This window comes from Cololabis saira, chromosome 21 (assembly GCF_033807715.1).
Source record: "Cololabis saira isolate AMF1-May2022 chromosome 21, fColSai1.1, whole genome shotgun sequence".
Taxonomy (NCBI): domain Eukaryota; kingdom Metazoa; phylum Chordata; class Actinopteri; order Beloniformes; family Belonidae; genus Cololabis; species Cololabis saira.
In genome coordinates, this window is record NC_084607.1 from 28954986 (window position 1) to 29026251 (window position 71266).

Consider the following 71266-nt stretch of genomic DNA (forward strand, 5'->3'; position numbering starts at 1 on the left):
TGTTTTTACATTTATTGTTCAATTTGTCTTATATTGCTAAATAAATAAATTAAACTATAAAGCTCTGAATGGTCCAGGACCAAAATACATCAGTGACCTCCTGACCCAGCATGAACCTGCCAGACCCCTCAGGTCATGTGGATCCGTTTCTTTTTTTTTTTTAATTTGTCTTGTCAGTTCCCAGAGTCAGAACCAGACATGGAGAAGCTGCATTCAGCTTCTATGCTCCACATGTTTGGAACAAACTCTCAGAAAGCCTCAGATCAGCTTAAATCCAGGTTGAAGATTTAAAGGAGACCTATTATGGCATCTAATCCCTATTTTAAACAGGCCTTGAATGTCTTAAAAACAAGCTTTTGATGGTTTTTGCTAAATAAATTAGAAATTCAGCCTCTGAGCCATGTCTTTATCTTCCCATTCTCTAACTTTGTGGGATTCTGAGTGGGCGGGGCTATGATAATGAAGCACTGTGCTGATTGGCTGCCTGAATGACGCGATACACCGCTACGAAAAAATGGCGGAAGCTCTGGCCGGTGGAGTTACACCGTGTACTAACTGCATGCGATGCGAGCGAGCGTCAGCGACAAAATCAATTCCATTGCTTTAATTTCTATTGGACTGTCCTAACTGGCTGCAACGACGCAGCGCGCCGTTTTGAGCTGAACATTTGTCGGATGCCCTGCTTCTATTTTCTTCCTGTCGCCCGCGTTGAAAGCCGGTTGAAAACGCTGTAGGAAACAGTCATGGATGAGGAACGGCTGATCCAGTTAGTTGAAATGAGAAGTTATCTCTATGATTTCTCCTCATTTCACTACTAAAACCTCAATAAAGTGGCAGCTGCTGGAGGGAGATGGACAGAGAGCGTCCGATGTCACGCAGTGCGACGCGATAGTCGGACGCTCTCATGCAGTTACACGGTTTTATAGTTGTGGGCATGGTTTGCATTTTGGTTACGTAAAGAAAATCAGCAGAATCTGAACAGCTCGTAGAAGCCACATCACACAGTTGGCAGGCTGAGGGGAGACCACTTTATATATGTTAAAGCAAGAAAAAACTTGTTTTTTATAACAGGTCCCCTTTAAAGCACTTTGAATGACCTTGTTGTTGAATGATGCTATACAAATAAACTTGCAGTGCCTATAAATTTAATGTATGGCCTCACGCTACACATTGCTCCTTTTAATATGTTTTATTTTATATTTAAAGCTTTTGTAACAGTTACACTTACCTTCAAGCTACTCTGAGTAATTTGACTAACTGGGTGAGTTTGGATCCGCTGCACAGCCCTGGTTCAGTTTGTAAATGCATGTACGGCGGTCTAATATGAATGGGTGTGACCAAAGATGTTTAGTTGCAGTGACCTGATAAAGCATTAGCAGCAAGTCGGCTACCGGGGGTCCCAGTGAGGCTCTGGTAGCCCCCCAATGCTCTGTAGGGATGACGTTTCAGTAGTGACTCCTTAACTGAGGATATTTTGACTGATTTATTAACAAATTAATGTCACATAATATTAGTTAGCATCATAGATAAGTTAGCCAAGCTGCAATGCTAACTATGAGTTAGTCTAGTCGGCCTCCCGGGTCTGCTCTTTCTGCCCATTTGCAACACGGCACAAGGAATGGTATGAGAAAAACAGTGGCTTCTTTTTTTCCCTTTGTCTGTCATTTACCGTATTAATAGTTAATACCAAGTTTGGTAAAATTTCAAAGCCAAGTATATATGCATTTTAATCTTGCAACAGAGGGTTTCTTTTGCGTGAGCATGGGTGTGTGTGTGAGTGTTTCCTTCACCAGCCCTCTTGACAGTCTAGCCATATTTTATTGGTCCCTAGAAAAAAGAAAAATAATAAAAACATTCTGCCATATAGTACGAACCCTGCATTCACACCAAAAGCTTCCAAATTGCCTGCAGTCGCTCTGGTCGCTTGCCTCACGCTTTGATAGTACACACCGTAATTTCCCGGCCATTGAGCGCATTAATATAAGCTGCACCCACTAAATTTAGCAGATTTTGATCTACCAGGACAATGAATTCTAAGTTTTGTGCAGGATTGTTCTGGATTTAGTCTGCAAACCACACTTTATATGATGAGTATGTTTCAGTTTTCCTGGTGGGATTTTGACATTGTCATCGTGATAATGCTTGATAGTTAGCTTAGTCCAGTGGTCTTCAACCCTGGTCCCTGGGGCCCCCCAGTCCTCCATGTTTTAGATGTTGCCTTGCATCATCACACCTGATTCTAACTAATGGACATCATCAGCTTCTCATCTAGGTCTGGACAAGTGTGTTAATGACACAGTCCTTTGTATCAGTGCGCTGGAGCAGGGTAGCATTTAAAACATGCAGGACAGGGGGTCCTAAGGAGCAGGGTTGAAGACCACTGGCTTAAGCTTGAATTATGGTTCTGCGTCAAATCGACGCTGTGCCTACGCCGTCGCCGTGACGCCGTCGTGAACCCTTCGGACTTCTCCGTCACTGCATTTCGTCGCGGTGCAGTACCCCCCGTGACCGCTAATTCGCGATCTTTTCCTGAATGGTTTATCCGACTTTTTCCGGTCACAGTGAATCAAAGAGATAAGGACAACTATTGTGCAAAAAAAAACAAAACCAAAAAAATCACACATACACGAAGAAAAGAGCGCTGAAAGTTCACGACTGCTTCAAACTGGAAACCGGAAATGCGTTTCTACCAAGCGAACCAATCACAGCCCTCTCTGTCTGCGTGTGGTCTGCCTCGACGCGTAGTTACAATTTTTGGGAGGTACGCGTCAGTGACGGCGTGTGGTCTGCGTCGACGCGTAGCACACGCCGTAGGCACGGCGTTGTTTTGACGCAGAACCATAACTCAGCCTTTAGTCCAACAACAATGTCCCACTGCTTCTCCATCTGGAGACTCAAAACAGGAATTTCCTAAATAGTACTGAAATGAATGTATGGCTTTTGGAGCAGTAAAGAAGAATTAGGATTCTGTTCATGAAAATGACATGGTATCGGATGGTGCAGAGAAGATGAGCTATTGTGGACCGCCTATACACTTCTAAACATGGTCCAAATAGCATACTTTAGTGACTACACTTCAACACAGAGTTTTGCATGCACAGTGTTCAAAAGATTGCTGGGAGAGGATCCTGTAGATCCCTGTGACCCTGAATTTGAATAACCAGATGTTAAAAAGGAAGGAAGGATGGATAAAGCCAGTTTCTAAATTCTTCAGGGGTGAGAAATTCCATCACAGCCGCTCTGTCTAAGACAATCTGCTGTCCTATTTCTGACCAGAAATGTAACAAATGAGCATGCCATTGCGTTTGCTAAGTTGATGAGATGGAGAGCGTTGAGGGCGTGAGGTGTGCAGCACTGACTGTACCGTCCAGGTACTTGCAGCTCACTTCACCACCACAGTGTTCTCAGTGTGAACGCACTTATTATACTCAAAATAGGAACTGTAAGTGCACAACTGGGCGGTTAGGGTTATAACCATTTGTGCTGTGTCTCACCGTTTTCTGTCTGATTTATAGAGCTGATGGAGAGCTCAGGCTTTATGATTAAAACATGTTCCTTTTGCTGATTGTGATTATAGAAACATTCAGTTCAATGCAGTTTTATTTATATAGCATCTATTACAACAGAAGTTGTCCCTAGGATCTTTCCAGAGACCCGGACCGTGACCCCCGAACAATTATTACATAAACATAAGTTTTACTTCTGAAATCCTACCACATGATACTTGTTGATCTGTTATTAGTTCAATTAACAAGGGATACAGAGGTCATTTCTTTCAATAATGCAACTACATGTCAGATCTTTTTGTTCATTTGTTGGTAGGAAACTATTCGGGCTCACGCTTGTTGTTTGTTTTCCCTTTCCTAGGCTAACTTGGACAATGGGAGACTGAGAAATGTGAACCGACTGGACCGGCGTTTTTGCAGGAGAACAGCTAAAGGGAATGTAGAGTTTCTCAACAGGATTCAGCATTATTTACATTTAAGACAATGGGGAGAATACATTTTGTAATGAATCATTGCTCTTTGTCTAAAAGCAGAGAAAAAAAGAGAAAAAAAATACAGAGGAACAGAGATACAAGAAAGAGACTTTGATCAAAGCGGCACGAAACGACACGTCACGGTTGACGGAGGACTCGAAGGAACTTTGCTGCAAAGAACAAAACAAACAGATTTCCTCTCTAGGCTCACTTTGATTTTCCAGAGAACCAAAAGTGTTCAATTCATTTATCATCGTCTGCATTATCGTCTTCTTTTTTTTTCGTTTTGTTTTGTTTTTTTCTTGCATTTGCTTTGAGGATGTGTTTTGGGAGCAAGTTGGGTATCAAACCCAGTGGAGGCGAGGAGAACGTTTAGTTTCCTCTCATACGTAGTATTCTATCTAATGATATTAAGATGGTCACAGTTATTCTTTTACTTCTCATTATTATTGTGTATCCTCATCAGTATTTACTCATGACAATGAAATGGATGTATCTCACATTATATTTAGTCAACATGAGTTTTTTTTTTTTTTATTTTGTTTTGTTTTTTTTTTTGTTTTTTTGTTTAAATCTCATTCCTGGAGACGGAGGAGCCAGATTGATGTGATGTCTGGAATGTCAGGGTCAAGTTTGCCACAAAGACATTATTGCCTTGGAGAACGGACATCTGTTGCCTTTTTAAAAAAAAAACTACAACAAAAAAAAAGAAAAGAAAAAAAAAAAGGTGTATGACTGTAAAATGAGTGCGTGTGAGAAAAATGCTGATATCTGGGTCTTTGATTCCATTTTGGTCCTTTTGAAAAGTGTTCTTATTTTTCATCGCAGGGGTTTTTACGGTACAGATAGTATTCATGAAATATCAGATGGACAGTCTTATTTTTCAAGTGCAAAATCTTCATAATGTCCAGGAGAGACAGAGACTTACAAGAGGAGATAAAACTACGGACTCGATGCGTGTTCGCTGTCTTTAACCATGCTGACAGAAGGAATATGAAGGACGAGACGCTGAGGAGCTGCCATTGGTGTTAAACTGTTGTGTCCTTCATGCAAAGTTACCTTTGTCTAACGTCACGCCGGTCCCTCGAACAGCGATAGAACATTTTTGAAGCTGTGCAGTGGAGAGGGTGTCATGAATGCCTGCGACCGGTTAAATATCCCGGCCGGAGCGTAGTGAGCTGAACCAAGTACTTCTGGATGGTTTCCTTCTTCTGCAACAGCAGCAGTTTAATTGAGAGATGTTACATCCATTCAAAAGAAGCGTGACCATCAGATTTAAAAGTGACTCATACATGGTGTTGTCTTTATCATTTTTTATTGTTATTCTTGTAAAAAAGAAAAAAAAAGTCAAACTGAGAGGAGACAGTTACACTATCAAAAACATGCTGTATTAGAAACTTGTCAATATGTATATGAATTATGAATACACTTAAAAATGCTTCAAGTATGCTCCTTTTCTTATTTCCCAGACTTTGTTTTCACTGTTGTTGCACCGGTAAAACCACATTGTATAGCTACTGGCAAATATTTGCTCAAATTTGCTCCGATTACTCATGTTTGAACACGTACACTGAGGCTTATTTCTGGCATGTATGGAAATAATCTACACTAGTCATTACGTCTGTGTGTAGGTGGAACTTTTCATTTGCTGACACTTATTTGACTTTGTTAGACTGCAAAAGATGTATTCTCAAGAGAAAATCAGCTCTTCTGTGTGGTAATAACACTTTTACCACATGGGGGCAGCATAGCACAGGAACACTTCGTATGAAACACCCCTAGTGGTACAAAGTGGATTTACAAGATGGACCGTCCCCACTTATTGATTATGTACATATATATAATTACTAATATACACGTTTCGCACAGGTGGATCGTGATCAGGTTGTTAATAGAACAAAATGCAAAAAGAAGAAACGAGCCAGATACGAAAAAAAAGAGTAGGCAATTTACTGGTGACTGCATTTTTAGTCAAACAGGTTGTTCATCCACTGATAAAAAGTTTAAGACTATAGGCTTTAAAAGTACATCTGCATTGGGATTGTAGAGCAGCACAAGCGCAGCCTCAACGCGTCATCATGCCAAAGTGGAACGCAGATTTCTTAAAAGATCCAGAACGTTATGCAACAAAAAAGCTCAGGTGGAAGACCCAAGGTCATCGTACACATCAACAATAAAATAGGACAATGCAACATAAAACAAGGACAGTAGACTACAAAGAATGAAAGTATTAGAAAGATATATCTTCAGTAGGGATTTAAAAGTCCGATAAGAGTCAGTATTGCGTATATGATGTGAGAGAGAATTGCAGAGACGAGGAGCGGAGGAACTGCAAGATCTGGAGCCCACAGTGACCATATGAGCAGAAAAAAGAGATCTGGATGGAGGAGGAGGACCTGGGACTCTAAGATGGTCTGCAGATTTGTAAAAGTTCAGGTAGGTAGTGGGAGGCGAGGCCATGGATGGTCTTGAAAGTAAATAGCTGAATATTATGTTCAATGATTTGATGGGAAGTCGTGAAGCTGCTGCAGGATGCTAGTGACAACGCGGGCAGCAGAGTTTTGGACTAGTTGAAGTTTGTTAATGCAAAAGAGGATGGAGTCAGTAGTCAAGACAAGAAGTACCAAGAGCATGAACCAAAGTGGCAACATTTGTAAGTGACAGCAACAACGAAGATGGTTGATATTTAGACGGTAAAAATCAGAAAGGCAGGGTTATTGATATGTGATGTAAATAAGACAGTCCTGTCAAGGATGTCATCCAGCCTCTTCATCATCATGGTCATTCAGCATCCAGGCCTGTGAGGAAGGACAAAAAATGTTTTGTTAGAATCAATAAGTAGAACATCCATTTTTTCATTGTTCAGTTTTAGAAAATTGCAGGAAAACCAGCCATTGGCATCTGAGAGACAGTAAATGAGAGAGGCTGGTGGAAGGTATAAAGAAGATTTGGTGGACACACAGAGCTGGGTATCATCAGCATAACAGTGGAAGTTGATGTTGAATTGGGGAAGATGTGACCGAGAGGAAGTACATAAATGATGAAAAGAAGTGTACCAAGAATAGATCCGTGAGGAATACCTGCGATTACTGGAAAAGAGTGTGATTAATTAAGACCATAAATTAAGTCAGTAACTGCAGCTCCATAACCATAAGATGGTATATGTGAGAGAGGTGCATAAAGAATAAATACAACTTCAAAGGCAACTTTGAAGACTCCAGACTTTGAATGGGACGGAGAAGAAGATAAACACAAGACACTGAAACGTTTGTTGCTGACCATGTCCATCCCTTTATGACCGCAGTGTACCATCTTCTGGTGGGTACTTTCAGCGGGATAACACGCCATGTCATGAGGAATCATCTCAGACTGATTTCTTGAACATGAGAATTAGTTCACTACTCAAATGGTCTCCACAGTCACCAGATCTCAGTCCAACAGAGCACCTTTGGGATGCGGTGGAACGGGAAATTCTCATCATGAACCCGACAAATGTGCAGCGACTGCGTGATGGTATCATGTTAAGATGGACCAAACTCTCTGAGGAATGTTTCCAGAACCTTGTTGAATCTACACCACGAAGGATTGAGACAGTTCTGAAAGCAAAAGGGGGTCCAACCCGGTACTAGCAAGGTGTACCTGATAAAGTGGCCGTTGAGTGTAGTGGAGTTTGGAGTGTGACTTTGAGGTTGTGGACAGGTGTCTTTTATACTAATAACCAGTTAAAACAGGTGTCTTTTATACTGATAACCAGTTATAACAAGTGCCATTAATACAGGTAACGAGTGGAGGACAGAGGAGCCTCTTAAAGAAGAAGTTACAGGTCTGTGAAAGCCAGAAATCTTGCTTGTTTGTAGGTGACCAAATACTTATTTTACCCAGTAATTTAGTAGTAGAAGTGATTCAGTAAAAATCCTACAATGTGATTTTCTGGATTCTTTCCACCCATTCTGTCTCTCATAGTTGAAGTGTAACTATGATGAAAATTACAGGCCTCTCTCATCTTTTTAAGTGGGAGAACTTGCATAATTGATGGTTGACTAAATATTTTTTGCCCGACTGTACACAGACACACACACACACACACACACACACATTCAACCAGCTGCTATAATCTGGCAAAACTCAATGAAACAGCTGGTATTGTGAAGACGGTGTGCTGAAAGTTATCAAAATGAGTCTAGGAATTGAAATGAAAACAGATGGACGAGAGCTGTCCGTGTTGGATTTATGAGGCAGGATTAAAAAAAGAGGGTGTGTGTGAGTTTGTGTGTGTGTGTGTGTGGTATGTTCACAGTTGTGTCTAAGGGTGGGATCGGATAATAAAGAGTGATAGTCAGACGGCTCGCAGAGGTCAGTGTGACAGTCGGGCCACAACCAGCGGAGCATCTGATGAAGAGTGGAGTGTGAGGGAGAGTGGACCTGGAGACCGGCAGATTCTTCTTCCACCTGACGGCAGGAGACTCTTTCACAAGCCTGAACAATCATCTGAGGTAAATGTGGCACGCTGCTTCTCCTTGGAAACTAATAACATGCTGCTGGTACTTTTATTAACATGCATTTGTACCCACAGTCACTTGACTTGACATATTCAGCTACTAACTTGAAACCCTCCAAGCGTTGCTTTTCTGCTTGAGTAAAGTAGCCCATGTCTTTATTTCTGCATCTCCACCGTCAGAGGTGTCAAGTAACAAAGTACAAATACTTCCTTACCTTACTTAAGTAGAAATTTTGGTTATCTATACTTCACTGGAGTAATTATTTTTCAGACGATTTTTTACTTTTACTCCTTACATTTTCACACAATTATCTGTACTTTTTACTCCTTACATTTTAAAAACAGCCTTGTTACTCTATTTCATTTCGGCCTTTAAAAAAAACTATCCAGTTAAATTGCTCCATCCGGATAGAGTGAATTTGGTTGTGGTTGTTTCAGATGTTCTTGTCCAGTTTTGTTCTTACATCCGTTCCCTCAGATTCCTGCAACTAAACTTGGATGTACATTCCAATAAAGGTTAGGATAAATGATAACATGCCTTTGAAGTTTGACTTTTTGCACCATTACAATACTTATAGGCAACTAGTCATCATATCTCCTGCTCTCTGAAACACATGTTAATGCTCAATAGTACACATATATGGTTCTTTAATATATTTGCATTATACTAAGATGCATTCCTTTTCAATGGCTTTTGTCCTTAATGGCTTTTTTCCCCCTTACATTACTTTTACTTTTATACTTTAATTAGTTTTAAAACCAGTACTTTTATACTTTTACTTGAGTAAAAACTTGAGTTGATACTTCAACTTCTACAGGAGTATTTTTAAGCTCTAGTATCTATACTTCTACCTGAGTAATGAATGTGAATACTTTTGACACCTCCGTCCACCGTTCATTTTGTCCTTTCCCATCAGTCCCTGCATGATGACGCTCCTGCAGAGGATGCGTTCCCCTTCCCTCTCCTTCTTCGAGACACTTGTGTCCCTCGTTCTGAACACAGTGGCCCTCACATCCTCCTTCTGGTGCATGGGGACACGGAAGGTCCCCAAGCCGCTCTGCTCGGCCACAAAGAGCAGCAACTGCATCCCGGTTCCCGGCACGTCCAACTCCTCCAACGACGGCCAGTTTTACTGGGAGACCGGGGACGACCGCTTCATCTTTCCAACCTTCCACACCGGCCTGTTCTTCATCTGTGAGGAGGACATCCACACAGACGAATGGGGTGAGGCAGAGGAGGAAAGCAGGCAGGAAACGGGCTTCTTTAGCTGTAGCCTCTGGCTTAGTTGGGATCAATTAGGAGTTGTCATTGATCACAACTGGGAGTCAAAGGGACAAAGTTACTCATGTTCTCACAAAAGCCTGGACTCGTCCCTGGAGACTCTGAGAGGGATTGATGAGAGAACAATGGATGTGTTCAAAGAAATTACATGTTGTCATGGAAATGGTATTTAAAAGTGTCTTTGTGAAGGATTTCTTGACAATTTGGGCTGATTGGGCTGCAACCACCTTTAAAACGTGTACGATGAAATCTTTCACAGGATGATGGTGGATGGCGATCTCATGAATGCCCACGTACGTGCGATCGGGAGCTCGCCTCTTATGTGCTGAGCCCAAAGAGGATTATCATCGGTGTGTGTTCTGCTCACAGAGATTTAGACCTCAGCAGCAGGACTCAATTATGGATTAAAAGCCAGGGAGAAAAAGGTTAACAGGATTCGCAAACATCTGAATAGCAGCTGATTTTGAAAGCTGAGTGTGGGCGGCTTTTGTGCCTCAAACTAACAGTCTCACCAAGGTCAATTAAGTAGCATATTCTAATTCAATAAACCCCGTTCAGTGGCTGAAAGTACGTGAATGAATGCTATTTAAGTACTCCGGTACGTGGCCCTGACGACGCTATAAAAAAGGAGAAAAAGAAATGAATAGAACCAATTCAAACATGCATGAAAACAACTCTGCAGGGAGGAGAAATAAATGATAATCTGCTGATTTTTTCTCTGCTCCTCCTATGTGCATCTGTTTCCTCCAAGTCACGGATTTTAGTTAATTTCAAGCCATACACGGATTATTTGAGCCGTCGTGTAAACAGTTTGGTAATCAACCCACGAAGAAGCTTAAGCATCCACTGAAACCACTCCATGCTGTCCCCCTTTCTATCTTGTGCTTGAATCTGTAGTTGGGAGTATTTCACAAAAGAAAATGTTTTTAGGTTGAAATGTGATCGTAAAATTTAAAAGAAAGATGTCCAAAGTGGGAAACAGTTTTATTTTGTGACGTAGCTCAAGCTTTTGGTTTCTGCCTCCATTCTGTCAGATTTACACCAAATAAATCCTCTAATCTCCTGTCAGACTGATTCTGCCAATGAAAGCACTTACGCAAGCTCTTATTCGGTTTCAACACAGTAATTAGACGGCAGCGTCGCCTTGAGTTGTGATTTTTGTTGTGTTGATGCTGCTTTTTGCTGAGTTTATTCTTGTTTATCATTATTATTTTAGAGGAGAGGTGTCGGGAGTTTCATACTTTAACTCCAGGATCTGAAAAAGGTATGCTCTTGTATTTTTGTTTTCCTTTTGGCTTCTTGATGGTTTGGGATCCATCCCTTCCCAGTGTTTTATTCTCTCCCCATGCCTCCGCAGCGATGATGTGGCTGTCTCTGTCCATGGAGCTGGTGTACACCGGCCTGCTGCTGATCAGCTGCATGCTGCTGTGTGTGCAGCTGTGCATCCGGGCCTGGTTCCCCTCCACGCTGCGCTGGGGGCAGCTGCTCAACGCCTTCGCTGCCGTCTTCACCATCCTGGGAGGTACATTCTTTTTTTTTGTCACTTTGTCTTTATTGGATTTTCAGGTTATTACAACTGCACATTTTTACCAGATTACAAAGATTATCTGTATATTCACCGTGCAACAAACAAACAAATAAAAATAAAAATTAGAGAAACATGAATATAAACTTGTGGGTTAGCACATTAATAATCTATCCAAAAAAAGAAAAGAGAAAGAAAAAAAAGGTCCGCATCCTTATGCTTTCTCTAGATCAGGGGTCGGCAACCCGCGGCTCCAGAGCCGCACGCGGCTCGTTAGCGCCGCCCTAGTGGCTCCCTGGAGCTTTTTCAAAAATGTTTGACCTTTTTTTTCCTTTTTTTCTTCTTTATTTCTTCTTTTTTCCTTTTTTTCTTTTTTTTCTTTTTTTCTCTTTTTTTCTTTTTTCTTCTTTTCTTCTTTTTTCCTCCTTTTTCCTTTCCTTTTTAATCTCGAAATTTTGACTTTTTTCTCGACATTTTGACTTTTTCCTCGAGATTGTACTTCAACATTAATCTCGACATTTTGACTTTTTTCTCAACATTTCGACTTTTTTTCCTCAACATTTCGACTTTTTTCTTGACATTTCGACTTTTTTTCAACATTTCGACTTTTTTCTCGAAGTGCATAATGAAAAAAACAATCTTCCCCCAGTTATAACTAATATAGATACATGCAGCATGTGTTGCCTTCATTCTAAGGCATTCTAAGACTTTTCATTTTTTGCGGCTCCAGACATATTTGTTTTTTGTGTTTTTGGTCCAATATGGCTCTTTCAACATTTTGGTTTGCCGACCCCTGCTCTAGATAAAATGTCCACTTTTGCCATCTCTTCTCAAATAGCCCTTGCCTCAAACCCAGGATATGGGTCAGTCTTTCCATCGTCCATATTTCTTTAATAATATCCAGCCACTGTTTTAGAGTATGTGATTCAGGTTTCTAGCAGCTTCTAGTAATGGTTTTCCTAGTAGCTGTAAGGAGAGTCTTAACCAACCAGCGATCCTCTGCCTGCACTACCGTTGTAATGTGACAGAAGTATAAGACAGTACATGTCAATGGAATCTCATATCCAAGTACTTTTGTCAAAACTGAATGTACATCTTTCCAAAAAGATTTAACTTTTTCACAATTCCAAAAGATATGTGCATGATGTGCATTTAAAGAACCACATTGTCTCCAGCAAGGATGAGATGTTGACGATTCTTTACTTTGGATCTTAGGCGTTATAAAATACCGAATTAAATTTTTCCAATTAAACACTCTCCATTGGTGTGAGCTTGTGGAAGTATGTTAGAATATACACATGTCGGCTTCCGGCTTAGCTGTACATGGGGTGAGACGTGATTAGCGGAGCTCCTGCAGAGTTAATTTTAATTCAACATTTATAGGCACTTTTTGCATCACTCCCACGGCTTTGGTTTTAACTAGTGTTGTCCCGATCGATCGGGTGGCCGATCGATCGGGCCCGATCACGTCATTTTCAAAAGATCGGGATCGGCCAAAAAAGTATCGGGACATACTGTTATGGCTCGGCCGGCTGGTTTCCGACTCCGCGACCCGGTAGCGCTGGGAGCGCGGAGTCGGCGCAGCGGCCAGAAGAGCCGGGCGGCTCTGCTCTGAGCCCCAGCTGCAGCTCAGAGCGGAGCCGCCAGCAGCTCCAGGCAAGAACGTCTTCAGGCATCAGATTCTTCCGCGGATCCGCGGAATTCCGCGGATTTTGGTCTCAGCAAACAATTTCCACGGTTTCCGCGGAACGGGGGGAAAAATAAATAAAAAAGTAGGGTTGCGGCGTAGGTTCTGCGTCGATTTAACGCAGTACCATAAATCAGCCTTCACAGACAGACAGCCGCAGACGGCAGCAGCAGAAATGAAGAGGAGCCGGCAGCTCAGTTTAAAATACACAGCAGCGGGACAAAAAAGCAGCAGCACTGCTGTGTTGCAGGTAGGCTGTGCAGAGATGAGTATGGGCTTGCCACCCGCCCCTTGAAATATGGAATTGTTACGTAATTGGGAATTAAAAGTTGCGTTCCGTATTGAACCAATACGGAACCCCTTTGCGCTCCGTTGCCTCGTTAAGCCTCAGTTATGGTTCCGCGTTAAATCGACGCAGAGCCTACGCCGTAGAGTACGCGGCGACCCGCAATGTACGGCGTAGGTTCTGCGTTGGTCTGACGCGGAACCATAAATCAGGCTTTACCACTCACTGCTGCTAACTGCACCGACACACGCGACTTTAAACAAAAAAAAAGTCAAGTGAAGATGTCTCCAGAGGCTCCAGACACCCCACCTCGTCCTAAAAGAGGAAACAGAGGTCTCTCTGAGGTGTGTCAGACAGCATGCTGCAGGAACCTCCATAAACGTAATATAACATCCAGAGGAACCAGGCATCTGTTGTACAGTTCCTCATACCTGAATCATCCCCTGAGCTTGATATGGTGTGATATGGGACATATATTATGCTCTTATTTATTGGTCATAATATACAGGTGAAGGTCAGAAAATTAGAATATATTGCTAAACTTAATTAGTTTCAGTAAATTCAACTAAAGGTGAAACAAATATATTATTTCCCACTACATGCAAAGTGAGATATTTTAAGCCTTTATTTGTTATAATTTTAATGATTATGGCCCACAGCTTATGAAAACCCCAAATAAAAAATCTCAAAAAATTTGAATATTTTATGAAATCAATAAATAATTAAATAATCAAAATTATAACAAATAGTTCAGTGGAGCTCCTCATCACTGAACTTTGAGCAGATCTGTTCGGAGTTCCACACCACAGTTCTGAAAGACAAGGAGCTGCTTGTCTTTTGTCGTTTTGTCATTTAATTTAGGTGTGAAAGGGGGATTCTGGCCATTGTAGAAGTTTAAGATATAATTATCTTGATTTCAAGATTTATTCATGCATGAAGAATTACCCATGATGATGAATGCGTGTTATTATGTTATCAAAATGCATCATTCTTTGCAAAAATTCAGATTTTTTGTGTGTATTCTTGCATTGATAAAAGATGTGATTATGGAGCTTTGAGACCACCAGAATGCACCATTTTGAGTCTATTTTTCAAAATTTTTCGGGGGGAGCATGCCCCCGGACGCCCCTAGAGGGTTCGGGCGCGTTGTGCCCTCACTCGTCCACGTCGAGAATTTTCCTCTTTTTTTAGGACAAGCCATTCTGATGCCTGCGTCTTATTTGTTTGCTTATTGCTCTGTGCCTATGTTTTAACATATATTAATTATTTAATCATTTTATAATTGCATTTAACAATACAGACAGTTGATGTGTGTTTATTGTAAGATTTTGGGCAGCGCCGGCGGCTGAAGAATCGTTTGTGCTGGTGGGGAAGGAAGCGTGGCTAACAGAGAGCTAACAGCAGCTAGGCTACGCTCAGATAAACGGTCTGAAAGTTTTAAAAACAAAGAAAAGCTGTCGGAGAAAAGTGACTGTAGTGTTATGTAAATGATTATCCGTCACTCGTAAATCATCTTTTGGTCCACTTTATTGACTCGGTAACAACACAGGGATGACGGACTGCTATTTTGCAGGCTGGTGTTACGGTCTAAAGGGTCCGTGTCTGAACAACCACAATTGGTTCCTACGCTCTGCGTGACATCAGCACAACACAGTGACAGAAAACTATAACAGCCACAATGAATATCTGCTGCTATTCATTTCATGCTGTTGAGAATTCTGCACTACGGTTAAGCCAAAATGTATTTTCATTTTCTTATTGATTGTGAGTTTGACTGGATGTCATTCAACTTTTAAACCTCGTAAGTAAACTACCTCCTTTTGAAGTGAAATTGATTTATTTTTGTTATTTTACTATTCTGAACTTTTTGTTTTAGTTTACAATTTCATGTTTCTACATTTTGTGGCACCAGAGCTGATAAGCTTTGTTTTGATCCAATGATGCAGTCAGTGAAAAAACAAAAATATGTCCATGTTGGAGAGAATGTTTTTTACTTAATTTACTTTACTTTTTTTTACTTTACTTTTTTACTTAATTCTTTGCCAAAATGTATCTGATTGGGAAAAAGTATCGGAAATGTATCGGGAGCCAAAAAAAGTGATCGGATCGGGAAAAATCGGGATCGGCAGATACTCAAACTCAAGTGATCGGGATCGGATCGGGAGCTAAAAAATCCTGATCGGGACAACCCTAGTTTTAACTAAATTATTTTCAACGCGGTTACTTCGACAACTTACCACGGAAATGCCTCCAAAGTCCATTAAAGCGGGGAATAACCCTCCAGCTAACCCGCGGCCTGCTGCTCATGCTGTCTCCTCGCCCCGTGGTGATTCTCCTCCTCCGGAGAGCACCTGCGCTGCGCAGGTTCCAGCTGCGGAGTTCAGCCGGCTTAAAACCGAACTCCTCTCCGCTCTCCGCAATGATGTTGCAGCTATATTTCGGTCAGAGCTTCAGGCAGCACTTACCGAGAATTTAACGTCCATTAAGTCCGAGCTGCTTTCTCTTAAAGCCGATCTTTCTGGCAGTATTTCCTCCATGAAGGCGGACGTCGCGGGTCTCGCGACCACGGTCGCTGGGATCGAGCTCTCGCTCTCAAGCTGCTCAGACGACATCGTTGCTCTCCAGAAAAAAGTGGATCACTTGTCGAAAGAATATGTGAGGCTGGAGGACAGATGCGAGGATTTGGAGTCTAGGTCTCGTCGGCAGAACGTACGGATTATTGGCGTCCCGGAGGAGGATCCTGACTCTTCATCTGCAGCCGGTGTTTCCAGGCTATTGGCGGAAGCCTTCTCCCTCGACGCAGAGCCGGTGGTGGATAGAGCCCACCGCACCCTCATGCCGAGACCGAAGCCCGGGGAGCGGCCCCGCGCAATAGTGGCTAGGCTCCATTATTACACCGACTGCGCTGACATCCTGAGAAAGGCGAGAGAGCGGCAGCAGATCAAAGTCCGGGGTATGAGCATCTCCGTGTTCCCGGACCACACAGCCAAGACAGCGCGGGTGCGCGCTGCCTTTAATGACGTGCGCCGTCAGCTGCGGGAGATTGAAGGAGTCCGGTATGGATTGCTGTATCCCGCACGGCTGCGTGTAACCCATGACGGCCAGCAGCGGGACTTCACGTCGCCAGATGAAGCCCTGGCATTCATCAGGAAAATAAAAAAAGTGACTACCAGCTAGTTTTCTGGGACGATTTATCCAGCTTGATGTCCGTGCGGGACTCTGGCCCGGGGTGAGTGACTGAGTCAATTCAGAAAATGGGACTTTATGTCGTAATTTTTTATTTTTTATTTTTTATTTGTTTATTAATTTTTTTTTCTTTTCTCTTCTAACTATCAATGGGAACAACACCGTTTTAAATTGATGGCCTAATCATTTCTCTGGTATGATGCCTTGATTAGAAAATATGCACACACCCCTGTCTTTGCTTAAATTGTGTGCATGTGTGTGCGTGTCTGTGTGAGTGCATATATGTATATATTATTGTTCTATAGGCCAAAGATCTCCTTAATTTACGTTTGTTGTTACCCTGACAAGACAGCGATCGTCAGAATGCCTCAGATTGATGGTTTCATATGCCTCATATTTTATTTTATTTTTTTTTTTAAGGTTTTAACTCTGCAGGAGCTAATTTTGTTTTTGTTTTTGTATTTAGCTTTATAGTCGAAAGCATCTCTTTTCGAGAATGGCTTCCTTTGAAGCCAGCACGGCTGTTTCCATCGTTTGGGGATGGGATCATCTAATGTGCGTTGGGTGGGTGGGCGGGGGTTATGGGATGTTGGCTTTTTGTCTCTGTAGGTATACTCCTGAGTTTTGTTTGTTTTGGTTTTCCCTTTTACCTCTTTTCCTTATATCTCCTCTGGTGGTGGGTGAGTCGGTCTTATTTTCTCTCAGAGAATGCCTATGAACGATCGTAATCTGCGCAAGCCTGATACTGGATCAAACATTACATTCACTAGCTGGAATGTGAAAGGTGTGAATAATCCAATTAAGCGATCAAAGATTTTTTCACATTTGAAACGCCTGGACACTGACATAGCTTTCCTTCAGGAAACTCATTTGCGAAATAAAGATCATTTCAGACTCAAACGAGCTTGGGTGGGTGATATTTTTCATTCAAATTTTGATTCTAGGTCTAGAGGAGTAGCAATTTTGATCAACAAAAGAGTCAATTTCTCCGTCTCCAGGACAATATCCGATAAGAATGGTAGATATCTTATTGTTGCGGGCACTCTATACTGTAACCCTGTATTGTTGGTGAATATATATGCCCCTAATTTTGATGACCCCAATTTTACGGATAGGCTGTTTGGCAACCTCCCTTTCTTAAATACGCATATTACAATACTGGGCGGTGATCTGAATTGTGTTATTAATCCTTCTTTGGACCGTTCGAATCCTCGTACTTTGACTCAATCCTCTATGTGAAAATCTATTACCGATTTTACAGTCAAGAACGGGCTTGTTGATCCGTGGAGGGTCTCACATCCTGGAGATAAGGAATTCTCTTTTTTTTCACAAGTACATCAGTCATATTCACGTATTGACTATTTTTTTGTTGATGGCTCTCTTCTCCCCCTCCTTGAACCGCCACCTTACTGTGGTGGAGGGGTTTGTGTGCCCGAGTGATCCTAGGAGCTTTGTTGTCGGGGGCACTTTCGCCCCTGGTAGGGACTCCCATGGCAAACAGGTCCTGGGTGACGGGCCAGACTAAGAGCGGTTCACAAGCCAAACATGGATAAAACAAGAGCAAGGACCGTTACGTCGCCCGGATCGGCGTCACCGGGGCCCCGCCCTGGAGCCAGGCCTGGGGTCGGGGCTCGTAGGCGAGCGCCTGGTGGCCGGGTCTTTGCCCGTGGGACCCGGCCGGGCTCAGCCCGAAACGGCGACGCGGGTCCGCCTTCCAGTAGGCCCACCACCCGCAGGAAGGACCATGGCAGGCCGGTGCATTGTGGGCTGGGTAGCAGTCGTGGCGGGGTGCCTCGACGACCCAATCCCTGGACATCAACCCTCACAGTGGGGACATGGAATGTCACCTCGCTGGGGGGGAAGGAGCCGGAGCTTGTGCGTGAGGTTGAGAGATACCGGCTAGAGATAGTCGGGCTCACCTCCACACATAGCTTGGGCTCTGGAACCCAGCTCCTTGAAGGGGGCTGGACCCTCCACTACTCTGGAGTTGCCCAGGGTGAGAGGCGGCGGGCTGGTGTGGGCTTGGTTATAGCCCCCCAGCTCAGCCGCCATGTGTTGGAGTTCACCCCGGTGAACGAGAGGGTCGCTTCCCTGCGCCTTCGGGTCGGGGATAGGTCTCTCACTGTTGTTTGTGCCTACGGGCCGAACAGCAGTGGGGAGTACCCGGCCTTCTTGGAGTCCCTGGGAGGAGTACTTGATAGTGCTCCAACTGGGGACTCCATTGTTCTACTGGGGGACTTCAACGCTCACGTGGGCAATGACAGTGATACCTGGAGAGGCGTGATTGGGAGGAACGGCCTCCCCGATCTGAACCCGAGTGGTGTTTTGTTGTTGGACTTCTGTGCGAGTCGCAGTTTGTCCATCACGAACACCATGTTCAAGCATAAGGGTGTCCATCAGTGCACGTGGCACCAGGACACCCTAGGCCGGAGGTCAATGATCGACTTTGTTGTCGTTTCATCTGACCTTCGGCCGCATGTCTTGGACACTCGGGTGAAGAGAGGGGCTGAGCTGTCAACTGATCACCACCTGGTGGTGAGTTGGATGCGCTGGCGGAGGAGGAGGTTGGACAGACCGGGCAGACCCAAACGGATTGTGAGGGTCTGTTGGGAACGTCTGGCTGAGCCCTCTGTCAGGGACATCTTCAACTCCCACCTCCGGGAGAGCTTCTCTCGGATCCCGGGGGAGGCGGGGGACATCGAGTCCGAGTGGACCATGTTCTCTGCCTCCATTGTCAACGCGGCGGCTCGAAGCTGTGGACGCAAGGTCTCCGGTGCCTGTCGTGGCGGCAATCCTAGAACCCGGTGGTGGACACCGGAAGTACAGGATGCCGTCAGACTGAAGAAGGAGTCCTACCGGGCTATGTTGGCCGGTGGGACTCCTGACGCAGTAGATGGGTACCGGCAGGCCAAGCGGGCCGCGGCTCGGGCAGTCTTGGAGGCAAAAACTCGGGTCTGGGAGGAGTTCGGGGAGGCCATGGAGGAGGACTTTCGGTCGGCCTCGAGGAAATTCTGGAGGACCGTTCGGCGCCTCAGAAGGGGGAAGCAGTACTCTGCCGGCACCATTTATGGTGCTGGTGGGGAGCTGTTGACCTCGACTGGGGACATTGTCGGACGGTGGAAGGAATACTTTGAGGATCTCCTTAACCCGACTGACATGCCTTCCACTGAGGAAGCAGAGGGTTGGGGCTCGGAGGCGTGCTCATCCATCACCCAAGCCGAGGTCACCGAGGTGGTTCGTAAGCTCCTCGGTGGCCGGGCACCGGGGGTGGATGAGATTCGCCCTGAGTACCTCAAGTCTCTGGATGTCGTAGGGCTGTCTTGGCTGACACGCCTATGCGACATTGCATGGAGGAAGGGGACAGTACCGCTGGGGTGGCAAACTGGGGTGGTGGTCCCTCTGTTTAAAAAGGGGGACCGGAGAGTGTGTTCCAACTACAGGGGGATCACACTTCTCAGCCTCCCGGGGAAAGTCTACGCCAGGGTACTGGAGAGGAGATTACGGCCGATAGTCGAACCTCGGATTCAGGAGGAACAATGCGGTTTTCGTCCCGGTCGTGGAACACTGGACCAGCTCTATACCCTCCGCAGGGTGCTCGAGGGTTCATGGGAATTTGCCCAACCAGTCTACATGTGTTTTGTGGATCTGGAGAAGGCATTTGACCGTGTCCCTCGTGCCATTCTGTGGGGGGTGCTGAGTGAGTATGGAGTCCGGGGCCCTCTACTAAGGGCTGTCCGGTCTCTGTATGATCGAAGCAGGAGTCTGGTTCGCATTGCCGGCAGTAAGTCAGACTTGTTCCCGGTGCATGTTGGACTCCGGCAGGGCTGCCCTTTGTCACCGGTCCTGTTCATAATTTTTATGGACAGGATTTCTAGGCGCAGCCAGGGGCCGGAGGGGATCCGGTTTGGGAACCTCAGGATTTCATCTCTGCTTTTTGCAGATGATGTTGTCCTGTTGGCTTCATCAGACCGGGACCTCCAGCATGTGCTGGGGCGGTTTGCGGCCGAGTGCGACGCGGCAGGGATGAGAATCAGCACCTCCAAGACCGAGGCCATGGTTCTCGACCGGAAAAGGGTGGCATGCCTTCTCCGGGTGGGTGGAGAAATCCTGCCTCAGGTGGAGGAGTTCAAGTATCTCGGGATCTTGTTCACGAGTGAGGGAACAATGGAGCGTGAGATTGACAGGCGGATCGGTGCAGCGTCCGCAGTAATGCGGTCGATGTACTGGACCGTCGTGGTGAAGAGGGAGCTGAGTCGAAAGGCGAAGCTCTCGATTTACCGGTCAATCTACGCCCCTACCCTCACCTATGGTCATGAACTTTGGGTAGTGACCGAAAGGACAAGATCGCGGATACAAGCGGCCGAGATGAGTTTCCTCCGCAGGGTGGCTGGACGCTCCCTTAGAGATAGGGTGAGGAGTTCGGTCACCCGGGAGGAGCTCGGAGTCGAGCCGCTACTCCTCCACATTGAGAGGAGTCAGCTGAGGTGGCTTGGGCATCTGTACCGGATGCCTCCTGGACGCCTCCCTAGGGAGGTGTTCCAGGCATGTCCCACCGGGAGGAGACCCCGGGGAAGACCCAGGACACGCTGGAGAGACTATGTCTCTCGGCTGGCCTGGGAACGCCTCGGACTCCCCCCGGAAGAGCTGGAGGAAGTGTCTGGGGTGAGGGAAGTCTGGGCATCCCTGCTGAGGCTGCTGCCCCCGCGACCCGGTAACGGAAAAGCGGGAGAAGATGAGTGAGTGAGGGCTCTCTTCTCCCCAAAGTTACTTCTGTCGTATACCACCCAATTGTTATTTCGGATCACGCCCCTCTAACTTTGAATATAACATGGTCTGAGCGCCCCCGTTTTTCTTCTCCCTGGAGGTTTAATCCATTGCTTTTATCCGACGATGCATTTAATGTTTCTATATCTGCTTCAATAGATGATTTCATTGCATTAAACAAAACAGATTCTACCAGTTTTTCGCTAGTATGGGAATCACTCAAAGCATATTTGCGAGGACAGATTATCTCTTATTCAGCATACGCCAGTAAAATCCGCAGGGCTAAATTACAGGAGCTCACATCTAAAATTCAGGACACAGACAGACTAAACTCAGTTAACCCGAGTCCGAGTTTACTGAAACAACGGCTTGATTTGCAGTCAAAATTCGATCTTATAGCGACAGCCGATTCTGAACGGCTCCTATTACGCGCTCATGCCAACTATTATGAACACGGCGATAAACCAAGCAGGTTATTGGCTCACCAATTAAAAAGGCAAGCAACGTCGAGACTGATTCCCAGCATTAGAGATTCTAATGGCACACTTACCACCGATCCAATCGCCATCAACACAATTTTTAAATCATACTACTCCTCTCTCTATGAGTCAGAATCTCCACTTGACACAGCAGAAATGACCTCCTTTCTTGATAATATCACTGTCCCTACTATTAATTTGGATGTGGCTAATGGCCTCGATGCTCCTTTCAGCTTGCAAGAAATTGCTGCCGCCATTGAAGCTACGCAAAGCAACAAGGCCCCTGGTCCCGATGGGTTCGGAGCTGAGTTTTTCAAAAAATTCAAAGACAAATTAGCCCCCCTTTTACTTTCAATGTACAATGAGTCCCTTGATCATGGCTCATTGCCTCCCTCTTTAATGCAGGCGTCTATTGCCCTCCTTTTGAAGAAGGACAAGGACCCTGAATCATGCACTTCTTATAGGCCCTTGTCTTTACTGAATGTAGATGTCAAAATTTTAGCCAAAGCACTAGCAATTCGTCTTGATAAGATCCTTCCTAGCATCATATCTGAGGAGCAGAATGGTTTCATCAAGGGACGCCAGCTCTTCTATAATGTTCGTACACTTCTTAATGTGATTCTCTCTAAAGATTCTTCTCCACTCCCTGAAGTTGTTATCGCAATTGATGCTGAGAAAGCTTTTGATCATGTCGAATTTAACTATCTTTTTGCAACACTTCATAAATTCGGATTTGGACACAGGTTTATATCGTGGATTAGACTTCTTTACACTTCCCCTCAGGCCAGCATTCACACCAATGACAACTACTCCACTTATTTTACATTATCACGTGGCACGAGACAGGGCTGCCCTCTCTCCCCTTTGCTATTCGCTCTATCCGTCGAACCACTTTCAATTGCTTTAAGAACTCTTCCTCTATTTCGCGGAGTCTCTAGGTCCAATGTGGAACTTAAATTGTCACTTTATGCAGACGACCTACTTTTATATGTATCTGACCCTTTAACCAGCATCGCACCAATATTATCTCTGTTGAAGAATTATGGATCCTTCTCCGGCTATAAGGTCAATCTTCACAAGTGTGAATGCTTCCCCATAAACTCCTCTGCTTTACAACTCAAACAATCTGATATCCCCTTTAAACTCAGCCCGTCAGGCTTTAGATACTTAGGGATTAATGTGACCCGCACTCTGCCCTCTCTTTTCACCGCTAATTTTTCCTCACTGGTAACTCGAGTGAAGGCGGACTTACAGAGGTGGAACTCCCTACCATTGTCACTGATAGGAAGAATTAACACAGTGAAAATGACTGTATTGCCTAAATTTCTTTTTTTGTTCCAATGCACTCCTTTATTTCTACCAAAATCTTTTTTTAAATCACTTGACCAAATTGTTTCCAACTTTTTATGGGCCGGTAAGACACCCAGAGTGAGGTATTCGCTTCTCCAAAAATTTAAATTTAATGGGGGTCTAGCACTACCAAACTTTATGCTTTACTATTGGTCAGCGCATATTCACAAACTAATTTATTGGCTTCAGTCTCCTGAGTTATTATGGTGCAGATTGGAGGCTCAGTCACTCTCTTCATCCTCTGTAACGGCCCTACTCTCCTCCTCTTTACCATTGAATCCCTCTAAGTTTACAAATAGCCCTGTGGTGCTTTCCTCCCTTAAGATTTGGTCACAGTTTAGGCGCCACTTTAAATTTGCTTCTCCATCCATCTATACACCTGTTACTAAGAATCATCTGTTCCCTCCATCACTAGTAGACACCACTTTTATGATTTGGTACAACCGGGGCATTAAGCACTTCAGGGATCTATATAAGGATGGTATCTTTTCCACATTTTCAGATCTGAGGTCAAAGTTCAATTTGCCTGCCTCCCATTTGTTTCGCTACTTCCAGCTTCGACACTGCACCTCTGCTCTGTTTCCATGCTTCCCTTCCCTTCCTGCTAACCAACCGTGGGATGATCTTCTAACAATGAAACTCAGTCAAAAGTCTCTGATATCTAAGATATATGCACTGTGTATGACATTTGATGATCATTCTGTAGATAAAGCTCGGGAGGGTTGGGGACGAGAGTTGGGCCTTGACTTCACAGGGGAGCTGTGGGATAAAGCTATCCGTAGCATACGATCTAGCACGCCTTGCGCTAGATTTGAACTTATTCAATTTAAGGTGCTGCATAGAGCCCACCTATCAAAATCCCGATTATCGGAAATATATCCGAATGTTGCAGACCTATGCGACAGATGCCAGGGTTCTCCATGCAATTTAAGTCATATGTTTTTCTCCTGTCCTAGGTTACAGAAATTTTGGAGTGATTATTCTGTGATCATGTCTAAAGTTCTGGGTAAAAAAGTTGTTATGGCCCCCCTCTTAGCAATATTCGGACTCACTGTTGACTCCTCACATATCAGCCCCACACAGTCAGAAGTATTGGCTTTCACATCCCTTTTAGCAAGACGTCGTATCTTACTTCTATGGAAATCCCCCAAGTCCCCGTCTATTTCTATTTGGCTTAGTGATGTTATGTTTTTTCTTAAATTGGAGAAGGTGAGATACTCTTTAAAAGGCAACGCAGCTAAATTCGTTCGCAAATGGCAATCTTTCATAGACCACTTTACCGCGTTGAAGACTCTACCCACCGACTGACCCCCCCCTCCCTTAATTTTCTTTTCATCTCCTTAATTTGTTTTTTTTTTATGTTTTATTTATTTCCAGTTAATGGGATATCACTTATGGGCATCTACATTCACCACTGCATTTGTTTTTTGTATGCATTTTTGCTCATACATTACTTTCCTCCTTTGGTCATTTCTTGCTCATCTGTTTATTTATTATTTAACGCTACAGAGACTCTGTTCCTTAGTTAGGTTTTGTGTGTTTTAAAAAAAAAAAAAAAAAGGAGACAATGTATAATGCGTGTGTTTGACTACAGATTTCCATGTTTTCATTGTATGTTGTTTCCTATAAAAAGATCAATAAAAAAAAAAAAAAAAAGAATATACACATGTCATACCATCCTTCTGATGAAATTTCCACATTCAATTCTTCTTCCCATTTCAATTTCACATATAATGTTGAATTGCCTCTGGGAGGTAGATTCAAGACATGCTCTGACTTTGATTTGATAATGACCGCTGGTGTTTCTTGTTTCATCTAAATTGATTATTTGCTGTATTTTTGTTTTTTCTCCTCTGTCTTCTCAGGTCTGCTTGGAATGGTTGGTCACATGATGTTCATGCAAGTGTTTCAGACCACGGTCTCCCTGGGACCAGAGGACTTTAAACCTCACAGCTACGGCTACTCCTGGGCGTTCTAGTGAGTTCTTCGGGCATTTGTCTCATTTGAAACACACAGTTCAGCACATACAGAGAACGTCCATGGGCTCCATGTGAATTTGTCAGTGGTTTTGTTCATTTTGTTCATCCTTATCTGGACCACCTGATATGGAACCAGTGGACACTCCTACATGGGCCTGTAGCACCCTATAATGTAATAATTTCCTGAAAATGTAATAAAATTTGCACTTAACTCAAATGAAAATGTAATAAAACCCAATAATGTAATAAAATATCCTGACGGATATTGTAATAACATTTTTACCAATAATGTAATACCGTATTACATTATTGGGAATTTATTACATGGTACTCAAAGTCTGCAACCCAATAGTCATTCTGGTGATTCAAATCCAGTGTATATAACATTCTTAGATACTTAAAACACAAAATGAAGAACTCTTGACTGAAAATGAACAAATATATTACATTATTTGTCAAGTATTACATTATCAGTTTTGGAAGAAAAAAAAAGGCCCACCTGAAAATGTAATAAATTCCTAATAATGTAATAAATTATTACATTATTGGTAAAAATGTTATTACAATATCAGTCAGGATATTTTATTACATTATTGGTGAAGTTATTACATTATTGGATTTTATTACATTTTTGTTTGAGTTAAGTGCAAATTTTATTACATTTTCAGGAAATTATTACAATATCGGGTGCTACAGGGCCCCACATAATAATTCTGGCTGGAGTTTTAGTTGATTCCTCAGTCTGATGTCTACTGACCTGAGATATTCTGAGTACCGAGCTGCTTTTCTTTAAACTCGGTGGAGAGTTGGACCTCAGGGAAAAAGAAAGCCTCAAGCAGGTTTGGTGCAGATATGGAAAACAAAAAAAATCCAGCCTTTTCCCTTAGCGGTGGACATGCTTATTGAGTGCTCTCAGTAGAGAATTAACCCCAAAAGAGATTCCAGTTTAACATGAATATTTTCTTTCTTATGCTACAGTTGAATGAGCTGCATTTGAGCTGAAACTGTAATTGACATTCAGTAGCTTTCCAAGAGATTTAAGGCAACAAAGCAGTGTAATCAAGGGCACGTATAATGTGCTGGAAAGGATTTATCTGGATTTATCTGGATGTGTAAACCCACCAGCAGCTCAAAAACTTTGAGCATGCCATTTATTTTGAAGCCATGTAAATATTGAAACATGTCCTTGAGTAAGATGTTCAGATTTGCAGGATACTTTCAATCACAGAACCAGTTCAATGTAGAAATATCCAGCTTCACCCTTTTTATCTCCACCCAACTTTAGTTCACTTCTAAAAGTAGTCAACAAGGAGCTGCAACAATAGTTTCTACACTGCAAAACTCAAAATCTTACCAGGAATATTTCTCTTATTTCTAGTTAAAATGTCTAATTTGTAGTCAAAAAATCTCATTACACTTAAAACAAGAGTCATTACCAGAAAAATAACTCGTTATTTGACAATTTTCACCTGTTTCAAGTAAATTTTCACTTGAAATAAGTAGAAAAATCTGCCAGTGGGACAAGATTTATCTTCTCATTACAAGCAAAAAAATCTTGTTCCACTGGCAGATTTTTCTACTTATTTTAAATGAAAATCTACTTGAAACAGGTGAAAATTGTTGTTTTTTCCAGTGATGAGTCTTTTTTTTAAGTGTAATGAGATTGTTTTGACTAAAAATGAGACATTTTAACTAGAAATAAGACAAATATTCCTGGTAAGGTTTTGAGTTTTTGCAGTGTAACGATAATGTCAACCTCTTAGATCGGCTGCTACAAGCAGGAATAAAAGCAGATGACGGAGCTTCTGAGATTTATCCTTGTGGTCTTTTGACCAAAACATGCTGCAGACATTAAACGTAAACCTGGAAATGCTTCCCAAATTCAACCAAATCTAGACATACCACTACAAGCTCACTAACACATACAGTGGGGAGAACAAGTATTTGATACACTGCCGATTTTGCAGGTTTTCCCACTTGAAAAGCATGTAGAAGTCTGTAATTTTTATCATAGGTACTCTTCAACTGTGAGTGAAAGAATCTAAAAAAAAATTCCAGAAAATCACATTGTATGATTTTTAAGTAATTAATTAGCATTTTATTGCATGACATAAGTATTTGATCACCTGTCAACCAGTAAGACTTCCGGCTCTCACAGACCTGTTAGTTCTTCTTTAAGAAGCCCTCCTGTTCTCCACTCATTACCTGTATTAACTGCACCTGTTTGAACTTGTTACCTGTATAAAAGACACCTGTCCACACACTCAATCAAACAAACTCCAACCTCTCCACAATGGCCAAGACCAGAGAGCTGTGTAAGGACATCAGGGATAGAATCGTAGACCTGCACAAGGCTGGGATGGGCTACAGGACAATAGGCAAGCAGCTTGGTGAGAAGGCAACAACTGTTGGCGCAATTATTAGAAAATGGAAGAAGTTCAAGATGACGGTCAATCTCCCTCGGTCTGGGGCTCCATGCAAAATGTCACCTGGTGGGGCATCAATGATCATGAGGAAGGTGAGGGATCAGCCCAGAACTACACGGCAGGATCTGGTCAATGACCTGAAGAGAGCTGGGACCACAGTCTCAAAGAAAACTATTAGTAACAAACTACGCCGTCATGGATTAAAATCCTGCAGCGCACGCAAGGTCCCCCTGCTCCAGCCAGTGCATGTCAAGGCCTGTCTGAAGTTTGCCAATGACCATCTGGATGATCCAGAGGAGGAATGGGAGAAGGTCATGTGGTCTGATGAGACTAAAATAGAGCTTTTTGGTCTAAACTCCATTCGTCGTGTTTGGAGGAAGAAGAAGGATGAGTACAACCCCAAGAACACCATACCAACCGTGAAGCATGGAGGTGGAAACATCATTCTTTGGGGATGCTTTTCTGCAAAGGGGACAGGACGACTGCACCGTATTGAGGGGAGGATGGATGGGGCCATGTATCGCGAGATCTTGGCCAACAACCCCCTTCCCTCAGTAAGAGCATTGAAGATGGGTCTTGGCTGGGTCTTCCAGCATGACAACGACCCGAAACACACAGCCAGGGAAACTAAGGAGTGGCTCCGTAAGAAGCATTTCAAGGTCCTGGAGTGGCCTAGCCAGTCTCCAGACCTGAACCCAATAGAAAATCTTTGGAGGGAGCTGAAAGTCCGTATTGCCCAGCGACAGCCCCGAAACCTGAAGGATCTGGAGAAGATCTGTATGGAGGAGTGGGCCGAAATCCCTGCTGCAGTGTGTGCAAACCTGGTCAAGAACTACAGGAAACGTCTGATCTCTGTAATTGCAAACAAAGGTTTCTGTACCAAATATTAAGTTCTGTTTTTCTGATGTATCAAATACTTATGTCATGCAATAAAATGCAAATTAATTACTTAAAAATCATACAATGTGATTTTCTGGATTTTTTTTTTAGATTCCATCACTCACAGTTGAAGAGTACCTATGATAAAAATTACAGACTTCTACATGCTTTTCAAGTGGGAAAACCTGCAAAATCGGCAGCGTATCAAATACTTGTTCTACCCACTGTATGTTACTGCTCCTTCTCTCTCCTCTTTTCTCCTCAGTGTGGCCTGGGCTGCCTTTACCGTCTGCATGGCGGCCGGCGTCTCCACCCTGAACAACTACACCAAAAAGGTCCTGATGGTTCGTCGCAGGCGCGCGTCTGGCCTCAACCCCTGCAGCTTCGTGGGCCTGCTGCCCCCAGCTCCCTACTACACCCCTCCTGCCGTCAGCCTGGCCTCCCCTTTCTCAGCCCCCCTGATCTCCCACCTGTCTCCCTACTACGAGCCGCCCTCAGCGCCGCCACCGCGCCCCTCTCCCAGGTTCACGCACTCCCACTCTCTTCCGCTCACGCACTCCGATTCCTTCCATCTTCCCTCGTTCCCCACTGAGACTGGACCTCCACTCCGCCATCTGTCCCTGTCCTTGTCTCCTTCGCATGCTCATTCTGCCTCTGTCTACGCCACTCTGGCAAGACACAAGGAGAATTATTTGGATGGGGAGGACGAAAACAGCCCACTGTGAACTTGTGACTACGTTTACATGCAGTCAGAATTCGGGTTAAGGTCAATATTCCGGTTACTGAAACATTCAGAATATTCCGTTTACATGCGTGAGCAAACATGGTTATCCCTGTTTACATGGTAATTAATCATTCTGGATATCTGGATCAAACCAGCGACGCGCTGAGAACATCATGACGCAATTCCCGTCATTTCCGCTTCTTCTTCCTGTATCCAAATTCAAAACAAATGCTGCTTCGCGCAACTTTTCGCTCACCTTCTTGTAAATCTCGCTATCCTGGTACTTTCTAGCATCTACAAATGCCAAAATGTTCATATCCTTCATTACATTTATGAAATGATTAGTCTCCTCCTGGTCTTGCCTTTCGCCGTGTTTAAAAGAACTTTCTGGACTCAAAAGACCAAGATTCCTTGCGAAAAGAAGATGCGCAGAAAACAAATTCATGTTCCGTTTGATCAGGATATTCCATTTTCTGTTATTCCGTTTACATGACTGAATATTCGGGTTTTAAAAGGAGTAACCCAGGGGTCATATTCCATCCATCCATCCATCCATCCATTGTCCACCGCATTATCCGAGTCCGGGTCGCGGGGGCAGCAGTCGGAGCAGGGATCCCCAGACTTCCCTCTCCCCGGACACTTCCTCCAGCTCTTCCGGGGGGACTCCAAGGCGTTCCCAGGCCAGTCGAGTGACGTAGTCACTCCAGCGTGTCCTGGGTCTTCCTCGGGGCCTCCTCCCGGTGGGACATGCCCGGAACACCTCACGAGGGAGGCGTCCAGGGGGCATCCTATACAGGTGCCCGAGCCACCTCAGCTGGCTCCTCTCGATGTGGAGGAGCAGCGGCTCTACTCCGAGCTCCTCCCGGGTGACAGAGCTCCTCACCCTATCTCTAAGGGAGCGCCCCGCCACCCTGCGGAGGAAACTCATTTCGGCCGCTTGTATCCGGGATCCCGTTCTTTCGGTCATGACCCAGAGTTCTTGACCATAGGTGAGGGTGGTAACGTAGATCGACCGGTAAACCGAGAGCTTTGCCTTTCGGCTCAGCTCCCTCTTCACCACGACGGACCGATACAATGACCGCATTACTGCGGCCGCCGCACCGATCCGCCTGTCGATCTCGCGCTCCGTTCTCCCCTCACTCGTGAACAAGACCCCAAGATACTTAACCTCCTCCACCTGAGGCAGGAACTCTCCCCCGACCTGGAGGGTGCAAGCCACCTTTTTCCGGTCGAGAACCATGGCCTCAGACTTAGAGGTGCTGATTCTCATCCCAGCTGCTTCACACTCGGCTGCAAACCGCCCCAGTGCATGCTGAAGGTCCTGGCTCGAGGGAGCCAACAAGACCACATCATCTGCAAAAAGCAGAGATGAAATCAAGTGGCTCCCGAACCGTACCCCCTCCGGCCCCTGGCTGCGCCTAGAAATTCTGTCCATAAAAATAATGAACAGAACCGGTGACAAAGGGCAGCCCTGCCGGAGTCCAACACGCACCGGGAACAGGTCTGACTTACTGCCGGCAATGCGAACCAAGCTCCTGCTCCGGTCATACAGGGACCGTACAGCCCTCAGCAGAGGGCCTCCGACCCCATACTCTCGGAGCACCCCCCACAGGATGCCACGTGGGACACGGTCGAAAGCCTTCTCCAAGTCCACAAAACACATGTGGACTGGTTGGGCAAACTCCCATGCGCCCTCGAGCACCCTGCAGAGGGTGTAGAGCTGGTCCAGCGTTCCACGGCCAGGGCAAAAACCGCATTGTTCCTCTTGAATCCGAGGTTCGACTATCGGCCGAATTCTCCTCTCCAGCACCCTGGAATAGACTTTCCCCGGGAGGCTGAGGAATGTGATTCCCCGGTAGTTGGCACACACCCTCCGGTCCCCCTTTTTGAAGAGAGGTATCACCACCCCGGTCTGCCAGTCCAGAGGCACTGTCCCCGACTGCCACGCAATGCTGCAGAGGCGTGTCAGCCACGACAGCCCCGCAACATCCAGAGACTTGAGGTACTCAGGGCGGACCTCTTCCACCCCCGGTGCCTTGCCACCGAGGAGCTTCCGAACTACCTCAGTGACTTCAGCTTGGGTAATGAATGAATCAACCTCTGAATCCTCAGCCTCTGCTTCCTTGACGGAAGGCGTGTCAGCGGGATTGAGGAGATCCTCGAAGTATTCCTTCCACCGCCCGACGATGTCCCCAGTCGAGGTCAACAGCTCCCCTCCTCCACTGTAAACAGTGTTGGCGGAGCACTGCTTCCCCCTCCTGAGGCGCCGGATGGTTTGCCAGAATTTCCTCGAGGCCGACCGGTAGTCCTCCTCCATGGCCTCCCCGAACTTTTCCCAGACCCGAGTTTTTGCTTCCGCGACCGCCCGGGCCGCAGTCCGCTTGGCCTGCCGGTACCCGTCAGCTGCCTCGGGAGTCCACCGAGCTAGCCAGGCTCGGTAGGACTCCTTCTTCAGCTTGACGGCATCCCTTACTTCCGGTGTCCACCACCTGGTTCGGGGATTGCCGCCGCGACAGGCGCCGGAGACCTTTACGGCCGCAGCTCCGGACGGCCGCGTCAACAATGGAAGTGGAGAACATGGTCCATTCGGACTCAATGTCTCCGGCCTCCCTCGGAATCCGGTCAAAGCTCTCCCGGAGGTGGGAGTTGAAGACCTCCCTGACAGGGGAATCTGCCAGACGTTCCCAGCAGACCCTCACGATACGCTTGGGTCTTCCAGGTCTGACCAGCTTCCTCCCCTGCCAGCGGATCCAACTCACCACCAGGTGGTGATCAGTTGACAGCTCAGCCCCTCTCTTCACCAAGTCCAAGACATACGGCCGGAGGTCAGATGAAACGACAACAAAGTTGATCATTGACCTCCGGCCTAGGGTGTCCTGGTGCCACGTGCACTGATGGACACCCTTATGCTCGAACATGGTGTTCGTTATGGACAGACTGTGGCTAGCACAGAAGTCCAATAACAGAACACCGCTCGGGTTCAGATCGGGGAGGCCGTTCCTCCCAATCACACCTCTCCAGGTAACACTGTCGCTGCCCACGTGAGCGTTGAAGTCCCCCAACAGAACGATGGAGTCCCCAGTTGGGGCACTTTCCAGCACCCCTCCCCCTCCAGGAAGGCCGGGTACTCTGCACTGCCGTTCGGCCCGTAGGCCGAAACGACAGTGAGAGACCTATCCCCGACCCGAAGGCGCAGGGAAGCGACCCTCTCGTTAAGTGGGGAGAACTCCAACACATGGCGGGTGAGCTGGGGAGCTATGAGCAAGCCCACACCAGCTTGCCGCCTCTCACCATGGGCAACTCCAGAGTGGAAGAGAGTCCAACCTCTCTCAAGGAGTTGGGTTCCAGAGCCCAGGCTGTGCGTGGAGGTGAGCCCGACTATCTCTAGTCGATACCTCTCAGCCTCCCGCACAAGCTCAGGCTCCTTCCCCCCCAGCGAGGTGACATTCCATGTCCCTAAAGCCAGAGTCGTCATCCGGGGATTGGGTCGCCGGGGCCCCCGCCCACGGCTGCCACCCAAATCACACGGCACCTTCCCCTTATGAACCCTCCCGCGGGTGGTGGGCCTACGGGAGGGCGGGCCCACGTCGCTCGTTCGGACCCAGCCACCAGACGCTCGCCTGCGAGCCCCGACCCCAGGCCTGGCTCCAGGGTGGGGCCCCGGTAACGCCAGTCCGGGCGACGTAAACTTCTTGCTCTTGTCTTCTTCATAAGGGGCTTTGATGGGTCATATTCGGGTTTTTAAAAACCGGAATATGAGCAAATTCGGGTTATTCAAAGGGGTTATTGGTGTTTACATGGCCGTGCAAAACCGGGTTATTGCTAATATTCGGGTTTTAAAAGGGTTATTGACTGCATGTAAACGCAGTCACTGATTCAGCCTGACGCACGCCTGACTCAACCTTTTAACGCTGTCGTCCTACCATATAAAATAAAGCCACCATCTGTAGTAATAGCACTGCTGGCCACACGGGGCTGCTGTGTGACAATACTGTGTTGCTGACAGTCTTGTTATACTACTTTCTCCCACTAGAGGTGCTCTACGCTGTGTCTTACTCCTGACAAATGGACTCCCTTGTTATGTCTGGTTTTTTCTATATCTGAACATCTGTGTCCTTGAAATTAAAGAAATATCATGAAGATTTTGTAATAAATGTTTGTCCATCATAACCCAGCAGAATTACTTTAAATAGCTGTCAAGCACGGACAGACTCACTTTCACCAGCAGACTACAGGTCATTAGAACAAACTAGAAGCTGTAAATAAAGAGACGTGTTATTCTAAATGGCATACACTGAGCAGATGTGTTTTATTGTTGAAAGACTATCTGTGTCTGGTTTTGAATGTTTGTTTTGGAGAAGCAGTGGTGAAGTTAGTTTCAGGTTGGATATCTGGCACTTTGGATCAATGAATCAAAGTCAGGAAACGTAAGCAGAACAAATGTGTGTGTAAACTGTTCACAAAAGTCCACGTCTGTTTGAGAATTCAGGACAACGTTAACGCATCTGAATTTTTAGGTACCAACAAAATCTACCTCCACCTGTCACCACACGAGAGCTTGTGGAAATGAGTCTAAATAAATATTGGTTGGTTTGTTTATTATAGTCTGTTAATTTCACAGTATGCTGATACATTTGAAACATGTGTTTAGGACATGGCATGAATTAGAGATATTACACTTTTAGCTTAATTAATGGGAATTTTACACATTTAAGCTTCAGATCATTTTTTTTTATTTCACTGGGTTGATTGAATCAGCACAAAGGACTATTGTTGACATTAAAATATCAGTTTTAATTATATTTGAAGGAATGTTTGCTCACTTTTAGGAAGCATCATGTAGCTACAGCAAACTTCTGTATCTATAAGGCAAACTGGACAGGTGTGACGTCAACCATGTTTTCTTTGGAGTGCTTTAGAAGCCTCTTTTTCATCGTCATGTTACGAATCGATGTAACGAGCAGGATCACCTTAGTTTTTTATCTTTGCAGACTTAGCCTATGCTAAACGAAGATGTTAATTGATATTACTTTACAATATTTCTGATTAAATCTGTCCAAACGCCCTCGTTTGAGTCTTGCAACCAAAATAACATCTGTAATGGGAGCTGCCAGAGTTTAAATGAAGCCAAACAGAGCTCTGAAGGAGCTACATTAGTCATTAGACTGATTTATTGGAGCAAAAAAAGAAGGAAATGAAATTCCATAATTATTTTTTAATTTGTGTTTAAAGTAATACACCAGCTGGCAGAATACAAAATAATATAACACATAATACATCAAATATAAGCTTACCTTAGAGTTTGCTGTTGACTCTTGTGGGGGCCTGTTGCTGTCTCCATAACGGCTGAAAACAAGGTCTCTCCAATTATAAAGACAATTCTGTTATCAATTCTGTTAAAGAGTATCGTTGATATGGATAAACGTTTTTGTTTCCATCAAACTTTTATCTAACAATTTGCTTCACCCCTTGACTACTACACATACATTGTTGGACAGAAGACACAGGATTGCCCGCAATAGTCACCTCTTTCCTGTTCTGTCATGCCCGTAGCTTACTAATATAATTAAGAGGAGAAATATCATAACATCAAATACTTTTTCTTTGCTCTGCTTCAGTTGAAATTACCTCTAGTGCTGTTTCTGATTTTCCTGTTTCTTTATGTGTGCCATGTCCGTAGGCAGACTTGCAGGTTGAAGATTCACCTTTCGACCAACTTAAATGGAGGTTTCTGGGCGGATATTCATGCCAGTGAATGTGCAGCATTAAGATACACATGTCTTTATACTTTAAAAGGTGTTCCTTCAATTTGCACTGGCTGGGGAAAATTCCACAGGGGTACCCCAGGGCTCAGTACTTGAGCCATCATCTTTGCCATATACACCACCTCTGGGCCAGATAATTCACTCACACGGCTTCTCATATCACTGCTATGCAGATGATACACAACTCTACCCAACAGACGACCCCCTCCAATACAGTCAAGATTAATAAGAAAGGAGCATAATTAGATCTGCCCATAGCTAAAAAAAAAACTAAACTTTTGTTTTAAATTTAGTGTTTTTCTTCTTCAGAAGTTTGAAAACTTGAAGAAAAAGACTTAAAATCAAACAAAGGTGTGTAGCTCCAAGCAGAAAGCTGACGTCACCACCGGTCCATCATGAGTTCTTCAGACCGGCCCGGACCATCCTCATCTCTGCAGTTAAATAAATTGATTTGTATTATAAAATAACTAGCAAGCCTGTGTACTCGGTGAAAGTTCTTCTGTGACTGGTTTTGTGATTTTTCCAACAAGCAGCTGTTCTTTTCTCTGACAGGAACCACTTTAATCAGAGAGTATTTTACAAGAACTGGACCAGTCCAGGCAACGTTCTCCCCTGGTCATAGTCTTCAACCACCAGTTAATCACTGGAACGTTTACCTCTACATCTACTAGGAAGCTAAATAAACACATAACTTCAATTCGTGAATAAAGGTTAATTTTAATATAGTAAAAATCATCATATATGGCACATTATGGTAGCAAAAATAAACAGCATCAGACATAGAGTATTATATGAAAAAAAAGAAAAAAAAAATTATATTTACACGTTACATCTCACGCTTCAAGATTCAGACCAGTCTCCTTTCCGTCACATCGAGCAGACATGTGATACTACAACGTGATCGGATTCACAACCAGAACACAGTGTTTCTGTGTTAGTTTATTTATCTAAATTAAAGATGTCACGAATCAAAGTCATCTCTGACAGTAGGATGTGTTTGCTGCTTCTAGGAAAGGCTCAGATCAATCAGGTTTAGTGATTTCGCTTTGGTTGGTCGTCTTCTTCGAATCACAAATGTTTGTTTTTACACTTTACGTCACTGTTAAGTATTATTTAACGTATAAAAACATGTGACCTTTGACTGGCTGTGTTATGGCCCAGCTGCCATTTGACAGCATGATGATGTAAATACGGTTGTAGCTTTTTCAGAAATAAGATAATTAATGAATTAACAATTAAAAAATAATAATCACAAAAAAGTCAAAATTCACCCTATTTTATCTACTGTTAACACTTAGATCAATTAATAAATGTACATTACAGAACAACAAAATAAACCACAGTGATCAATTGACATTGATCAATACAATAGTTAGACTTTAAGACAAGGCTACCAATCACATACTGAAGCACTGCAGGGGTCACGTCGTTCACCTGATCAGGTCACTGGAACTGCATGAAAAGCTCAGAAACTTGATTTCTTTTTATTGAAAGCAGAGCCAGAGTTGCTTTCAGCAAAGTGATGGAAACTCTTCAGCAGAACAAATGATTCAGTATGTGGTTTGTACCATCATTATAAAGCATCTTAATTTATTGTAGCATTTCATATACTAAGGACTTTCTGTTCGGTATTATTATTATTATATACTATTATATTCTAAGGACTATAAACAACAATACAGTCCTTAGATGCCCTGAAGTAATCCAGCCCAACAGTGGGATGAAAATACACTCAAATACAACTGCAATTGACTGAGTTTGCTTTTTACTTCAGGAAAAAAACAAAAAACACACATTTATCCTGACACCCCTGACTATGTGAAAGCAGACTCAGTTAACCGCAGCGTATTTGAGAGGGTCAAAGGTCGGCCGTATCCGTAGCTGAATTTACACATGCATCTTAAATCTGAAGTCTGGAACAAACAAACGTCCCTCTCACGCCGTCTTCTTGCGTAGAACGAAGTAAGTGATGGAGGAGAAGAACGTGAGGCCGAAGGCGATCCACGCCAGGATGTAGCTGTGGCCGTAGTTGCCCGTACTCTCATCCTTGTGGAAGCGGTCGGTGTAGATGGAGGCTGCAATCATGATGCATAGGCCTGGGGGATGAGAGAGAGAGGAGGGGAATCATTAACCGTGAAGAGGAAAGTCAGGAAAAGCAGAGGTGTCAAGTAACAAAGTACAAATACTTCGTTACCTTACTTAAGTAGAAATTTTGGTTATCTATACTTCACTGGAATAATTATTTTTCAGACGACTTTTTACTTTTACTCCATAGATTTTCACGCAATTATCTGTACTTTTTACTCCTTACATTTTAAAAACAGCCTCGTTAATCTATTTCATTTTGGCCTTTAAAAAAAAACTATCCAGTTAAATTGCTCCATCCGGATAGAGTGAATTTGGTTGTGGTTGTTTCAGATGTTCTTGTCCAGTTTTGTTCTTACATCCGTTCCCTCAGATTCCTGCAACTAAACTTGGATGTACATTCCAATAAAGGTTAGGATAAATGATAACATGCCTCTGAAGTTTGACTTTTTGCACCATTACAATACTTATAGGCAACTAGTCATCATATCTCCTGCTCTCTGAAACACATGTTAATGCTCAATAGTACACATATATGGTTCTTTAATATATTTGCATTATACTAAGATGCATTTATTTTCAATGGCTTTTGTCCTTAATGGCTTTTTTCCCCCTTACATTACTTTTACTTTTATACTTTAAGTAGTTTTGAAACCAGTACTTTTATACTTTTACTTGAGTAAAAAACTTTGATACTTCAACTTCTACAGGAGTATTTTTAAACTCTAGTATCTATACTTCTACCTGAGTAATGAATGTGAATACTGAAGACACCACTGAGTAAAAGACACGCTGAGGCGGGGCAACGTCATCAGAGACACTTACAGGCGAGGGACTGGATGACCCCGGAGATGACGAACCTCTGGCCCTTGGGGAGGGTGAAGAGCTGAGCCGCAAACACAAAGATTGCGATGATGGAGAATATACACGCGAGCACAGAGCTGGCCTGCACTGCCTGGAGGTAATCTGCAGGGGGCGCCAGAGAGACAGAGGAGAAAGCTGGGTGAAAGGTGAACGGAGGAATCCAGGTGCCAAACATTTACATTATAAACTTTATTTAGCAGAAGGTTTGGTTCCAAGGAGACTCTGGGTGTTCCACCCCCCACAGAAATGCAGTCAAAACATGTGGAGACTAAAAACAGAGCGAGTCCCAGAGTTGGTGTGAGTTTAGCATCATGGGAACACTCCCAGTTAAGAGCAGCTCTGCAGCAGCAGTAAATCTTTCAAAACTTGTGTAACGCTACATGCCAGGAAGTTTGACTCCAAGCATCTCAATTATTTTCCATCTTAAAACCTGCAGATTGTCCTGGTATAAAAACAGCTGAGTTGTTGTTTGAGCTGAAGGTTCAGGATTGTAAAAACTGTTCATGAGGTGGATGCGGGTCATTACTTTTGTAGTATGTGAAAACATTTTGACCTTCATCTGTGATGTTTGGTTGCAGTCAAGTTGAATCCGGACAAAACACTCTCACAGTTCTTCAGAAACAACTGTCATTTTGGTTTTGTTTGGTTGAAACTTAAAGATTGAAGTTTTCATTGAACAACAGTTCATGTTAGACATGTAATAAATGTGTTGGTTTACTGGGAAATAATAATAATAATAAATAAAAAAAAATAAAAAGTTACTTTTTTAATGGAGAAACAACTTTTAAGTGGCTGCCATCCTCCTGCAGGATGTGTCTTACCTTGTGGATAGTGGGAGCCAGTGGGCAGGTCAGTGTAATTCCACTTCCCGTTGACCAGGATCCACCGAGCCCAGACGTCAGTGGTCATGTCCGCGGTCACCCACCAGGCCTGAAGGGAGGGCAGAGAATGAATGAGTGCACGTGGGAACCTCTCAGATTCAGGTCAACATGTGCTCCGTGTGGGGCGACGACTTTATGATCGGCACGACTGTCAAACAGAAATCTCAAGTATGCGGCCCGCTCGTGGAAAAAGAGTGAAGGATCTCGAGTGAGTTACGGTCCTGACTGGATGTCAAAACCCATCTCTCTAATCAGGCGCCAAACGGACGATGCTGCTGGAGCGGCGGCGCTTTTACACGGCTGTGTAGGAATAAACATCCGTTATTATATCACTTACATTGTCAATTGTAGCCACCAGGAGGAGGATGATGGCAAGAATGTGGAGGACGAAGATGGCAGCGAGGAGGATCAGCATGATGACTGCGCTGGAAGGAGAAGAAAGGAAAACGTGGGTTCATTTCCACATGTGATCACTTTTGAATAACAGCTAACTAAAACAGAACTGGGCTTGGCCTCCGACGGGCATTAACATCCTCACACACACACACTCATTCAAAGCAGCAAATCATGGACCAAACTTGGCACCCACTCAAGGTGTGGCTTGTGCTGCCGACACACTCCTGTGTGAAACGCCTGCGAGCAGCAGCCGGGACATTGTCTTCAGTCAGGAGTCAGGGGGAGGCCCACACAGAGGTGCACATGGATTATTGTGCAGAAAGAGGTGAGCAAACAGGCTGGTCGGGGGAAAGCAGGTACCGGCGGCAGGGAGGGCGAGAGACAAGTGAGCAGTGAAGAGCATGACAGCTAGATGGGTTTGGGCTTGTCGGGCTTGAAGGAAAGCTGCCACTCCCTGAAATAACCGTAGCCGATCCGCGCCTGTCACTCACCTGCCGCCCTGTCTCACACCGTTACCCCCCAACGCCGGCTCTGGAAAGTCTCTCCTGAATTTTATCAGTGAATCAGCAGCAGAAACAAATCAACTGTGTTTGATTTGATGTGGTATCAAGATCAGAGGTGAAGGGGAAGCCGGAATGTGCCGCTTCCCTCCCCGGTTATAGGAGTGGTCAAGGGTTGGGTCCACACACACTCACACACACATTCTCAGCAGCTCCATGTCAATCACACCCATCTACAACCAGACAGACGGGGGAACCAGCGCTGATATACATGTTAAGGCACATCTGCCTCGATCAGTCTGTATCAAGATGCTCTCAACTTCTCTCCCACCACGAGGACAAAAGTTTAACTGGCACTTTCATTCACAGTTGTGATCAAAAGTCTTCCCAAACTCATCCAGGCCTCTTGCAGGGCCGTGCACATCTAACTTTGTATATTTTACATGAAGAACAGACTAGAATCAATGTGGTTGTAGCAAAGTTGGACGATGTTTAATAAAAAAATGTTGCTATTTCACCTGCACATCTGGAAACAACCTGTTCTCCCATCTACTGTAACTGGGAGGGAAAAGGAACCTCGCGAGCAGGTGACTTTACACAGTTTTTCTTTGTTATCCGTTATCTTATGTTAACTTGAATAAGATTTTTTTTTTAAATATTAAAAACCATACATTGCAGATAATAATAGTGTAAAACTTCAGGACCAGCGACAGGAGCGCTGGAAAGAGCTGATATCAGGGGCAAAGGAAGGATCTTTGACTTACTGTTAGACGTCTGTGTGTCTCTTCAAGTCCAACTTCTGCTCTCAGTGATACTGATTTCAGGCTTGGAGTCTAAATGCACAAACACAAGAAATAACCCATCCGCCCACTTTTGGCCCGCCCTCTTTTCTAAGGCCACACCCCAGACAAGCCTCTCGCTTGCACGATCATATAATCTCTGCCTTTCCTCCTCCTCTACGCCGTCCCACCCTCTTCTACACACAAAAGCTCAAACAGACACATTTTCTCTATTTTTTCTCTCTCTATCCCCGTCCTCCAGCTGATGAGGCTCGTTCTCTATTGGAGGGCAGCGGATGACTCAGAGATGTCTGCGAGGGGAAACCCTAAACACTGGACTTTGTTGAAGCTAATCAAACACATGCTGCCATGGCAACAGACTGTAGCCGTCCTAATCGCCGATCACGCCGCCGTTGCCGTGTGTGACATGAATATACAAAACAATCACACTCCAGCGTCTGCGTAGCCACACAATCAACCAGCTAGTCTCTTCCTGATTGCCACCCTCTGCCTTTTCCCGCCTTTGTTGCAGAGCGGGATGCTTCAGGATGAAGGAATGTCGTTGGTTGCACTCAAGGAACAAGAAGGTGGGGGCACATGGGTGCCAGATAAAACAAGGAACGTGATCAGAGCAGTTCTGTTAATTATGTGTCATATCGGGTTGAGAAGACCCAAACGAGTCCAGTGAGTCCAGTGAGTCAAAGTTACTCACTTCTGGAACAAATCTCATCTTTCAACTATTTCCCAACAATATGACACGAAACCTAAATATTTAACTGTTGTTCACAGTCCTCAAAAAGTTGTGGTTGAAAACCGATCAGATCAATCAGACATGACTAAGAAATTATAAAGAGCCCCTGCTCCTGTGAGCTGGATGAACAGCCAGTGGCGTCAATTCACTCAAAGCTAAGGAATGCAAGGTTACAAGTCTCAGAACTTAACTACAGTATCAATCAACATGCCCAGTATACTCATCACAGAAGTCTGCTATGTAGCTTATCTGTGTGGTCAAGAAAATTTGAACTTTTTCAAATGCAGCCTCACTCACATCCTGCTAACTATGAACACTACACTTAAGGCTGATTTATGGTTCCGCGTTACACCAACGAAGGGCCTACGGCGTAGGCTACGCCATCGATTTAACGCAGAACCATAATTCAGGCTTTGTGTGCTGATTACGCAATACACATCCGTTTTCTGAACCACGGACAGCAAGCGGCAGAGTTACAGAGCAGAAAAAGCGTATCTTACAAACGCCATTTAACTCATTCGGTTCACTTCATTCACTATGTCAGTGCAACAATATCACGTGGACATCCCAGTTTAATTTAAAACAGTTAAAATCCAAATGCAAAAAGGAGAGGGAGGGAGCAGAAGAGAGAAAGAGAGTAAAAAAAGTAAAATATTTCCCTTAAACAGATTTATAAGAGGGTAGGGTGATTTGATATCTTACCTTAAGATGAACTTGCATAATTAATCCATCAGTGGCTACAGCCTCATTAAAAGCCTGACTGGGGCAACATTGGACCATCACTTGCCTTCTTTCTTTGAAAAACAATTGCGGGGTTGCCTGCTTTCTTTTCATTTTTGTAAGTTTTGTAAGTTTGTAAGTTAGTAACACTGCAGAGCGCGCTAAAAACGAGATTGATAGCGACCACTGTCGTCAGGGACGCTGGGACATTTCAAGATATGAGGGGGGGAATACAAGTGTTGGGAAAGATATTACCTAGTGAAATCCATCATGTTCTTCTGACTTGCATTTGTTTTATAGGTATTAAATAATAGAATAATCAATACAAATAGACACAGAGTAATTCCATAAATGTATTTAAAAAACAAACATTTACATTTTCCCCTGAAGCCGAGGTGTGGCGGCTGCCATACCTTGCCATACCCAATTGACGCCCCTGTGAACAGCAGGGGTTTACAGGAAGAGCTTTCAGGGGCTCTTGATCAGGTGATCAGATGTTCAAGAGGAATGCTGTGCACTTGAAGCATTTCATGTCTGAGCCGGTCTCTTGAAGTCGCTCTGCAGCATTTGCAATAGGGTGGGGGGGTCGTTTCAGTTCAAGCATTGTCCTCAAGCCTGTAACTGTTAATCGCGGGTTTTTCTGCTCCTGACCGACAACTCTGAGCTGTTCCTCCTTATTCCTCCTGGAAGAGTTTCCAAGCTGCTGAACTGTCACCATCACGGGACGGTTTGCCAAACTGTGGACTGATGGACCCGTGAAAGGTCAGAGATCACCTCGGATCCCTTTCTAGTCTTTTCCATCACATGTCCTCTGAAGTCTGCTTCACGTCTTATGAGCATATGTCTAACCACTCCTCCAGACTGGACTCAGTGTGCAAACTAAAGGACTCTAATTACTCTGTAATTTTCCTCCAGCAATGTAAATGTTCACTTATGTGCTGAAGGGGGTCCATGTGTCCACAGCTGGTGTTTACACCCGGGTGGATGGTTAAATGTAAAATCTAAAAAGGTAGTTGAACTGTTGGTTAAGTTTAAAACTGCTGCTTGTGTTATGTGAACGTTGTAAGAGGTGGAAAGTAGATTTCAGGCGTAAAATCAGATCTGAAGAATCACCATGGTTTCATCCCTTTGTTACAACGATAATGGACAAAAATATATACAGGACTGTCTCAGAAAATTAGAATATTGTGATAAAGTCCTTTATTTTCTGTAATGCAAAAATGTCATACATTCTGGATTCATTACAAATCAACTGAAATATTGCAAGCCTTTTATTATTTTAATGTTGCTGATCATGGCTTACAGCTTAAGAAAACTCAAATATCCTATCTCAAAAAATTAGAATATTCTGGGAGTCTTAATCTTAAACTGTAAGCCATAATCAGAAATATTAAAATAATAAAAAGCTTGCAATATTTCAGTTGATTTGTAATGAATCCAGAATGTATGACATTTTTGTCTTTTTAATTGCATTACAGAAAATAAATAAATTATCACAATATTCTAATTTTCTGAGACAGTCCTGTAGAGGATGTGGTTAAAATGAAGAATTTCAAGACATTACTAAGTGAAGTGAAGCAGATGAAATGATATTGCTGCAGATGTTGAGCATAACATTTACTCTGTGGGTCAGGGAGGACTGGGTGAGTCCCTGGCAGCGGTGACTCTGCAGGGTAATAACAGGCCTGGCAGGTAAACATCTGACCGCTGCAGAGCTGTCAGGGCCACCTGTGCAGATTCACATGTTAATGAGGTTGTCAGGTTAAACACCTGCAAGCAGAAACACTAAAAACACCGTTATCTGGTATTTAAGAATGAGCAGAAACTCGGAGAAGAATGACAAAACCGCTTGTTTTAAATTGTCTGTATTTCAGGCACCACACCTTCAACACGTCTGTCGACATCCCGCCTGAAATTCCTCAGGGAAGGAATTTCAGTCCCTTGAAATCTCCTGATCTCCTCAAAATCCTTGATATGATATATGGAGCCAAGACCAAATCTATGATAAAAAGAAACGCCCAAACTGGCTGGCACCACCCTGGGAGTTGTTCCCACATCAGTCACTTCACTTTTCACACCCTGAGTGACAATATTTAACAATAATGAAAACCAAATAAGTGCGATGTGACCACAATTACATGCGGGACAGGATCTGAGACGTCGGGAAACAGAAACCCAAACGATGAAGTCAGGCAGAGGAAAAAACAGAGGTGGAACCAGAATGTGGTTAGACAGGCTTGTGTTCTGGGTGTGTGGACCTCACCTTGCAGGTGAGCTAAACTAAACCTCCCAACGCTCCATTCAGTGAGACGGCACTCCCTTCTGCTCAATAAACACAGTACTGGGTAAAAAAAAGAAAGAAAAAGCACTGATAGCGATACAGTGGAATGTACGGAAGACTATTAGGGCCAGGCAGGAGAAAAATAAAAATAATATTTTATAGGAGGAAGATTTTTTTTTTCATTATGCACTTTGAGAAAAAAGTCGAAATGTCGAGATTAATGTTGAAGTACAATTTCGAGAAAAAAGTCAAAATGTTGAGAAAAAAGTAAAAATTTTGTGAATAAAGTTGAAATGTCGAGAAAAAAGTCAAAATGTCGAGATTAATGTTGAAATACAATTTCGAGAAAAAAGTCGAAATGTTGAGAAAAAAGTCAAAATTTTAAAAAGGTATTGTGACATGATTTTTTGTGTTTTGTTGGGTGTCTTGACATCAATTACACCCAAAAAAAACTAACTTTTAACATTCAGTGTATTGTGTGCTTTCTGGGATTTTCCGCACAATTATGCAAAAACGGCGCATCTGGTTTGGTGGCGGGCCGTTACGTAACGGTCCGCTAAATCACCGTCCCCTCCACCCAGCTCCCTGTCTCCTCTCCTCTCCAGCGCACCATAAAGGCTGATTTATGGTTTCGCGTTACACCGACGCAGAGCCTACGGCGTAGGGTTACGCGGCGACGCGCACCGTACGCTGAACCCTACGGCGTAGGCCTGCGTCGATATAACGCAGAACCATAAATCAGGCTTAACACGGAGCTGTTTAGAGCCTCTTTTGTTCTAATCACCGGAGGACAACTGCTAAGAAGACCCGCGGCCACTGACTGGACTTAAGATAAGGGGATACTGCTGCTTCGTATGCCTTTATTTTTGTGATTGTTTGCTGTGGACTGCTTTGCCGTGCTGCTTTTCCATGCATGCTTCGCCTGTCGCTCCCGGCTTAACTCTCCGACGCCGCTGTTAGCGTATTGCTTGCGGGGAGCTACGGTGCTGCCTTCCAGTCCTCTGGTCCCGGTTGGACTTCATCCCCGGGCTGTAGTCGCCCTGTCTGGGCTGTGTGTGTGGGTGTTTGTGGTTCGGTGTGCGCGCGTGTGTGTGGAGACGGCAGAAGTGTGTAGCAGTTGGGTTGGATGAGGTTTGGAGGAGGAGCGGGGCAATGATTGACAGGAAAGGGGGAAAAGGAAGCGTTTTTCACGGCGCAAAAAAACACTGTCATAAAAAGCCAGGCATTGAGTACTGGAGTGAAGTTTTTCTTGTTACACCTTTTTAGACACATTTGAGGGATATTGGCCAAGACTTTTAATAGTGTTAAAAGCATGTTAAAAATTATGTCACAATACCTTTAAGAAAAAAGTCAAAATGTCGAGAATATTGTTGAAGTATAATTTCGAGAAAAAAGTCGAAATGCTGAGAAAAAAGTCGAAATGTCGAGAAAAGGGCGAAATTTTGACTTTATTCACGGACATTGACTTTTTTCTCGAAGTGCACAATAAAAAAAAAATCTTCGCCTCAAAATATTTTTTCTCCTGCATGGCCCTAATACTCTTCCGTAGGAATGGGAGTAAATGCCAATTGAGCAAAAAACACTTGAGTTATGCAAGAATCAATTCAGTTTTTTTAGTTTATGGTGTATTTTTGGGTGAGGACAGCCATGAATCATGACTCATGCATCAGTCAGTGGATGCTTGGCCACGCCCCCATTCAGTCAGGGGGCGGAGCCACAGCCCCACAACACAACCTGGAGATCCAAACACTAACGGACGAAACACACGCCTTTGTAACTGCCGGGGGAGGACCGACGGGGGGCTCGCTCCACAACCGGGCCTTTGTTACGCTACAGTTGTGAATCAGTACTGGAAAAACCTGAGTCATAAAGAATCACTTGGAGCGGTTATAGTGCCAGACCTGCCAGAAGCTGTATGCACAGGCATTAAAACACAATTCCTTGAAATAGTTTCTCAGGACTGGTTGCGTCAGGCTTTAATAGTTCAGCTTCACAGCTTATTGAACACTGTGGGGTCATTAAACAGCATAAAGCTGACTCGGCTGGACCCCCGAGGACTGAACTGTTCCACACTCTGACAGCTTAGTGGATCGGGAGTTATTATGAGGCCTGCTAGGAGGAGGCGACGTCCTCAACCAGCATTCCTCTGTCACCCGTTGTCACGTCTTCAGTCCTCCGGCCGAGCCTCGCTTTCCTAATTAACACAAGTTCATTACGCAGGTAATGATGACCATTCGTCTCCCTGACACGGGGGAAATCGTCCTGAAGAAGAGACTCAGATGAAAGCCGGGCGCAGGACATAAAACAGACAAACAGCGCAGGACAGATTGTTATGTTTGCAGGACTAACAGCCAAATCCCTTAATGAAGGTGTTTGTAGGGAGTCTGGGAGGATTTCAACACGCCCGTGTGAGACAAAGCCAGCGCGGCGGTGCTGCATGCCAGCAGTCGGCCCGACCACAGCCGAGTCACCGCCGCTTTACACAACAGTGGAGGCTCCCGCCTGAGGCTCGCTCCCCTGCCCTCTGCACAGCGTCGCACCCTGCCCTCGCATTTCCACACGTCGGTTAGAAAAGCGGCCGGAGAGGGCCTTTACAACGCCGGTGAAACGTGGAGCGCGTGCTGCCCTGGAAGAGGAAAATCAAACAAAGGAGGGGGCCGACCTCGGTGTTGAAATCCACACCTCACCCCCCAAGGTTGTTGAGTAATTGAGAAACGGCTGTCATATCTGCTGCCCGCGTCACCGGACTGGTTTGATAGATTACCCGTCTCCCACACACGCGTGCATACGTGCACGTGTGAGCACGCCTTCCTCTGATTCCCGAGGCCCCGACCGACCCACGGCTCCCGGTTTCTGGAGACGCACAGGCGTGCACATACCGAGCACATACCGAGCACGCACTCTGCAAAATCATTTATCTCCACGGGAGTGAGAGGAAAAAAAGCTGAAAAAAATAAGACAAACACTCAGTTTCCATCCTGCACCATCAGTTTGCTTCTTTCCACGAAATGTCTCATTGGCAGCGCGTGTGTGTGTGTGTGTGTGTGTGGCCTCTTACATATTCTACAAGACCTACGTTTGTGAACATCAGCAGAACTGGTTGTTTGCAGGGAGGAGAGTGTTTGTTAACTCTGATTTTACAAGCTGCAGATTTTTCTACAATGACGATCTCGTACCTTCAGATTACCTTTTTCTTTTTTCCTTTGCAACAAAAACAGGACCAAATAACATCTGAAAGGTGCCAGAATGTTTTGGAACTTTAACTGTGTAAATCGAAGCAGTGTTGAGTTTGAACAGGACGTCTGTTTGCAGCAAAGTAGGATTTAATTTGAGCACATTCATGTTTTTGCCTGTTTTGTCATAAATATCCGAGTTTGCCTCTGTATCCAGTCGTCTGGGGGCAGAGGCCGTGAACGCTCCTCCTTTTGTGTCTGCTGACAGCAGCTTGTGCGGCATCACGAGTCGACTTGCACGGACTCATGCCAAGACGCCACCAGGCAGAGATTCCTTCTTTTATACACTTTTTTATACAAATACAAAGTTAAAATGACTTTAATTTGTCTGTAGGCATCGAATCCACTCAATCACTTCAGTGGAATCACATTTTTGAGACTTGTAAGAGGCTTAAAAGAGTATATTTGTTTTGATTTAGCTCCACTGATCTGCATGCCAACGTTAATTGCCACTTTGCTGCATTCTCACTCAAGTTCTCACTCAATTCACCTTGTTTTGGTCTTTAATGAACACTTTTATTCTCACTGCTTTAAATCACTTGAATGTTGGTTAAAGCCCTTCAAATGTTAATTGAAAGGACACTGCAACACTATCAGGACCAGTTTGGCTCAGATTATCTTTCCTCTCTTAAAAAAGGACACAAAAGCACGGGCAAAGACCACGAGATGTAGTTTGCGTTATCTGGTTTGTACAGAGTGGGTAACTGAGCCAGGAAGCAGGCGAGAGCGACGCTGAGCCCCAACAAAACAGCAGCAAGCATACAGGCCCGTTGGTATCTGGAGACTTTTGTCCAGGCAGCGGTTCGTAACCGAGATAGTTGGTAACTGGAAGTGTACACAAACTTTCTATTTAACAGTAAGTAAAGTGTCCAAACGTTGAACCCTAACCTCATGTATTGTACTGGAGAAGCAGGTAAACCCATATCATCAGTTCTCGTGATTGTGAAAAATGGCTTTCCTTTATATTCAATCATAATGTTTTGTCTGATAACATTTAAATGTTTACAGTGGTCGTCAGGTGTGGACGGCGGTTTGACCCACAGGTGGTTTCACTGCAGTCATCCTGCTGCAACACGTGCAGAAGGTTTCAACTGCTGAAATAACCAAGACATACTAAATAAATATAAGCATAAATGTTGCTGGAAAGCCTGAACACACTGTTGAACTTTAATATGAAACACAGTGTGGCAAACCATGTCTGCCATTAGACACAGGAGCGATGCTGTTGCATGCTCGGGGTTTATTAATCCATGCTTCAGAGATGATTAAGCCTGGTTTGTGCTGCAGCGTCAAGTTTTACACCGTAAGTAGCACCGTCCCCCGACAAGCGCCTCTAAATGTTACTACGTGGACAAATGTGATGGATCCGCTTGGTAGCGTTCTTCCTGCTCTCGGTTTTTCCCAATGCAACCTTTTCTTTGTTTGTTTCTAGCCAGGTAGAAAAAGATAGTTCACTGAAATCTCAGGAAAAAGTGACCAAAATGATCAAACATTTAGCAGCTCCAACTTACAAAAGCTTTACATCCTCCATCGTTTTGTCTGAGGGCTCCAGTGGGCTCTAATGAAAGTTGAATGACAGGAAATGTGGGGCGGAGAGAGGAGGAAGACACGCAGCAAATAGTCTCAGGCCAGGATTCAAACCTGCATGATGACAATAGTCTCTAAAAGGTGGTGCGCCTCCTCAACCAAGGGAGCTGAAGTTTGTTTCCCTTTAAAGGCTGAGTTATGGTTCTGCGTCAAAACGACGCCGTGCCTACGGCGTGTGGTACGCGTCAACGCGTACCACACGCCGCCGTCACTGACGTGCACCTCGCAAAAACTGTAACTACGCGTCGAGGCGACGCAGACCAAACGCAGACCGAGAGGGCTGTGATTGGTTCGCTTGGTAGCAATGCATTTCCGGTTTGAAGCAGTCGTGAACTTTCAGCGCTCTTTTCTTCGTGTATGTGTGATTTTTTTGGTTTTGTTATTTTGCACAATAGTTGTCCTTATCTCATTGATTCACTGTGACTGCACCGCGGAGAAATGAAGGAGAAGTCCGAAGGGTTCACGACGGCGTCACGGTGACGGCGTCGTTTTGACGCAGAACCATAATTCAGGCTTTACACCAAAACCAGCTCACTGCAGCCAACAGCGAAACCGGCACGGGAGAACGGGGAGAACGTGCATGCAGCGTCATGTGACGTCACATCCACAGGACAGCGCGGGAAATTCGGCCCCAGCACTGCAGCACATTTTGCAGCACAGAGCCTGTTCAAGGCAAAGGAGAGATACACTAGAGGGCTCATTCTTTTTGGTTTGGAACGCTTCATCTGATATTATTACTAGAAAACTTAAAACTTATACGAATTCTTTTCATAAATCCAGCCTCCATCCTGCCTCATGCTCCTTTAAGACAACAACACAAATGTGTGACCCGACGCTGTTCCTGCCGCTGTCCTGCAGGTATTAGATGTTTCCCTGCTTTAACACCTGATTCAAATTAATGTGTCGTTAACAGACTTGTGCAGACGTTGATGACAAGCTGATGATTCATAAACTATCGTTTTTCTTCTGCCATTACAGCGGAGCTACGCGCCGCCATGTGGTCAGATGTGGTATTGCTACATAAAGTCACTCCAAGCTTCTTCTTTTTTTTTTTAAAAGCAGCACAAATAAGTTTGTTTTTAATATTAAAATCTCAGCTTAACATTCATTTGAATGAACATTTGATCATTTTCAAGAAGCCTCATCTACTTCTCCAGCCCCTTCTGTGGGCTTAAACCACCCAAACGAGCGTGGCACTCCCATCCTGGTTGTCTCTTGAGAGAACGGTATGACGTAAAGCCGGCTGTTATGTCACACGTGGACAGCGTTAAGGCTAGCTCACAGAGCTACAGTCAACATCATGGCCAAGGCCACAAGAGAGTGATGATGGACAACAAAGCAAAGAGAGTAACCAACCAGAAAGTACATTTTTCCTTCGTGCTGCTGTAAGCTGATCAAATGACATCAGATAAACACCACATAGTCATAGTTAAAGTAAAAAAAAACAACAAAAAACCAGCATGAAATGACGCACCAAACAGGAGTGAGATGAGTCACTGCACTGTTTGCTGTTCAACAAGAATAAGAGTAAGTCAAACGTGGCCTTGCTTCAAACATAATATTTAGCAATAATGTTAAGGAGGTCAAAGTTTAGATATCGAGTTACCAAGAAATACCAACACATGACTAACACTTCAGTGGTGTGATTCCAACACATTCCCAACATTCGGCTCTTATATAAGCACTTTATTCCCACGCCTGTAATTTCATGACTATCTAATAAAACATTTCCTGTCAGTGTCACCAGAAGGGTTTCATATACGAGTCAGAACAGTTTTCCAGCTTCAGGTCAGTCTACCTTAAACAAGCTTAAGCTGACAGCATTCATGGATCTTCTTTGGATATTTTCATTTAAGCTCAAGGTCGAGTGTTAACGTACGTCTGCAGAGTTTTTTTTAAAAACAGATTTGCTCTGCATTTCTCCCGAACTGTTAAAACCGCAGCCTTTCACAGACGTACACGTGTTCCTGTTTTGGGTTGATATTTTAATACCCAAGAATGTTGCTAAACTGTTGCCAGTAAACCTCGTCAGCCGGGATGTTCCAGCAGGTGCTTAATATTTGCATAGCGCACCTTTGCCTGTCTCTTGTTGATCCTCTCTTTCCAAAACATGCTGCTGACATTATAAAGCAAAAGAAGAAATATTTATTTCAAGGAAAAAAAAAAAAAGGAAAGAACTCTTGAAATTGAAATTGTATCTGCCAGCGGCCGTAACGAGTTGGAGCACCTCCGGTGCAGAGCGTCCAGGAGCCGCTGCCAACAGGAAAACACGCCCATCCACAGCTAGAGCTGAGCTTTCTGGGAGTTCAAGCCTCAACAGATGTGTTAAACGACATCTTGTGCATGTAGGTTAATAGTAAAGTGGGATGTGTTTGATTTGAGTTTTGCATGTGGGGGTTGTGGAGCTTTATTGTCACAACTAAAACACACAAATAGTGCTTGAGATATTTTTAAAAAGTCCTCGCCAGCTGGGATTAATCTACAAAGTTTCATGATAGAGCACCTCAAGGTCTTTAAATGTAACATCCTCCTACTTGGTGAACATGTTGTTGCCACAGCAACAGTGTTGGATGAAATCTCACAGGCTTCCACACGGATCGTTTCTGAGGTGTTGAGACTTTGCTGACCGAATCTGAGCCGACTGCGCGGTCGACCTGCAGGGGATGATCTGTAGAGGTAATGAGGCCACAGCTTTGTGGTGGCAGAAGGTGACTGTGACTGATTTAAAAATATCCTGTGGAGGGAATAAAGACTGGAAGATGACTGGAAATCTGGGGAAGATGTGAGCACGTGGAGTCATGTGAAATGGATCAGAGCATGACACGGCTGTGGCAACACTGGGGAGAGGAGGCGTGGAGCCTGACCTGGGAGCTGTGGAAGGAGACCAATATGTTTGTCCAGAAATCAACTACTTTTGTCAAAAATCTGGAGAAAAAAAAACTACATTTTCCTGTGTTCAGTTGTGTGGTGTCATTTTGATGACATTTGGTTGAAATTTAGATGAAAATAAAAGTGCTGTTTACACACTTTCTGTTCCTTAAGAATAGAATAAACCTAAGACTAATTTAAAATCATGACAATTACAAATCGAACTGGTGAATACAAGAATATTTCTGCTTAGTCTGGTTGAAAAAATAAGGTGTCATGAAATAGTGTTTAGTGATAAATAGTCACTTTACATGAACTGCGTGGGTGATGATGTTGATGGTCCGTCCTGCTCTTTAAGACGCTCATCTGTCCATACCTGCTTATTCCAGGTAAGGGTCACAGGGATCTGCTGGAGCCTATTCCAGACCAATTCATCCATTCATTTCGGTGGACGGCACTGCAGTCTGATTTTACACCTGTTATACATCCCTATATGATGGATCTGCATTAAAAATAAGCAGTTCAGCTCACATGTATCCCATGTATCACATGTATTCATTAGTAAATGGGATTGTGAGACCATATATTTAGCTCTTTTTTGCTTTTCTGGTATGTGGGCCCTGAGAGGAGCAGCTTCCCGAGCCGATGATGTGAAACACGGAGGATGTGCTGAACAATAAATACGATCCACTGAGGCTTTCAAGGCAACTTCCAGCTGGGCGAATGCTGTGCGTTTCAGTTCTGGAGCCCGAACCCCCGTTTACAATCAGTGCGAAACAAATTCCTCCTATTTAGTCGAGCCAACCCGTTTCCATGGTTACTGCCCAATGGTTTTCAGTCTTGATTTCTCTTCCTCACCCCAGGGCGCTCCTTCTGTGGACCTCTCTCTCTCGTTCTCTCTAATTCTTACTCATATTACTACATTTAACTTCTGTTTCCCCTCACGTGATCTCTTCCCCTGGTTGGGAAAATGTCTGTTCCTCTTGTTTCTTGCCCCCCCCCCCCCCCCCCTGCCTACATGCCTCCAAACACAAAGCCTTCCTCTCTCAATGAAATCCAGACATGCAGACTACCCTCACGCTCCGCGTCTAAAGAAAACAACTCCTGAGCGTAGCTAGGCAACTCCAAATGTGAGTCATCCCGCTGCCGCACCCATCGTCCACTGATCCGCCCCCACACCACTCCTACCAGATTCAGATCCTCTCTGTGGGGTGTAGTTAGGATCATTCAGACGGGGTGGTTACGGTGGCTGGGAGCGCTCACCTGGAGCTTCATCCTCTCCCTCCCACGTCCTCTGACCTGGCGGCTGAAGGGCAGCTGGAGGCCTGCTAACTGTAACAGCCGAGGGAAATGAGGGACTCTGGCCTCAGCTGACAGCATCATGACCACAACGTGATGATAGGACGGTCAGATGGTACAATTTGTGGTCCCTCGTGCCCTGAGTTCCCGTTACACATCCACATGTACAGAACTTTGTCACGTCACAATTTTTGTCACAGCACTACTTTTTTTTTCCCCCCTTTCTGCCTTACTGTAAACAGGTCAGGTGGTTGACACAATAACCTCCCTGGGACAACCCCCCCTCACCCTCACCACCCCTGCAACCATGACCAGGCGGAAATGAACCACTAAATAACCGTAAACGCTGCACTGGCGCCCTCTAGTGGACGGGAAATGTCACATCTGTTCAGGAGATCGCGTTTGGCGTCGTCTCTCTCAATTTAAATGTTAAGCAGAATTGCGAAATTAACACGTGAAACGAAACTTACCCTGTGACTCTTAGGATTAAACACAAGCCCATGTCCTTTCCCATATTAATCATAAGACAACTGTTTCTGTAACATGTCATAAACCCGTTTAAAAAAAACAGAGCAGTGGGCTGCTGTCAACATTCAACAAGCTGAAGGTGGCAAAGATGATTATTTACAGGACTGTCTCAGAAAATTAGAATATTGTGATTTTCTGTAATGCAATTACAAAAACAAAAATGTCATACATTCTGGATTCATTACCAATCAACTGAAATATTGCAAGCCTTTTATTATTTTAATATTGCTGATCATGGCTTACAGCTTAAGAAAACTCAAATATCCTATCTCAAAAAATTATAATATTCTGGGAATCTTAAACTGTAAGCCATAATCAGCAAATATTAAAAGAATAAAAGGCTTGCAATATTTCAGTTGATTTGTAATGAATCCAGAATGTATCACATTTTTGTTTTTTTTAAATTGCATTACAGAAAATAAAGAACTTTATCACAATATTCTAATTTTCTGAGACAGTCCTGTATGCTCTTTGTTTATACCAAGCAACACATTGTCTGTCAGTGGGACCACAATTGTGACTCATTTAGATTAGATCTATTTTATTCTGCTAGTTATTAAAAATACGTCCAACTACAAAGGCAGGATGGATGGTGAAGACACAATTTCTCTCAGGAGGTTTTTGATATATTCTTATCAGATGTTTTGTCAATGATGAAAAGGCAGACAGAGTCATCAGAGATGGTTCTGGGATAGAAATATGACACCAATCCTTACCTTTAGGTGCAGAATATAGAAGTTACAACACCACAGGGGATTACATTAAATAAATAAAAACAAGAGCAAAGTGACAAATGATACACTGCAAAAACTGAAAATCTTAACAAGAATATTTGTCTTATTTCTAGTTAAAATGTCTCATTTTTAGTCAAAAAAAATCTCATTACACTTAAAACAAGACTCATCACTGGAAAAAACAACAATTTTCACCTGTTTCAAGTAGATTTTCACTTAAAATAAGTAGAAAAATCTTCCAGTGGAACAAGATTTTTTTGCTTGTAATAAGAAGATAAATCTTGTCCCACTGGCAGATTTTTCTACTTATATCAAGTGAAAATTTACTTGAAACAGGTGACAATGGTCAAATAACAAGTTATTTTTCTGGTAATGACTCTTGTTTTAAGTGTAATGAGATTTTTTGACTAAAAATGAGACATTTTAACTAGAAATAAGACAAATATTCCTGGTAAGGAATTAACATTAATATGGTCAGGAAGCTTACTGTGATTGACAGGTGTGATGTTCGTCACTCCTCAAGACTTCGAGCGGGATAAAACCTGAATTGGAAAATGAATAATTGTTATCTATCAATAATTCAACGTATATGGTGTTAAATAAGATGATAAACCTAGGTCCTTATATATTCATTTACCTTAAATGGAAGAAATAAACGCATAAGCTAAGCATAAAACAGTCACATTAATACCCTCGCAGAGCACGAGCTCTAACTAATTAAGATCAATTAGTGAGCAGGTGTGTAGGCGGCAAGTCTACAAAAAATAGTGGCGTTCGTCAGTCGCTCCCAGTGTTTTGGCGCACAGAGAAAAACTCTTATTGAAAATGCATTTGAAACTAAAAGCACCCTGCTTCGGGGTCCAGCTCGTGTTCACCCTCACAAGCATGATGTTGTGCAGTACGGGGGGCCGGGGTGATCCCGCTGCTCTCCCCGCACTAACGACGCCTCTCCCCGGCCTCCGCGGCGACGGTGGGGGGGTCCGCGGGAGCGCGCAGCTGCACTCAGGCAACCTCGAAAACGGGACCCAGACGACCAGCAACACCTCCGGAAAGGAGCCAGAACTTAAACCCACAATTGTATCTTCAACCGGTGATAAAAGTTACGGAAACAGATACATGAGGAGACATGCGGCGGGAGAGACGCTGTTCAGTTCTCTTCAGAGTGGAAACTGCAGCAAAGGGGTCATCAAACTAGTTTTCCGCGGCAGGTTTTACATTCCTGGTCATCTTGACCCAAAACTCCCACATCTAGGTTTTCAGTCCGACTCTGCTGGTGCAGGTAAGCTGCCTAAACTCCACCCGGAGGCGCTGACGGCGCACGCAACTGCTTAATCCTGACAGTACCTGAACGCACCATTGTAAACTAGTGAAAACGTAGGAGAATTTAGAGTAAACATCTTTTACAGATGCCTGTATCTCCTTTGAGGCCCAGCAATATGAACGGATTTAACCACCAGTGAACAGAGCTGACAATCATCCAGTGAAAAGTCAGCTTAAATAAAAGTACTTGTGTTTAGTTATTTAGATGCAATTGCATAAAATGTTTTGTATCTGAATAGTGAGGCATCTGTGTGTAACCGCTGGAGGGATGACCTGGGTTAATGTATTTTACATATGAAGGTATAAACGGACACCAGAAAAAGTTAATGGGCCGTGAGATGATTTACTGGACAGGAAAGCAAACAGGACTGTTTTCAGTGTTTAACTTTTCACGGATCTTTGACTCTTGCAGAGATGGTGGATCAGTTGCTCGTGGGCTGAAATGAAATCGTGCAGAACTTCTAGAGGTGGAGCTGTTTTACAAATCATAAACAAAAAAAAAAAAAAGGCTGTATAATATTTTTTGTGCAGGCCGGGCAAAGGTCAGAGGTGACCGGCCTAGCGGCTCCGAGGAGAGCTGGCAGAAGCTGCAGCCTGCGGTGGAGTGTGGCGAAAACTCCATGACTCTCACCGTCCGGAGGAGACGAGCTGTGCAGCTACTGCTGGACCGAGGTGAGGCTGGGCCTTTCACATTGATCCTTCCCATCTTTGCCACGCGTTTTTGACTTTGGAGATGAACCTTTCATTTCAATCTTTGATCCTGTTTTATTGAGATGCTAATGAAGGATGCAAGTAGAAATCTGGAAATGGGCATCGAGACAATGAAAATATGGATGAGACGTAAATAATTTAGTCTTCATGTGTTATTGCACTTTAATGTCGGAGGTCCTATTAAACTCCCTGGACAGGATGGGCCTGTGCATCCGAGGTCATAACTCTTCCAGCAAGCCTCCTCCAAGCTCGTTTCACATTAAAATTGACTTATTAATATTCATAATTGCTCTTCTTTTTAACTGCCTGCTTTACTATTAAGTGGCAATTATAAAAACTGGAGTTAAATCAACCTCGGGTCTATTACTAGATAACCTTTGGTTCTGGAGCAAAAAGATGTGAACCAAAGCGTTTTTGAGTTCAACCAGAATATACAGCTAAACTGATTTAACTTGAGCCCAAAGGACCAGTAGCAATGTCCGAATAAATCGCTCTCTTAACTTTCTCACAACAACTCAAATGTCATTCCACACAAATTGTGTAGCGGCTAGACTCCCTCCTACTTATGAACCAGTTACTGTGTGAGTGTAGATGAAGTGAACAAAGGCTGCTTTGTGCTTTCTGCTTGTCACGAACGTAACTCCGCTCAGATCAACTACCGGATGTTGGATATAAAACTCAGTAAACGCAAAATGAGAAGAGTTCAATAATATTTCAGCATCTGTTTTTTTTATCTTCTTTAGGGAATAAAATATGGATTTGAATTTGCAAGTTACTGCATTATATTTAATTTACATTTCCCAGCCCCCCCCCACTCTTTTGAATTAGGGTTGTAATAAGACACCAAAAAAGGGGCTGTGCAGCATCATAATGTGTATGTTGGTTGCACATCGGCTGTGATAGGTGTCGCTTTACCCCATTGCATTATGGGATATAGTACATGTAAAGGATGTTTTCTTTATTGTCTGTATCTTTTTTTTAGCCCTTTTTATACCAAGGTCTCCTCTGTACCCTCTGGTTCGGTCAGATCTATTGTGTATCATGTCCGTTACTTGAACCGGTGTTTTTCTGGGAAGCTTGCAGAACCTTATCTAGTCACATGAAGCTGTTTTCCTCCGTTTGAAACTTCCTGCCGTTATTAAGCTCTGCCTGCATGAGATGATTTCTCTTCTGTGCTAAAAAGTGTGACTCTGCATCCAGTCTTTGTAGAAACTGTTTTGCATAGCTGCATGTTTGAGCTCTTTCTTTGTTGTCAAAACATTTGCTGGTTTGATAAACTTATCATCCTCATGTTAGTTTCCCAACGCAGTATATGTGGTATGGGTTAGTCGCATAATGAAATGTTTCCATGATGATCGCAACCAGCTGAGTGCTTTTGGCATTCTGCAAATTTTGCAGTTGTTTCCTGGATACAGAAATCTGGCACAAATCTGCATGAATTAAAACATGAGGTGTTACAACTGGTCATTGTGCATCTCATATTTGAAGTATATTGTCCACACCAGCCCAGCTGCAAACATGCGCTTTTGCATGCAAATAGTTTCTGTATTATATCATAATACTGTTGCCTGGAGTATGTTTATTGATCTTTAACGGCTGCTTTAACAGTAGGTGTTCTTTCATCACTAAATATTAATTTGGCATCAAAAAGTCACTTGGTGGTTAAGGCTTTTATTAGCACAGTGTAGGCCGTACTGCATGACCCGCAGCATTGGTTCAAAACAAGATATTGGATACAAGCGATATTCTTTAATTTTTAAAGTTAACATTTGTTTGTGTTCCAGCTAACGAGTCGTCGTTGTCCCTGTTCCAGCTGCCATCACAGTGTGGCTATGAAGTCCAGACCTCGTGGCGAGACCTCAGTCTGATGGCTCAGTACGACGCCTGCCATATCAGTCACGAGGTGTGATTCACACGCAGTCGCATCCAACCTCAGTTTAGTTTAAAGGGGACTTATTATGGCATTTAATCCCTGTGGCAGAGTGGAGTAGCTGCAGCCACTCAGGTGGATGGGAAACAGGTGTGTCCCATCAGCCTGCCAGCCTTGATAAGGACTGGGAGACTGCAGCTGGGGAGGTGGGAGACTGTGAAGCTGCTGCTGAGGAGCTGTGTGTGTTTCTGCACGTGTTGGGTGAAACTGGATTAAATAAAGAAGGGTCTGCACGAAACTCCGTGTCCTCTCCATCCTTCGGTCGGGCCCCGTAGCATCCACCCTGCTACATCTGGCACCCAACGTGGGGCCCGAAGAATGGACGAGAGAGGCACGGAGCGGGCCCTGGACACGCTCGCCCGGGCCATGGCGGGCATGGCGGCCGCCTTCCGGGACCAGGGCGAGCGGCAGCTGGCCGCCATAGAAGCCCTGGTGGCCGCGGGGCGACCCACCGCCCCTGCACCCCGTCTGAGGGCCGCCGCAGCAACGCGGGAGGAGCTGGCGGCGCCGCAGCCGAGAGGCCGGGAGGCAGAAGCTGCGGGCCGCCAAACGACGGCTCCCGAGGCGGCGGGACCCGCGGAGCGACCCATCCCTGCACCCCGTCTGAGGTTCGCCGCGGCAGCGCTGGTGGCGCCGCAGCTGAGAGGCCGTGAGGCAGAAGCTGCGGGCTGCCAGGCGACGGCTCCGGGGATGGAGTCAGCGGCGGAGACGGAGGGGGAGACGGAGGCGGAGTTGGCTGGGGAGGCGGAGGCGCAGCCGCCATCAGCGACGGCGGGGACGGAGGTGGACCACCAGCCAGAGCAGGGCTGCGTTGCGGAGGAGGCGGCGGTCCCGGAGGCGGACCGGCAGCTGGCGCAGTATTACGCCACAGAGGAGGCGGTCCGGGGCGCACCGTGTGGCCCGAGGCCACCACGGGCCCGGCCAGGAGAGCGTCGTCCACGGCGACCGGGCCGACGCCGGGGTCGCCCCCCCCGACCGTTGTGCTGGTGGGGCCAACGCTGGGGGCGACCACCCCGACCGTTCCACTGCTCAGGCCGACGCCGGGGACGACCCCCCTCCGAGCGTTCCTCTCCCGCTCCGAGGGGGCGGGGGGGGGGAGTATGCTCGGCCGGACGGACCCCGGCTCGAGTTTGTCGTTGGGGGTGTGTGGCAGAGTGGAGTAGCTGCAGCCACTCAGGTGGATGGGAAACAGGCGTGTTGGGTGAAACTGGATTAAATAAAGAAGGGTCTGCACGAAACTCCGTGTCCTCTCCATCCTTCGGTCGGGCCCCGTAGCATCCACCCTGCTACAATCCCTATTTCAAACAGGCCTTGAACGTCTTAAAAACAAGCTTTTGATTGTTTTTGCAAAATAAATTAGAAATTCAGCCTCTGAGCCAACGCTTTATCTTCCCATTCTCTAACCACCTTCTCTATGTGGGGGATTCTGAGTGGGCGGGGCTATGATAATGAGGCTCTTTGCTGATTGGCTGCCTGAATGACGCGATACACCGCTACGAAAAAATGGTGGAAGCTCTGGCCGGCGGAGTTACCGTGTCCTAACACCGTGTCATAACTGCATGCGATGCAAGTGAGCATCAGCGACAAAATCAATTCCATTGCTTTATTTTCTATTGGACTGTCCTAACTGGCCGTTTCCTGCTGCTCGCGTTGAAAGCCGGTTGAAAGCGCTGTAGGAAACAGTCACGGATGAGGAACGGCTGATCCAGTTAGTTGAAATGAGAAGTTATCTCTATGATTCCTCATTTCACTAAAAAAACCTCAATAAAGTGGCAGCTGCTGGAGGGAGATGGACAGAGAGTGTCCGATGTCACGCAGTGCGACGTGATAGTCGGATGCTCTCAATGCAGTTACACGGTTTTATAGTTGTGGGCGTGGTTTGTATTTTGGTTACGTAACAAAAATACGCAGAATCTGAACGGCTCGTAGAAGCCACATCACACTGGACGGTTCATCCGGGCGGCTGTACAGACACTGCAGAATTTGGTTGCTTTCCTCCTTCTCTGAGTTGACAGGCTGAGGGGAGACCACTTTATATATGTTAAAGCAAGAAAAAATGTGTTTTTCATAATAGGCCCCCTTTAAGTGTTTTGTTTTTGAGTATCAGAACAGTTTGTCCGCATGCCTTCTGGGCTCTTGATTTTGTAAGTGTGGTCACATGACTCATGCGTTTAAAATGAAAAGATTTGCCACAGTTGCGTGCAGTTCAGACAGGATAGTTGGGGGAGTTTTTCACAGATGGTTGACTCATGTTAAAAGCTTCTGGTTTCTCCATTAAAAAGGCAGGAGTAGTGTTGTGTGCGTGATGTTGAAATGTGTGTGCAGGATGACTGGTATGTGCTGCCTCTGCTGTGGAGGGGGACTCGGGTCAAGGTGACCTGTCCCGTCTCTCAGATGGAGCCGCTGGAGGGCGTGAAATCCTCCCTCTGCTGCTCCCCGTTCGGCATGACTGTCAGAGTACAGGGGGAGTCCGTCACAGAGGAGCCCAGGATAAATGGTACGTTACCATTTAAGAGAAAACACTATTTCTTTACCTTCCATACTTGAAGTCAAATGAGATCAGACCTTTTTTTTTCTTTTTCTTCCTCCTCCTAAAAACTGAATTGCACCCCAGTGGGAGGAGAGTGGACCCCTCTGGTGACGCTGGCTGAGCAGTGTGACTACACTGTGGACAAACACGATGAGCAGATTGTAATCGCTGTCCCGTATATTACTTGTGGCATCTCAGTAAAGGTGACTTTCAATCCTGCTCAAAATTATTAGTGTTTACTAGTTTTAGTATATATGTATGTATGTTTGTATGTTTGTACAGGACTGTCTCAGAAAATTAGAATATTGTGATTTTCTGTAATGCAATTACAAAAACAAAAATGTCATACATTCTGGATTCATTACAAATCAACTGAAATATTGAAAGCCTTTTATTATTTTAATATTGCTGATCATGGCTTAAAGCTTAAGAAAACTCAAATATCCTATCTCAAAAAATTAGAATATTCTGTGAATCTTAATCTTAAACTGTAAGCCATAATCAGCAATATTAAAATAATAAAAGGCTTGCAATATTTCAGTTGATTTGTAATGAATCCAGAATGTATGACATTTGTTTTTTTTTTTATTGCATTACAGAAAATAAAGTACTTTATCACAATTTTCTGAGACAGTCCTGTATATTAGAGATTTTTTTTTTTTTTAAGCATGTAATAACATTTTTTTTTTTCTTTTTTTTTTTTTCCAGGATGGAAAATACATCCTTTCTCTTGAAATAGGAAGGAGGATCTACACGTTGGCCTGCCCCATCTCCGCCGCTGAAGAAGTCCCTATTGTCTATCCCCCACTGGCTGACGGTCCCCCTGATGTGGCCGGGACGTCAACACAACCCGAGACTGGATCCCTGACGCCTTTACCCTGGATTCCCCCGTTCTACCTGGCCCCACCCTACTACCCCCACCCTACGTTTGAGCACAGCTCCGCTCATCCTGTCGAGTGGGACTTGTACAACCCTCCCACACAACCAGCTTCAGATCCTGAGGAAACATTGAGTCTACAAGATCTTCCTTCTGTTGGTCCCCAGCCAACTCAGGACCTTAAACATGAATATTTAAAAGGCCGCATAACTCTTTCATTGACGGATCCAGCGGGGGACTTGAGTCGGGTTTATCCAGATAAAAGACAACATCAAGATGTTCCTGCCTCCATCTTTGAGAAGCACAAGGCCACGACGAAGGGCTTCCCAGTTCAGGTGGAAAGTCCTCACTCTCAGCCTACAAGCCATGATTTTAGTCCGTTTTACCATTACTACCACCACCCTAAGATCCCCCTGCCGGGCCCTGCTAAAGACCTCGATCCAGGGATTTCTGAGTTACTGTGGTCAACCTATAACCACAATGAATTTCCATCAATACCTTCAGATGTCCAGCAGTTTAGAGGTCATAAAGCTGATTCAGAGCAGACTTCTCCTCCTAAAACCACTGCCTATCCTTACACCTTCCTAACCAATCCTAAACTTCATCACACAGTCTCAGCTCTGAACTCCCCGCCCCCCTCAGAGCTTTTGCCATACCTGTACTACTACTATTATTACTATCCTCATATTGCAAGAGGTGAAGCTAAGAGACTGGGACTTCTACACGCCGGCTTGACTGAAAAAGCTAATTTGACCCAGGTTCACGCGCCTCCTCCGTCATCCCACAAACACGGTGTGAATCTCCATATAAATGAACCCAAACCTGTCATTTTGTCAAAGCTGGATGAGATTAAGAGACGTTCTTCATCTGTGACGCCTGCAGGAGCGCCGCCCGTCTTCCAGGTTTACCCTCGGAGGCCAAACCCTGCAGCGCTTCCCCCTCCCACACCCTCTCTCTTCTCTCCAGGAGCCATTTATGACGGGAACCCTTACCAGTACTACTACCACCCTTATTACGGCTACTATATGATGTATTACAAACCTGAACGCGTGCTAGGCACAGACGGCCGTCTGTTACCGACCTCATCAGAAACGCAGAGCCCCGTGCGTCAGGCACCTGCACATGACAAACATCAGTCCACTACTCCGTCCTCAGACTCCATGTCTCTGAAGAGCAGACTGCTGCATCCGTACTACTACCACCACCAGTCTAAAGTGGTCAAAGACGGTCAGCAGCAGCAGCGTCCTCCACCTGGTAAAGGATTTGATAAAACGCCGACCAAATCTGAATCTCAGTCTCCTTCCAACTGGAACTCTGGTGGGATGCAGTGGTTTGGTCGGGTCTCGGGGGCGGGATACCCCAGCGCCCCGCTGGCTCCTCACAGCCCGCTCTCTGGTTTGTACTCCTACTACGCTCCGCAGACACATCTTCACGGGCCGTCCAGCCTACACGCTGGATATGATGCCAAAGAGAAGAGGCATAATGAAATGAGAGGTATCTATGCTTCATTTCTATTTATTTATTTGAATGTCTCCGGTATGGTGACGGTTATGACTTCAGGTCACCACAAGAGGGCGGACCGTCCTGGTAAGCTGAAGTTAAAACAAGCAACACGTGCTTCAGTGTTCATATTCCTCAGCCACGTCCTTTCTGGTTTTTAGACGTTTATCTTCACCAACACACCAGATTCAGAAAAATCTGGGGCCGGATTCACAAAACATTCTTAAGAAAAAAAAAAATCTTAAGTGTAATTTTTTTCTTAAGTTCAGTCTTAAGAAGAAAAAAGAGAAGAAGTCATATTCTCCAAAAAAGTTGGTATTTTCTTAACTTTCTTCTTAAGAAAAAACTTAAGAATAAATGGTATTCTTGAAATAAAAGTTCTCAAATTTGTTCTTGACTTTTTTTCTTAACTTTAAGACAACCTTGACCTGTCTTAAAATTTCTTCTGTGAAAAGGTAAGCCTCTAATATCACCTTTTTCAACACATTTTAGACTAGTAGGTCATAGTTTGAGGATATACTTTGTAATTAGATACACAAAGAGCCTGTTAACTGTCTGTTAGCGTGGTAGTTAATTATTATTAATTTTCCCCAATAGTATTTTTTTTTTTTTTTTTTTTTTTTCGCACATTAATCTCATCCACCATAACCTTGAAAAGTTCCTGCATTTCTTTTTCTCCTTCTCCATGTTTAGTGAGTGACTGACGGTTAAGACGCAAACTACCTGTATAAATGTTTGTTGGCGCGTGCAATGCAATGACATATTTTAAGAAGTTCTTAAAAGGAACCCTGGCTATTAAGACATGTAGTCCCTAATTAGCCACAATTGTTATCTTATACTAAAATATGTTGTTAGAAACACATAAAATAATCTAATTGCTTTAAAAATCTACAATGTTTATCACATATTTTGACCTGCGGGAGGCGCCATGTTTTACCTGCGCAATGCATTCTGGGGGCGATGACGTACACCGGTGGCTCTGGGAAGATAAGCCTCGTTAGTTTAACTGGGACAGGTATCTAAAACATAGATGAGCAGCACTGTCCCGGCCGTGGAGGCTGACGAGGGAGCCCATAAGATGTCTCGGTTCAGGCAAACTGGATCAAAGTTCTGTGATGCACGGGAGATCTGCAAAAATGATCAAAGTCGTGCGCATCTTACCAGTGCATTAGGCTCCTGCGTAGACGGCGTAGGCTCCGGCGTAGCCTACGGCGTAGCCTACGGCGTAGGCTCCTGCGTAGCCGGGGCTTTAGAGCCTGCAGCGCACCGCCATCCGCTCTCCGCTCTCGCCGCCGCAGGGATGGAGACGCCGGTGGGCAATATGCACGTTTGGGTGGGCATAGCCCACCCCTGCCGCCCCCTAAAACCGGCTTCGGTGCTGGGTGATGACAGACCAGAGGCTGAGGGGACTGGCCCGGGACTTTGACGAAACGGGAGGCGCAGACTTCGCTTCAAATAGGCAAGAACATCTTTATTTGATTTAATGACACCAGATCTGGCTGGGGTTTTTATTGTAGCATCGGCTATCTGCTAGTTGAAACGTGTGGTCGGTTAGTCTATCTGATTGCTGTATGTATTTTTTTTTTTTTTTTTTTTTTTTACTTTTTTGTAGGTGTGCCGTCACCTTAATGTTTAGCTGTGTTTTGATCTGTGTTTCTGGTGCGCCGTCACCTGTTTAGGTGTGTTTTCATCTGTTTCTGGGTGTCAGAACAGTGTACGGGGGCCAGCAGGAGCCACCATCTGACGTCACTACCCAGAATGTAAACAACAATGGCGACCTACGAGTTAAATTATATTTTCAAATTTTATAAAAACGAAGACATCAAAAAGGTTTTTTATATCACATTGTTATAATTGATACCAACATTTATCTTTTAAGGCCTACATGTCTTAATAGCCAGGGTTCCTTTTAAGTAGGAAAAATAAGAAATTCGTAAGAAATGACAGTTCCTAAGACGGTTCTTAAGAAAATATTGAGGAATTGCACTTAAGAACTTTCTTATGAACTTCCTAATTTTAGATCTTAAGACATTTCTTAAGATCGTTCCTAAGAACATATTGGTGAATCTGGCCCCTGGTGTGTTGCAGCAGGGAAACGTCCAGAGCAGTGGATCTCCAAAGACCAGGAAGTGTTCCGCATACTGCCTGATCACCATCTTCTGATACGATAAGAGAAAGTTTTCCGTCTAACTTTCATTTCCTTGTTCCCTCTTTGCAAACAGATGAGGTCAAGGCGAATCCACCCACTCCTGGTGCTCTGCCCAGCGGCTTTGGACCCGTGTCAGACGTAGACTGCACTAACCACTTGGGCTGCTGCTCACATGCGGTTCGGGGTGAGGCTCTGCTGACAGGAATCCTGTTTACACGGCACTGAATCACTCGAGTAAACACTGGCGTTGATCTGAAGAGCTTTTGTCCACACTAGAGGCCTTCAGCCAGCAGTTTTAGCTGCTAGTTTTGTGTCTATTAAACGACTGTGGTTGAGATCAAAGCAACGACATTCTGAAGGGAGCTTTGTTTCTCTGGGCAGACGGCACCGCGGGACAGTATTTGGTCTTTGGGCTGCCCGACTCCGTGGTAGAGCCCAAACTGGTCAGTCCGGTTCCTTCATCTGAGAGCAGTAACGTGTCCTGCACGCTGCAGAAGCTGTCCTCGGGTCCTGACGTCTACATCGTGCCCCTGGACGGCTGTGGAGTGAGCAAACGCGTAAGGCACGCTGCATCTGCCGACGCACAAGCGCCCCAGTGAAGTCCGACCCGGGTGTCAGACTGTGTGTGTGTAACGATGATTTGGCATTTGACCTCCCTCCTGCATGATTGCTGCATGATTGATTGCTGCATGATTACAGAGGTGGCACAGGACTGGTGCTTGTGTGAAATGTGTTCTGCTGCATCGTAGGTGTTTGGTCAGACGGTGGTTCATCTCCTGGAGGTTGACGGTCTGCAGTCAGACACACGCCGCGGTTCTGCACATAACAACTCTCCTGTCAGGTACGTTGTCCAAGTACTTTTATATTGAGCATTCTGCAGATCATGAACTGGAATTTGAACTGTTCAGATTATGTGAGTTTCAGCTTCACTGTTTAGGTCCAATTATTACGGAATAATCATTCTCATTTCACCAGCGAGCAGCCCGCACATTTAAAATACTCGACGAGCCCGGTGCAGTCTTTACGAATGAAGGCTGATTTATGGTTCCGCATTACACCAACGCGTAGCCTATAGTGTAGGGTACGCGGCGCACGTACCGTATGGTGCACGTCGCCGCGTACTCTACGCCGTAGGCTACGCTGTCGATTTAACGCGGAACCATAATTCAGGCTTGACAGGTGAAGAGAGACGTTGCAGACGCAGCGTCAGCAAGCCGTCAGATGATGATCCGCTTATCATTATCTGCTGGAATTTTACACATCGTCTCCCAAAGAGTCCGACAGTAGAAATCTAACCTTTCTGTGCAAATGATGTCCACCTGCGCTGAGAAAACAAGTCCAAATTTCTGCCTCGTCAACTTCAAATTTGAAACGTCATGTGGAGTTAAAGCATCTGTCCAGTGGGAGAAAATATCTGCAAGTCCTTGACAATCAAAAAATTTCCCAGAAAGACCAAGAAGACCCAACAGCCCCGAACGACCGCAGTCACTGCTGCTCCTTCAGGGGGTTGATTTCACAGCAACAGGTAGACACACTGATAATGGACTACAATGTTGGAGATTTACAGCCTGAGTAAAGTTGAAAAGCCACTAGGACAATACATGATAGTATACATTAGTGGTCTTCAACCCTGTCCTGCATGTTTTAGATGTGTCCTTGCATCATCAAACCTGATTCTAATTAATGGTTCGTCATCAGTTTGTCATCCAGGTCTGCACAAGTCTGTTAATGACAGTAATTTTTATCAGGGTGCTGAAGCAGGAAATATCTAAAACATGCAGGACAGGGTCCTGAGGACCAGGGCTGAAGATCACTGGTATATAGTGACAAGTTTAGGATAGGGGGGAGTTTCATTTGTACTTCTCACCTAAAAATATTGAAATTAACTGAATTTGAACTAGTTCAAAATGAAAATGGTGAACTGTTCATTTTTAAACTATGTGAACTGAACTTTGAACTAGTTCATGAGAAGTCTGAACTTGCACAACACTGACTATTTCTGCCTTCTTTGTTGTTGTTCTTGTTGGCTGGGGAATAAAAACATTACAAATAACTTTAAGACACTCTCTAATATTTTAGGCTGGATGATGATCTGATCTGCTTCCAGCTGTAGGATGTAGAGTGGACAATAAAAAGTCTAATTTAGTTTGATCAGTTTCAGCTTTGATTCCAGCAAGCGTTCATTTTCTGGGATTATTTTGCTCCACTTGTGTACCATCACAACCTTTACTTTCACCTGGAGCTGCATTCACTTTTCACTGAGGTCTCGTGTTTTGGGAAAATTAGACTCTCACCTAATCAGTAGCATTTGTTTTTCATTCATTCCTGCTGCCCACCTTGAGCAGGACCTTTTGTTTGTTTTAAACTGTAAAAATGATCCTTTCTGGTTAAAGATAAGAGTAAACCACAGCAGAAGTTTAATCAATAGGATCGCGCTTTCTTTCAAAATCAGTTTTTCAGTATCTGTTAAATTCTTTATGATGGGTTTGTTCACACGGAGACGACAGGATAAAAGGGAAGTCTATCATTCTTTCTTTGTACGAGTTTCCTCTTTATTTTCTTTTTTTTTTTATAGAAACGTGAACAGAAAGTGGATCCCTGTTCTGTTGATAATTGGAGATGACCCTTTTTTTTTTTTTTCTTTAAACTTTGAAATTCAGTGTCACTTAAAAGTAATCATATTGTACCACTTGTACACTTGGAAGTTCAGTAGCAACAATGATCTGATGAAACAGACCTGATTTATGTTGGACTGAAACACTCGGTGGATGTTGACAGGATATCAACATGAATGTCAGCTGCAATTTACACATGCCAGTAGTAAGGTTTGATTTGATACCTGAGCTTTGGGTATCGGCCACAGTTTTGTCCTTTTTGGAGTTAGTCTCTGGAGAATTTCTCGTTTCTGAAAAGCAAACGCCAGTTTGCAGCTATAGTTCCTGTCTCTTCCGCTTGTACTTGATAAGTCCTTGTGTCCTTTCACCCTGAGAGCTGGTGGCATTTATTGAATTGAAATCTTTATTTCGAGCATACAAAAAAATTTTTTTTTCACAAAACAAAAAAGAATACAAATAAACAGTCATTTAACAAAATCAAAGGGAAATAAACATTCATGCCCGAAAAGGAGTAGGAAGAAGTAAAAAACTTATTGGGTCCTACCCCTTATTTCTATTTCAATTTTGCTTGAAAGTAAAAATAAGAAAAAAATAAAACAGGAAGCTTTATTTTACTAAATTATACCTGTTATTAGCAGAGCAATTATATATATATATATATATACTGTGTGTGTATATATATATATATATATATATATATATATATATATATATATATATATACACACACACACATCGTATCATAAACAATATAATAATTATTCTATATACCATTTTATATACATTATGCTGAATCCCCATACAATCACTACCTCATGTCTCCTCTTCCCTGAATTTGGCAAAAATCATGTGAGCGGTATTTACCTGTAGTTAAATCAGAAAACACGGGTAACTGCCACAGAGGCAGCAGTGGAGGCTGACGGCAAAGTTAATTAACAAAATCATGACTATACTTCTTTGTAGTGCTGAGTCGGCTAAACCATGGAAGACCTGGGTTTTTTTGTTGAAGTCTGGCGTTCTACTTTATTTGTGCCGCTAAACCGTTGCTGTGATCCGTGTTTGCGTGCAGGTTGCTGGTGGGATGTATTTCCTATCCAGACCCTCCAGGTGAAGTGATGTTCCACCTGATGGATCAGCCTCACCTGATTCCCGCTCAGCCGACTCCAGCTCCGGTCACGGTGCTGAGACTTTCAACAGGTGCTTTTTATTGGTGTCTTGTTCTTCCCAATGGTCTCTGACTGTGGCGTCACGGTTGTTGTCCTAGTTATAAGTGAGTCTACTGATAACTGAGACGAGTTGTTTTCCTTGCAGATGAGTCGTTCTCCAGCTTCCACCCTGAAGCTCACCTGCCTCTCAGTCACGTGCAGGAGAGGCCCGTCTACGCCGAGCTGAGCCTGCTCAACCCGTCTGAGCCCGACTCCGTGCTGCTGGTCCACTCCTGCCTGGCTTACACGCTCACCCCGTATCTCAGCTGGATTCTCTTCTACGATGGGTACGATCAAACCAAGAGACCAAGAGTTGACCTGATTATTCTATCGTTGGTTGTAAGAGCTCCCTGTTCCTGGTTTATAGACGAGCTCCTCGTTTCTAAGGATAGTATCACTTCCCTTTTCTTTCTATTAAAGAACGAAAGCCAAACTAAAATGCAGAAGTGGTAGAGGTTTGACACCTTTTTTAGTGACATTGTTCTGCTTGAACCAGATGGACTGAAACATTGCGGGGCATGTTTACAGAGAATCTAGGAAGAAATGCAACAGCAATACTCTCTGAGAGACCTGTTGCTGTCGATAATTTATCAAGCAAGTCTTCTAATACCTGGAGAATTTTTAAAAGGTCCAGGAGCTCTAACGTTTAATATGATAATTCAAGATGGATGTTTACAGGGAAAAGGGGGGATGTCTGAAAACATTCCCCCCTTAGAAACATGGCAGCATGGATTAGGATGATATAAGTACATCCAAACTGACCACAAGACGTCTGGAGCAATGTGTGTATAAGATAAGATAATCCTTTATTTTCTCCCTCAGTGGGGAAACTCACTTTGTTGGCAGCAGTTCACTTAACACACACATGCCGGGGAGGGGTAAAAAGTAAAAAAAATATATAATTACAAAATATGAACAGTATATACAGTACATTGAAAATAAAAAAGAAACGGTGCAAAAAAAAGCAGGTAGAAGTAGAAGGTGTGTAAGGTAGACAGGCAGATATTGCACATATGGTTATTGCACATGTTATTGTTTCTCTGGATGAGACCAAAATGAACATGTTCCCATCACACGCACACCCAGGTGTTTTACTCCTGCCAGCTGCCGAGCACTCGGAGATGGCGACGACTCTTACAGCTGCAGGACTTTGACTGCTCTGCAGTTATTGGATCAAGTTTTTGTAGAGGCTAATGTGACTCCTGTCTAGTAGCTAAAGCCGACGTAAAATTAGGACAGTGCTGTGCCGGGATATTAAGAATAAGACTTGAAAAATGTCTGTGAACTCAGTGAAGAAAAGGGGGAAAAAAAAAGAAAAAACAGCATTGCCGTATACAAAAAAAAAATGCTACTGAAGGTGATTTGAGCTCAAATACGTGCCCTATTGATGTGGAGTTAGTCTTTTCCTCACACTGCCTTATTTATCATCATCTAAAGACATTAACTGTCAGGAACAGTTATTTCTTTGGTCCGTTTGGTGGGTTACCCACCAAAACCAGATCCCATAAAATCTGAAGCAAGTAACAAGCTTAACTCTTGTGTACATGAATGGAAACAAAGTCAGCAGTGTCCCCCTACATGAATAAAGATCTTGTGATATGGTCCCGACGAGACTGGAAGGCTCCATGATCATTAGAAGTTGTGAAGTGTAGTTTGATGTTGACACAGGCGGCTCGGCCGTCCCGAGGAGTACAGTCATCTGTACTCTCTCGTAATGTTTCTGCTGTAGTACGAAACATGTTGATTCTTGGGGACTAAAATCAGTCTGTTGTTCAGGTGTCCTAAACAGGGCATCTCGGAGCTGCTTCCGTCCCCAGACTCTCCCCACACCCAGAGGATTAAAATCATCAACTTTCCATCTCTTCCCTTGCAAAGTTCAGCCTATCTGTCTAAAGGAGGATCCTCCTTGCTGGAAGACCCAAAGGTACCTCCCCCATAACTAGCAAACACACCAGCACATTCATATGTGGATTAGAAACGGTATCCGTGTTTTGAGATTGTTTTATCTCCCTTTTCCACCCAGGTTTACTTTTTATGCCTGACAGAAATGTGCTCGTCTGCTACAGGCGACTGCAGCATCAGCTGCACCGACGGTAAGATCACACAGGAACGTT

General features: G+C 44.4%; 4 protein-coding genes across 5 annotated transcripts in view; 3 read left to right on the top strand and 1 right to left on the bottom strand.

Moving 5' to 3' along the window:
- Nucleotides 1-5426, top strand: part of tcf20 (transcription factor 20) — a 21540-nt gene extending 16114 nt beyond the window's left edge. For both annotated transcript variants that reach the window (XM_061712625.1, XM_061712626.1), the window contains exon 6: nucleotides 3868-5426. In XM_061712625.1, coding sequence (XP_061568609.1) covers nucleotides 3868-3872 — 5 coding nt within the window. In that variant the 3' untranslated portion in view covers nucleotides 3873-5426. The remainder of the gene's footprint in view (nucleotides 1-3867) is intronic.
- A 3009-nt stretch (nucleotides 5427-8435) lies between these two features.
- Nucleotides 8436-29672, top strand: LOC133422142 (germ cell-specific gene 1-like protein). Its single transcript, XM_061712050.1, has 6 exons — nucleotides 8436-8472; nucleotides 9395-9702; nucleotides 10976-11023; nucleotides 11117-11281; nucleotides 24902-25013; nucleotides 28586-29672. Exons 2-6 carry the CDS (start codon nucleotides 9402-9404, stop codon nucleotides 29043-29045), a joined length of 1086 nt encoding a protein of 361 aa, XP_061568034.1. The 5' UTR covers nucleotides 8436-8472; nucleotides 9395-9401; the 3' UTR covers nucleotides 29046-29672.
- Nucleotides 29673-35506: 5834 nt separating this feature from the next.
- Nucleotides 35507-40445, bottom strand: LOC133422333 (epithelial membrane protein 2-like). Its single transcript, XM_061712289.1, has 5 exons — nucleotides 40300-40445; nucleotides 38977-39064; nucleotides 38580-38688; nucleotides 37720-37860; nucleotides 35507-36905 (listed from the first exon to the last, which is right to left on the bottom strand). The coding sequence occupies exons 2-5, from the start codon at nucleotides 39052-39054 to the stop codon at nucleotides 36745-36747; spliced, it is 489 nt and encodes a 162-aa protein (XP_061568273.1). The 5' UTR covers nucleotides 39055-39064; nucleotides 40300-40445; the 3' UTR covers nucleotides 35507-36744.
- A 16099-nt stretch (nucleotides 40446-56544) lies between these two features.
- The window catches only part of LOC133421568 (uncharacterized), a 14880-nt gene continuing 158 nt past the window's right edge, over nucleotides 56545-71266 (top strand). The window contains exons 1-13 of the mRNA XM_061711222.1: nucleotides 56545-56563; nucleotides 58131-58249; nucleotides 59148-59339; nucleotides 60602-60773; nucleotides 60891-61009; nucleotides 61515-63177; nucleotides 65406-65516; nucleotides 65714-65889; nucleotides 66082-66173; nucleotides 69017-69144; nucleotides 69259-69439; nucleotides 70929-71076; nucleotides 71176-71245. Coding sequence (XP_061567206.1) covers nucleotides 56545-56563; nucleotides 58131-58249; nucleotides 59148-59339; nucleotides 60602-60773; nucleotides 60891-61009; nucleotides 61515-63177; nucleotides 65406-65516; nucleotides 65714-65889; nucleotides 66082-66173; nucleotides 69017-69144; nucleotides 69259-69439; nucleotides 70929-71076; nucleotides 71176-71245 — 3190 coding nt within the window. The remainder of the gene's footprint in view (nucleotides 56564-58130; nucleotides 58250-59147; nucleotides 59340-60601; nucleotides 60774-60890; nucleotides 61010-61514; nucleotides 63178-65405; nucleotides 65517-65713; nucleotides 65890-66081; nucleotides 66174-69016; nucleotides 69145-69258; nucleotides 69440-70928; nucleotides 71077-71175; nucleotides 71246-71266) is intronic.

Excerpts from the sequence above, each read along its gene's own strand:
- LOC133422142 (XM_061712050.1), top strand. The coding sequence starts at position 9,402 with ATGATGACGCTCCTGCAGAGGATGCGTTCCCCTTCCCTCTCCTTCTTC. Across the intron at positions 9,703-10,975 it reads CATCCACACAGACGAATGGG|AGGAGAGGTGTCGGGAGTTT; the intron begins GTGAGGCAGAGG and ends TTATTATTTTAG. Across the intron at positions 11,282-24,901 it reads CGTCTTCACCATCCTGGGAG|GTCTGCTTGGAATGGTTGGT; the intron begins GTACATTCTTTT and ends CTGTCTTCTCAG.
- LOC133422333 (XM_061712289.1), bottom strand. The coding sequence starts at position 39,054 with ATGCTGATCCTCCTCGCTGCCATCTTCGTCCTCCACATTCTTGCCATC. Across the intron at positions 38,689-38,976 it reads TGGTGGCTACAATTGACAAT|GCCTGGTGGGTGACCGCGGA; the intron begins GTAAGTGATATA and ends CCCTCCCTTCAG. Across the intron at positions 36,906-37,719 it reads GGTCATCCAGTCCCTCGCCT|GCCTATGCATCATGATTGCA; the intron begins GTAAGTGTCTCT and ends CTCATCCCCCAG.